This window comes from Malus sylvestris, chromosome 15 (genome assembly GCF_916048215.2).
Source record: "Malus sylvestris chromosome 15, drMalSylv7.2, whole genome shotgun sequence".
Lineage (NCBI taxonomy): Eukaryota > Viridiplantae > Streptophyta > Magnoliopsida > Rosales > Rosaceae > Malus > Malus sylvestris.
Genome location: NC_062274.1, coordinates 14,997,249 through 15,069,135, shown reverse-complemented (window position 1 = coordinate 15,069,135; position 71,887 = coordinate 14,997,249). Strand labels below are relative to the sequence as shown.

Below are 71,887 nucleotides of genomic sequence, written 5' to 3'. Positions count from 1 at the left end.
ATCTGCCGCAAGCAAGGGAAATGAGGAATCTTGGATGCACTTGCTACCAAGTTGGAGCATTTTAGGTGTTTTCTTTCCTTTGATTTTAATGTCTAATTTTATGTATCTTTGCTTTGTAAGTATGAGGAACTAAACCCCTCTTAGTTAGGGGGTGATTCGAAACCATGTTCATACTTGCAATATGATTTGATTACATCCAGTTGTGATTCATAAGTTGTGAATTCAATTTACTTATCCGATCGTATAAAAAATGATTTGTGTATGTTGGTTGAGAGTGCACGCTTAATTTTCATGCATGAATTTAACGCTAGAATATAAGGGAGTTTCACCTAATTGTTATGAACTTATATTCACAAGTAGTGAAGGTTGCTAGTCACAATCACGTTAAGTAAATTCTTGGCATAAGTTTCATGCAAATCATAGTAACGAGTGCCTCGTCAATGCTTATGTTTTTCATAGAACTTAATGATTCTTGCTTGTATCTCAATTATGCAATTCATGTAGGGAACTTGTAGGGAATGTTTTGGGTTGTCGTATGCAATCATCCAATCCAATAACTTGTGGAAAAACTGAGGGTTAATTAGTGCAATTCACGGTTAATTTGGGGCGTTGAGTAATCATAGCTTATCGAAAAGCAACTGGAAATCGTTTTGTATGCAAGTGTGACATGTGTGGAGAAGAACCTCCTAGCTAATCTTCCATCCATAAGTTTCATTCAAATTCACTTACAATCTGTTTTGTTTTACAAAGTTTGTTTTGTTTTCAAATTCATTAAAACCAAAATCCCCCTTTTACTTTATTGTTTCAAAGTGTTTAATTTCTGTTTTGGTTGTGTGTTAGAGTGTTTTGATTCACCCAAATTTGTCTAAGAATTTGTTTACTTTGTTCTTGTCTTAATTTAATTATTTTCGTCAAAAATCAACCCCATCTTATTTCTTTGAGTCATATTAATTAGAACTTGTCTTAGATTATGTTTTTAAGTGTTTTAGTTCATTAGAAAACCAAAATTTGTCCAAGTTTGTGTGAGAGTCCCAAAATTGCCCAGATTGTGTTTTTAAGGTAGTTTTGAGTGTTTAGGGGCTGTTTTGAGTCTTTTGGTTGTTTTAGTGTTTTAAAGTATAGTTTTGCATTCTTTGAGTCTAGTTACTGTTTTAAACTTTGTTTTCACGTTTTCAAGTCAGTTTCCAAGTGATTTAGCAATCCCTCCTAATCCCCGGCCTAGAACGATCCCTACTTACATACTTTACTACAATTGATAAAAAGAGGATTTAATTTGTGTGTTTAGTTATTTTACGCATCATCGAACACATCGATGATGCATCGAGACTAAATGGTATCTTGAATTTAGAATGGGTTGTCCTCCCACTAGGCAATATTGTAGCTGCTATTCTAGATGATGATGTTGTTAATATTGTATGCCCCAACCTAGGGCTGGGTCGGGCCTAATTTTGCAGGAACCAGACTGGACCAGAGTTTAAAAGAAATAGACCGGTTCGAGGTAGGTACAACTGATTTTAAAACACGAACTGGAAACAGGCTGATTTGGGTCGGGTACATGAGTCCTTTTTAAAAATAAAATAAAAAAATTTAGCACAGCTGTATTGGCAGTGGCAATGCACAGATCAAACTTCCTTGCTAGTCTCATCCCTTCCGACCTCCAATACCCCATTAACCTCGTCGTCCTCAAGAGTAGACTGCTGTAGTGTAGCCTAATTCACAGACGCAGGCACATAGTGCGTGAGAGAGTGAAAGTGACCGAGCGAGGAGAGGGAGACAAATTAAAATCAAGGGTTTTGAAGTTAAGGTCTCACAACCAAACACTCAATGGAGCAGCCATGGACACTTAGTTGCAGCAGCAAGCCAAACTGGTGAAGAAGAATGATATTCGGGGCCAGAAGCCCAAGCCTAAGGAAGAGAAGAAAGACGACCACCAACAACAAGTCGTCGGAAGGAGAGAGATAGTCATCTTCTTGTCGGACATCCTCGTCGCAGTCATCTTCTTGCCGTTTGCTCACCCCTATTATCACCTGTAAGAAAACCTCCATTTTAACCCACAAAACACAAAACCAGCACCAACCCATTTCATTTTTCACCAAAATTTCAGGTAAAAGTTACAAAATTTCAAGTGAAAATAAGGAACTACCTCGACCATCTTGACATTTCCAGCGCTTTCGAAGATTCCAGTGAGCTGAGCGCTATCGACGTTGATGGGAAGGTTACCCACAAAGAGTTTGGGTTTAGGGGATGCTTCTCTGTCGTCGCTGAAGTCCTCCTCATCCTGCTCGAACTTGGACGAGACGGCAATTGAGACTGTTTTGAGGGTGTAAAGGGCTAGGGTTTTGGGGGATAGAGAAGGAAGAGCGAGGGAAGTTGTGGAGGCAATCATAGTTAGGAGAGCCAATATAAGGCAAAAGAAATGGGTATACTGAGTAATTACAAACGGGCCGGTCCGGGTAACCATTTTTCTATACTTCTAGAACTAGCCCGCCTTTAAAATTTCAAAGCCCTACCCCGCCCCGCCTTGTTTCCCTTTTTTAAAAATTAGGAATCAACATGTACCTGCCCTAAACCTTGATTACCCACCCCGACCCGCGGTTCCTATACCCGTTTGCCTACCCCTACCCCAACCTTCTCAAGCTTGCTAACAATGAGCGATATAAGTAAGTTTTTCTAGTTCTACTGAGACCATCCACAAAAAAAGTTGCATTCTCCAATCGTTGAACTGCACCTATTATTGTGTTAAACGCACTTCTTTGGTCATCATTTAAACGTTTGATTGCATCAAGATCTTGTTGTGGAATACCTATGGATATTTCATCTTCAATACATCTTGTCATTCTTGAAATTGATTTAATTCCTCTTGTCATTTGGGGCAAATCAAACTCGTTTATACTCTTATTAAACTGAACAAAAAATGTGTTCAACTGACGCAAGAGTCTGTTGGTAGCAAGTGTGGGAGTTATGTTAGTTATGGAAACATAATCTTCTATCATGAATGAATAGAACTCATCCCATAACCCTTGAACACCAATTGGTGCACAATATACCAATATGGTGACAAATAATCTTCTTAAAGCCAATGGCATTTGAATTGTGGAGGCCTCTAGCAAACATTGTCAAATACTGTCATCTCTTTCTAACAAACCTCGTTGTTCTGTTGCCTGCTTATATGTTGGATGCAAAACCCCATTAACTATTCTCAAGTTTGTGAAGGATGTTGGTCCTATAACATGATTAAGAAGAATCCGAAGGTAAATTTTTTCGCCTTCAGCATGTGAAACTGCATATATTCGCCCAATAACCTTTGTTACGATTCAATCTTTTAGACCACTTTCTTTGAGGTTGAATCCATTTGTAATGTGATGGGATCTCCATGTATAAGTACTGTCACAGTTTTGCATCCACATGATTAAGTGTGAAAAATTCAATCAACATTTGTTTGGTCAGAGAAAAGAGCAACCATTTCTGGTGGACATTGTATTAGGGGTAAAACAACTCTTCCTTTCAAGCAACACATATTCAAAGTTTCTCGAGTAAACAATCATGCATAGCAATACATACATGTAGTTAGAGCAGGTAATTGGCAACCTAGGATACCCCGATTCTCATTATAATTTCTAGCACAATTGTGGTTTCTTCTTCCTTTGCTTTGGCGCACATGACGATTGGTTCTATTTGCATGTTCTTCTTATGATAATTTTACATGAATATCCAACACTTGGTATAAGAATTTTGTTTGTAACTAATAATATATCTATATATAGATAGAATTATATACTAAGCTCACCATTGTGGGGAGGATTTGAGAGCATCCCATCAGATATTTGTGACCTATTCAAATGTGCCAATTGTCCTATATGAGTACGCATTCTAGCAGAAGTTTGGTCATCACGATTTGTGATATCTGACAGAACCCTTGAACTCGCACTTTCATGCTCAATTTGTTCTAATAAATAGACCACACTATAAAATGATTAGTTAAAAATTTTGTGTTTAATATTTAATATATTTAGTTGTGAGTCTAATATTTCGTAAGACTACCACTAAAAATAACTACAGCATTAAGATCAATATGAAAGTATCGAACAAAAGAATAAAATGAGATTTCTATTTTACAAAATAGTGTTTTTAAAAATTACCTAATTTTTTAAGTGTGAAACAAATACAAATAAAGAAATTGAAATAAATACCAGGAATTTGTTGTTGTATATTATTGGGGTCGACCTCAACATCATAGTTAGCCAAATGAACTCGTTCTTGTATATTACTGGGACCTACTTGTTGCATAGTTGAAAAAAAATAGAAATTAGATTTTTTTTTTTTTGAGTTAAAGAAAAAAGAATATGAAATAAAAACCATGAATTTCTTGTTGTATGTTACTGGGGGATGTCATAGTATGATCATCATTTAGAGTTGGAATTTGTTGTCTTTTTTCTCGTGCTATTAGACGTCGTCGAGCTAGATATCTTTGATGTTCTTCAAGACTCAATGATTGACACCATTGTCTTGCAAGACTTTGAGCATGCTCCATGGAAACATTTATCTAAAAAATTAATAAACATAACGAACCTAAATTGAATACAAATTATGTGACATTCCACAAATACGAAAAGTCTACACATATGCCTACGAACTGGAGAAGAAAAAAACTTTTATCTACACAACACTATAATACAAAAGAACAAAATAAAATGATCACCAAATACTTTTGAAGTGTAATAATGATCAGTGCAAGAAAATGATGGGCCTATGTACACTTGCCGGTTGGTGTTAGGCCTTGGATATAATTTAGCTATAATGTTTTTTTATATATATATAAATTAACATCGTTTATAGAGTTTTTAATTTTTATGTCAACTGGGTGAGTAGAATTTTAAACTTTTTGTAATACCCCTAAATCTATCGCAAATGATAGATGTGAGCTCGACATAAAATAAATTTTTTTTAGAAATGTGTAATACCATAATAAGAGGCTAAAAAGACTACCACATGAGATACATGTAAATAAATAGAAATGTATGAAAATAAATGAAGAAGAAGGGGCTGAACTTTTCCGAGAAGATTTTTGTGTAAGTACGTTTATTGGTTTGATATAAGGCATCAGTTTCGCTTCAAGTATGGATTATGACATTTTGTAGCCAAACTGTGGTTTAGATTATCGACTCCTTATGTTTAATTTGTACCCTTTAGGAGCATTTTCTATGATGTCCCGATTCGGAAATGCTCATTAATATGTTCTACTTTTGACCACATGATTGTTTGGTAGTAGTCTTCATTTTAAGTTCTGATATGCTCATGCCTCGAAAACTAATTAAGAAGCACGAAAAATTGGTTTGAGTTTGATGTCCTTCCTTTATCTTTTGGTTTGTAAAAACACGGGGTGTTTCTAAAAAATTAGGCCAAAGTAGGTTCTTGGAGCCAAGTACAATTGTTGAATTTGTGCCAATTTAAGCGACGTGCAAATTTTGGCTTTTAATTTAATACAAATTCATTTTAGGTCAGGCCATGAAAACAACATGATTTTTTTCAATTAATGGTTGTTTACAAATTTGTCACTTAAGGTGGAAAGAAAAAAAAGTTGTGTGTTTTCGTACACCTAACGTTAGAGTGCAATGAAACACAAAATAGGTGAGGAAATCATTCATCATATAAGAAAGAACTTCGTATAGAAGCAGGACCATCCAAATAAGATTTCAGGCAAAGAGAATGGTGATACACGAAATACATAGTTATTCTGATTGTATATAGGAATGATGGATATGTATTCGTCCATAAAAAGAAATGAAAAATAGGAGAACAGTACCAACTAACAGAACCGAAGGGAGCTAATGTATTTACCCTCTATTCTTTATTTGTCCCTCTTCCTTCTGTTGCATTTATGTTGGCGTCTTCAATCGCATCATACAATCTCAGTTTCCTATTAGAAAACAAAGGCATATATATCATCTTGTCCTTACAATACCACAAAATACAACTTTCTACATATTTGATTCTCTTTGAACACTTTATTTTACCAAAATCTGCTAAAGATGAGTTGATTAAAACTATAATTTGTTCTATTTTTGTAGACATGTATGTTGAGTTGGTTAGATTGGGAATTCCAGTTATTGGCTAGAATTTGAATGTAGAATTGTTGGCTCCCCTAATGTAGTGTTATGAGGAAAGCGATACAGATAAACTAAGTTTATGAGGATACAAATAGAATAAATATTCATAGATAAGATACGTTAATGATGTTCACGGTCTTATGTCAAAATTTGTATTTTTCTGGATAGCTCTTTGCATGTATTGGATTGCAAACTTCACCTAAATAAGCAAAAAGAAAGTTCAAGGTTAGACGTTGTAACAATCATGACTTAGTATGTCGCTACAATTGATAGACAACAAAACTTCATTGCCCATATGTGTGAGAACTAATAGCGACCATCAAAAAGGCTTTAAGTAAAAGCAACCTATTCCCTAATATGAACCAACAAACTGCATTGCCCATTACATGCAAGAACTAATAGTGACCGTCATAAAGACTCTAATTAGAAAAGTATCATTTAAGTGTTGCGTCGTCCCATATAAACTGGGACAACATTGAACCGGACTAGTAGAAGATCACTGATTTCACTTCAGAATAGTTAAAAAAACATAAACTTATTTTTCTAAGTAATTATGCAATCAAACTCTTCTATTTACTTTCTTGCTCGCCCAAGGTATCACAAAGTGGAGCACCAGAACTGAACAAAAATAAAAAAACATAAGCAATTTAGTTTACAAGCAATATAAATTTTGTTGTTTTTACACCAACCTTACAGCTATGTAAACATAACATGCCCTATTTAAAAAATAAATAAATAAAAAATATGCCCACGTAAGATGAAACTGTCCATCATTATCCCATTTTCTATAAATGATTTCTTTATATAAATTTAAAAACTAATCACAATCATTTATGGAAAAAAAAAAAACTAAAAACTAAAAAAATGTAAAATTCTTCACGCACATTGTATGTAGGCATATGCCAATGAAAAGAAAAACAAAGTGATTTGATATTAACTTGAATATTCTAATGTGGATGTGGATTAAAGTGCACGTTTGAGGAGTAGTTGTGCAGAGCAGGACCCAACATTTAATGAATATGTGCAGCCAACTGATAATTTCACGAATTTCGACCTTCAAAAATGTAAATGCGCTCTATTGTTCTTCAATCTCATTCACATGCAATCCATGTGTCACCCATACTTTTTATATAGAACAAAACTTATTGGATTCTCTTAGGTTTAGAATTGGTTTTTACTACCTTATGGTATGGCAACGGATCATATGCTTTTATTCTTTTTTTTAGTACATCGATATTTTTATACTAGGAAAAATTTGGTAGGTGACGAATTCGATACTAAATTAGGCTTATTATGTGGCTTAACCAAACTTTCTCTCCTCCTATTATTCCTTTTATTCTTTATTTTTATAAATCTTAAGAGAACCTCAATGATGCGAGGAAAAGCTTTATTAATCAGTTTAGAAACATTTTAACGAAGGGGATGTAAAACCTGACCCCTACGAGAAACATTCTCAAAGAAAGTAAAAATATCTCGAAAGAAGCTACTTTTTGGTGAAAGCAATGACTAAAATATCGATAATATCGGCGAAATATCGCTGATATTATTGTTTTTTCAGAGAGACCGATATTTTCCCACGTATCCCACTAATTGTTGTCAAAATATCACGATATTCTCGATAATATTGCGATATATTCGATATTATCGAAACAATCGTCATGGCTCCGTCGTCGGAAAGGCAACCGAGGCTGCATCGTCGCAGCTGCCCAGATCTCTCTCTGCAATCCAGGCTCAGACCCAAGATTTGTGCCTCCGTCGTTGGAAATGAAAAATCTATTTTCTCCGGATCCCAAAACCCTCTCGGGTTTGAATCAAACCGTTTGATGGATCCCCTGGCCTGATGGTGTTCACCGGGAGGTGAGAAAGGGATAAGGAACGATCCACAGGTGGTGATGGTGCTCGTCGGAGTGTGCGCCATTGTGGTGCTCGGCGGGTGTGGGTGTGGTGGTATGTGCTCCGGGGGAGAAGAAACAAGGACATGAATGAGGGAGAAGGTTCGAGGGATTGAGGAAGGAGGAAACACGGGGAAGTGGGGTGTGTGTGTGTCTGTCTTCTCTGGGAAAAAGACTTGCAGAGAAGAGATGGGGGGAGAACCGGAGATGAATGAGGAGAGGAGTGAGGGAGAAGGAAGTGGTTGGTGCGTGTGTGTGTGTGGAAGTGGGGTGTGTGTGTGTGTGTGTATGTGTGTTATCCGAGAGAAGAAAAAAAAAATCCAAACCTGCTTTCAAAATATCCAGCCCACGTGTCAGTGATCATGAGGTTTGGTCTTCAATATATTCACCATGCTTTTTGAAGCTACTGGAAATGTCTTCCATTTTGTTCCATCTCTTTTCCTTTTGATTTGCTCTCTCTATCTCTTCGTCTGTCTGTCCATTTCGTTTTCGATTCCATCATCTCAAAAGGCATTTTGGATGATTTTGCTTATGGACAACGTCAACCAATCTCGGATTCATATGGGTGGCATGTTAACAATTACATGCAAAACTATTTTGGGGATTTATCATTTGATGACTACTCTTCACAATACACTTACTCTACACATAGAGATGATAAAGATAGTCAAAATTTTGAACCTCATAGGAACTCTATGTGGTACTAAGTCACTTATGTATCTTATCATGCAATGTATAAAGTGTAAAATATTGTACTAATTCATTATATATAAATGATTATGGTGTGTTTAAACTTCTTTCATTAATTACTACATATTTTCTACACTCACAATGTTTGCCAGCTCGTTATATAATCAACTTAAATCAGTTAAATCCATCATGCAATGCATTTCCTTCCAATTTTTTGTGATAAACTAATAGATAATTGACTAAATAAACATTTTGCGAAGTTTCAATAAAAATTTCCAAGTTTTTCTTACAATTTCCGTGGTTTTTATTCAATTTTTATCGATATCGATAATATCCCGATATTTCCATCAAAATTTTCGTGTTTTTTGACTACCGATATTTCCGATATCATCGATATTTAATACCTTGGGTGAAAGTAACTTCAAACTTCGTTGTTAAGAGCATTCATCCATGCACTCGTCATTTCATGTTCGAATTCTCCTCTTGGTAGTTTAAATGAATTTAATGCGGGTATCAAATTGTTTGTAAAAAAAAAAAAAGAGAGAAGTTACTTTTGGTGTGGCTCTTTTCTTCTTATGATATGAGAGATGTTAGAGTTCAATTGTTCATCAACAATTTATGGGTGGTTGGCTAAGCATTGTTGCCAACTTGCTAGTTCAATTAAGAAATTTAAGGGTCTTAGCTAATGGGTTGGGGGCCATTTGGGCCTACAAGAATTTATTGTCTAGGACTTAGCAGGTTTACTTGTTGATGGACTCCAGCAGAATTTATTGTTAATTGGACCTGGCCGACAGTTTTGGGCATTCTTTACCGTCACTAAAAACTACTTTCTGAAAGAAAAATAAATAAAAAAACTTCACTTTCTTATTTTGCGTACAAACTCATGAATATTTTATTCAATGGGAGAATTTGTTAGCTTAAGCTCTAATTAGGGGAGAAACTTGGACAAGGCGACCTGATTAAGGTAACTCTCACATCAAAGTGAGTTAACTTGGAGTAGGTGAAACTAAAATATAGAGAATTCCACGTTTTTGTTAGAGAATATTAAAGAATGATAGTCCGCTTCTCTACTTAAGTTTTTCTCCTAAACCAAACCATCTGAGAATAAGAACATAGTTAATCTTGCGGCCAAGTAGGCAGTAATTTTCTTTTCTACCATCGATTGTTGTGAATACATGTTTAAATAACTGAATATATAGCAAATCAAAGCAAAATCAACAAAAACAACAACAACAAAGCCTTTTCCCACTAAGTGGGGTCGGCTATATGAATCCTAGAACGCCATTGCGCTCGGTTTTGTGTCATGTCCTCCGTTAGATCCAAGTACTCTAAGTCTTTTCTTAGGGTATCTTCCAAAGTTTTCCTAGGTCTTCCTCTACCCCTTCGGCCCTGAACCTCTATCCCGTAGTCACATCTTCGAACCGAAGCGTCAGTAGGCCTTCTTTGCACATGTCCAAACCCCTTTTGTGTACGTGTTGGTGCTTCACTGCCCAACATTATGTGCCATACAGCATCGCCGGCCTTATTGTCGTCCTATAAAATTTTTCCTTGAGCTTTAGTAGCCTACGACGGTCACACAACACGCCGGATGCACTCTTCCACTTCATCCATCCAGCTTGTATTCTATGGTTGAGATCTCCATCTAATTCTCCGTTCTTTTGCAAGATATAGATCCTAGGTAGCGAAAACGGTCGCTCTTTGGTATTTCATGATCTCCGATCCTCACCCTTAACTCATTTTGGCCTCCATTTGCACTGAACTTGCACTTCATATATTCTGTCTTTGATCGGCTTAGGCGAAGACCTTTAGATTCCAACACTTCTCTCCAAAGGTTAAGCTTCGCATTTACTCCTCCTGAGTTTCATTTATCAATACTATATCGTTTGCGAAAAACATACACCAAGGAATATCATCTTGAATATGTCATGTTAACTCATCCATTACCAACGCAAAAAGGTAATGACTTAAGGATTGTTGATGCACAAAATCAGTGAGGACTTTGGTACAACAGAAAGTATTAAGTTTGTGATTTTCGCTAGATTGCTCTGGTCATTAGTGTGGATAAGTATGTAAATGGATAGAGATAGGAAAGCAAACACAAGATGTACATGGTTCACCCAGCTTGGCTACGTCCACGGAGTAGAGGAGTTCTCATTAATTGTGAAGGGTTTACGTAAGTACATAGGTTCAAGCTCTCCTTTAGTGAGTACAAGTGAATGATTTAGTACAAATGACATATGTTCAAGCTCTCGTCTTCACTTGTCTTATATGTCTCATAGGTAGATGTGGCATCTTCTCTGGAAGTACGCTTCCTCCATCCAGGGGTGGTATCTTTAACTGGTGGAGATGCACAAGGTAATGTATCAATTTCACTTGAAGCTTACTTGTAGTTTCAGGCTTGGTCAAGCGCAATACAAACCATGTAGTGGGAGTCCCCCAAGTCGCCGAGCTAGGGGGATATGCTGAAAGAGGTGACAGACAAGGTAAGCAATCAGAACTCCAAGCAATCAGTCCCAGATCAGAAGTTTGATTTTGAGTTCCGGCTGATTGTTCTCATTCTCCCTATCTTGCAGGCAGCATGAATGATAAAGAGAAGAAAAGGAGAATAGATGATATGAGATACTTTTGCTTTTGAAGAAGTAACGTTCCACAGGCTTATTCTTGAACTGGGCTGGAGGATTGTCTGGTTTCCTCCAGAGTATAAGGCCGACTGAAGAATTTGAGGGTCAAAACAAGTCCATCAAATCTAGAGTACGTTCGACCCTGCTGATATGGGATACTTTTGCTGTTGACAAAGTAGTGGATGTATCGGCACGTGTTCTGTTACGCTTGTCTCCACATGCTTCCTTGTATCCTTCTCACTTTCCCTATCTGTTCCTCAGGCAGATGTGGTATCTTCCCTGGAAGCATAAGATGTTGAAAATGAGTACTTGAGAGCAATGCCAGGTAAGTAATCAAGTAAAGGGTTCCAGGCAGTCAGTTCCTGACTGAAAGTTTGATTCCTGGTGCTGACTGATTGCTCTCTTTCTCCTTGTCTTGCAGGTAAGAACAAGGCCAAAGGAAAAGACAGGGAAAAAGCATGATATGGGATACTCTTGCTTTTAACCCTGATGATATGAGATATTCTTGCTCTGGTGTAGCTTGTTTGCAGAGGTATTATCGGGGGAAAGAAAGCTAAGTATTTCGAGATGCTTCGTTGGGAGTGCCCTCTCAGATATGAGGAAGGGTTGAGCATTTTTGCAGGTCTTCCTGTCCGTTGAGGATGGAGGTCGACATATATAGGAGTTTCCCTAACAACAAGTAGTAATGCTATTCATTTATCCTGCTTGGTCATAGCACGGTAGTGGGAGCTGCCAGCATCACGTGTGTCAGAGCACTTTGAAAAAGTGGTCTGTGGTATCGGGAAAGCTGATGTTGCGTGTGAAGATTACAAACAAGCTTTATCCAAGGAGATCTGGCTCTCGAAGTTGAGAAAGCGGTGCCTCTTCGGTTTTCGTACAAGCAATCCTGTCGGGGATCTGGCTCTCGAGATTTGGAGGACAGTGCCTCTTCGATTTTTTAGAGAGCAATCTTGCTGGGAGTCTGGCTTTCGAGATTCGTAGAGCGGTGTCTTTTCGATTTTTGAGAAAGTAATCATATTGGGAGTCTGACTCTCGAGATTCGGAGGACGATACCTCTTCGATTTTGGAGCAAGCAATCTTGGTGGGAGTGTTTTCTCGAATGTAAGTAAAGGTTGGGCATGTTTACTAGTCTACCTTGCCACGGAGCACAGAGGTTGACACACAGGGACTTTCCAATTATCCAGCAACGGTGCTGTTCATTTACCCTTGTGGGTAATAATATGGTAGCTAGACCTTCAAAAGTTATGTGTCTAAACTTTGTTAATGCTGTTTCTTTACTATTCTTTTACCCTTCTTGGTCATAGCGATGTAGTGGGAGCTGCAAGCTTCACGTGTCTAAACTTTGTCAGAGATCTTTAGCAAAGTTATCTATGGTACCCATGAGCTGATGGTGCGTGTTGAAAGTGAATGATTGAACAGTAAGATTCACGTGCTTTCTACTTCACCAGAAATCTTTAACAGAATGCCCGTAATTTCAGCAAAGCTGAGTGTGCATGTGACAGGTGCTGACAAGGCTGAAAAAAGCAGGTGCTTCTTCGATTTCTGAGATCGGCCCTCGTGGTCTCTGAGCAGCCCAACTTTTGAGAAAGCAAGCGCCTCTTCAATTTCTGAGATCGGCCTTCGTGGTCTTTGAGCAGCCCAGCTTTTGAGAAAGCAAACGTCTCTTCGATTTCTGGCATTAAGTTCCAAAGCACACTTGAATCTCCACCAGTAGAAGCTCCATTCTTGCACTTCTAAGATCTTGATTTGTCCGACCTCTTCTCTCTTCAACACCTTTGAAAATGTCTGGCCCATCCGACCGTCGTTTTGACTTAAACCTTGTTGAAGAGGCAACCACGCCTTCTCCAGACAACATATGGCGCCCATCCTTCTTATCCCCTACTGGTCCTCTTACCGTTGGGGATTCCGTGATGAAGAATGATATGACTGCTGCGGTGGTGGCCAGGAACCTTCTCACTCCCAAAGATAACAGACTACTTTCCAAACGGTCTGATGAGTTAGCTGTTAAGGATTCTCTGGCTCTAAGTGTTCAGTGTGCAGGTTCAGTGTCTAATATGGCCCAGCGCCTATTTGCTCGAACCCGCCAAGTTGAATCATTGGCGGCTGAAGTGATGAGTCTCAAACAGGAGATTAGAGGGCTCAAGCATGAGAATAAACAGTTGCACCGGCTCGCACATGACTGTGCTACAAACATGAAGAGGAAGCTTGACCAGATGAAGGAATCTGATGGTCAGGTTTTACTTGATCATCAGCGGTTTGTGAGTTTGTTCCAAAGGCATTTATTGCCTTCGTCTTCTAGGGCTGTACCGCGTAATGAAGCTCCAAATGATCAACCTTCGATGCCTCCTCCTTCTAGGGTTCTGTCCAGTACTGAGGCTCCGAATGATCCCCCTCCAGTGTCTTCTCTTTCTGGGGCTATATCGATTGCTGAGACTTCTTCTAAGCAACCTTTGTGAAGGCTCCCTCTTGTTTGTTTATTTTGACTCATGTATATGTACATATTTGTAACTTATCGGAGATATCAATAAATAAGCTTTGCTTCATTTCAATGTATTGTGTTAAATACACCAAAGTCTTCTTCACTAAGTGGGGTCGGCTATATGAATCTTAGAACGCCATTGTGCTCGGTCATGTGTCATGTCCTCCGTTAGATCCAAATACTCTAAGTCTTTTCTTAGAGTCTCTTCCAAAGTTTTCCTAGGTCTTCCTCTACCCCTTCGGCCCTGAACCTCTGTCCCGTAGTCGCATTTTCTAACCGGAGCGTCAGTAGGCCTTCTTTGCACATGTCCAAACCACCGTAACCGATTTTCTCTCAATTTTCCTACAATTTCGGCTACCCCTACTTTACCTCGGATATCCTCATTCCTAATCTTATCATTTCTCGTGTGCCCACACATCCAACGAAGCATCCTCATCTCCGCTACACTTATTTTGTGTACGTGTTGATGCTTCACCGCCCAACATTCTGTGTCATACAGCATCGCCGACCTTATTGCCGTCCTATAAAATTTTTCCTTGAGCTTCAGTGGCATACGACGGTCACACAACACGCCGGATGCACTCTTCCACTTCATCCATCCAGCTTGTATTCTATGGTTGAGATATCCATCTAATTCTCCGTTCTTTTGCAAGATAGATCCTAAGTAGCGAAAACGATCGCTCTTTGGTATTTTCTGATCTCCGATCCTCACCCCTAACTCATTTTGGCCTCCATTTGCACTGAACTTGCACTCCATATATTCTGTCTTTGATCGGCTTAGGCGAAGACCTTTAGATTCCAACACTTCTCTCCAAAGGTTAAGCTTCGCATTTACCCCTTCCTGAGTTTTATCTATCAACACTATATCGTCTGCGAAAAGCATACACCAAGGAATACCATCTTGAATATGTCCTGTTAACTCATCCATTACCAACACAAAAAGGTAAGGACTTAAGGATGAGCCTTGATGTAATCCTACAATTATAGGGAAGCTTTCAATTTGTCCTTCATGAGTTCTTACGGCAGTCTTTGCTCCTTCATACATATCCTTTATAGCTTGGATATATGCTACTCGTACTCATTTCTTCTCTAAAATCCTCCAAAGAATGTCTCTTGGGACCCTATCATACGCTTTTTCCAAATCTATAAAGACCATGTGTAAATCCTTTTTCCCATCTCTATATCTTTCCATCAATCTTCGTAAGAGATAAATTGCCTCCATGGTTGAGCGCCCTGGCATGAACCCGAATTGGTTGTCCGAAACCCGTGTCTCTTGCCTCAATCTATGCTCAATGACTCTCTCCCAGAGCTTCATTGTATGACTCATTAGCTTAATACCCCTATAGTTCATGCAATTTTGTACGTTGCCCTTATTCTTGTAGATAGGCACCAAAGTGCTCCTTCGCCACTCAGTTGGCATCTCCTTCGTTCTCAAAATCCTATTGAAAAGGTCAGTGAGCCATGCTATACCTGTCTCTCCCAAGACTTTCCACACTTCGATCGGTATATCGTCTGGGCCCACTGCTTTTCTATGCTTCATCTTCTTCAAAGCTACAACCACTTCTTCCTTCCTGATTCGACGATAAAATGAGTAGTTTCTACACTCTTCTGAGTTTCTCAACTCCCCTAAAGAAGTACTCCTTTCATGTCCTTCATTGAAAAGATTATGAAAATAACCTCTCCATCTGTCTTTGACTGCATTTTCTGTAGCAAGAACCTTTCCATCCTCATCCTTGATGCACCTCACTTGGTTTAGGTCCCTTGTCTTCTTTTCCTTTTCTCTAGCTAGTTTATAGATATCCAACTCTCATTCTTTGGTATCTAGTAGCTTATACATGTCGTCATAAGCCGCTAATTTAGCTTCTCTCACAGCTTTCTTCGCCTCTTACTTCGCTCTTCTATACCTTTCACCATTTTCATCGGTCCTGTCCTTGTATAAGGCTTTACAACATTCCTTCTTAGCCTTCACCTTTGTTTGTACCTCCTCATTCCACCACCAAGATTCCTTTTGGTGTGGGGCAAAGCCCTTGGACTCTCCTAATACCTCTTTTGCTACTTTTCGGATACAACTAGCCATGGAATCCCACATTTGGCTAGCTTCCCCCTCTATATCCCACCCACACTGGGTGATTACTTTCTCTTTGAAAATGGCTTGTTTTTCTCCTTTTAGATTCCACCATCTAGTCCTTGGGCACTTCCAAGTCTTGTTCTTTTTTCTCTCTTTTGATATGTACATCCATCACCAACAAGCGATGTTGATTAGCCAAGCTCTCTCCCGGTATAACTTTGCAATCCTTACAAGTTATACGATATCCTTTCCTCATTAGAAGGAAATATATTTGTGTTTTTGACGACCCACTCTTGTAGGTGATCACATGTTCTTCTCTCTTCTTAAAGAAGGTGTTGGCTAAAAAGAGATCATATGCCATTGCAAAATCCAAGATAGCTTCCTCATCCTCGTTTCTCTCCCCAAAACCATGGCCACCATGAAAACCTCCATAGTTGCCTGTCTCCCTGCCCACGTGTCCATTTAAATCTCCTCCTATAAATAACTTCTCCGTTTGGGCAATTCCTTGCACCAAGTCTCCAAGGTCTTCCCAAAATTTCTCCTTCGAACTCATATTCAACCCTACTTGAGGTGCGTACGCACTAATCACATTGATGAGTTCTTGTCCTATTACAATCTTGATTGCCATGATTCTATCTCCTACTCTCTTGACATCTACAACATCTTGTGTCAAGGTCTTGTCCACGATGATGCCAACACTGTTTCTCGTTCTATTTGTGCCCGAATACCAAAGTTTAAACCCTGAATTTTCTAGATCCTTTGCCTTAAGACCAACCTACTTAGTTTCTTGTAGGCATATAATATTTATCCTTCTCCTCACCATAACTTCCACTACTTCCATAGATTTTCCCGTTAAGGTTCCTATATTCCACGTTCCTAAACGCATTCTACTCTCTTGAACTCTACCCTTCTGTCCTAGCTTCTTCACCCTCCCCCGTCCAATAGGATCAAAGTACTTATTTTGTGTGTCCTGTGTAAAGTTGATAGGAGCATATGCTCCCAAACAACTTTGAGTGGAGTCGTTCGAAAAGAAGTTTCTATGGCCCCCTTGCTCATTTAACACTGCATCCGGGTGCCGATGGAGATACAGCGACCCTTGCTCACTTATCACTGTGCTCGGGCCACACAGCGCGCCACTTACGGGTGACGCCCTAACTTTAGCGCGATTTCGTTCTAGATCCATTTTCATAAGGATTCGACGTAACTGTGGAGTGCCGGCTGTCGACTACCTGACGCCCTCCCCCTCCTCCTTTACCCGGGCTTGTGACCGGCAATGTAAGATAAACTTACACATGCGGAGTTAAATCAAAGCAAAATCAACAAAAATAAAATGCTAAAGTACACAACTTGTATGAAGGATTTGACCAATTCATAGCTTTTGCTTCTTTAACTTTCCAAGCTCTACAAGCAGAGTCAAAATAGCCTCACATTTCTGAGGCATCAGCCTCACCAGGGTTCTTTTTCTTTGTAGAATAAACCATCCAGACATGATCAAGCTTCCTCTCCGGCCTGACCACAACTGAACCTGGAACTTCAGCGTCAAGGCAGGTCACTAACCCGTCACTCTTCTCCCCGTGCCGGTGTTGGAGATGAAGTGCAGTCACAGCCATGGCAGCAGATAAAGGAATCACTATGCCCTGCTTGAATGATTACATCTGACTCTTTGTTTCCAAAGTTTGGTAGGGGGAGCCAGGGAAGTTCTGCGTGTGCTGTGTGTGTCATTGTGGCAAGGACACCGGGAGCAATGCTGGCCACAGAGTGGAAAGAAATCAGAGGAATTGGCTCTGCGGGAGTTTGTGCGTCATGATGGAACTCCTTTCGCTTCTCGTATGTAAGATCCTCCAGTGCCCGAATGTCACCCTAAGAGCGAAACAGAGAGCAATGAACAAAACCACATCAAAATGATTGAAAGAAAAACATTCCATGAAGATGCATTTGGAAATTGAAAAAGGGATGCTTATTAGTAAAGGCCTTGAAAACATAAAGCATTAGAGTGAGTTCATAAACTTCGAAAAAGGGAAAGCCTTAGATGTCCGTGTTTTGTAAAAAGTAGCTATTACCTTAATTAGCTTGCATATCAAGAGCTCCATGATCTGGCGGGTTTCATTGTCAGCAACCTGGCCTTCGCGAAGAGAACCAGAAGCCATGGGAGTGCCACCATATGGGCTTTGTACTAGTGCTAAAGCAGCAACTTTGTCTTTCAAATCACACCCGTAGATTGACAATGCAGCTGTGGCATCCACACCTCCCTTGCTGTGCCCTAGCAGCATAACACGCTTATCAGATCCCCAGTAAAGCTCCTCTACATATTGCTTGAGTTCCCATGCATTGTGTGCAACAGATGCCTATACAAAAAACAAATGAAAAAAAGAAGACAAATATAATTTAAAAACAGATAAACATGCAGTCATTCAAAAAAAAGTTTACAAGACAGGTCAATCTTGGTTAACAATGATCAGTAATGAAGCATTACCTTGCTGTAATTTTTGCAATATGGCACGCTAAACCCATCTTTGAAAAGAATTTCTTCGTTCCAACAAAGTATAAAGGGCCATGGATGCTAAAGAGGCCTGAAAAATCGAAGTTCCTGTAACTCTATGTGCAAATGAGCTAAACGTCGATTGAACAAGGAAAAAGCACAAGATCAAAAGTCGGTGAAAAATACATCTTCTATACATTAGTAGATAAATAAATGAGCTGGGAAGTTTGTGCTCTCCATTCCTGAAGTATACAGCATGACATACAAGCAAACAAATTGACGACGGTTCTTAACGATCAAACCGTCTAGTGCAGCCGAGCTTATTATATTAGTTTGGTACCTAATTCCTGCAAGCAATTCCAAAATTCTTGCTGTACCATCCTCCATACCAGGCATGCCGTGAGTGCGCTGCAACCATCCAATATCATCTGATGAGCCTCGCAGTGATTTCTGTACTCGAGATGCAATGCTGACAAATGCAAAAATGAAAGTTAACCTACGAGAACCTAAAACAATGAACGATGACATGTAACTCACTCCAAGTAAAATAAAACCCAATCTGAATTAAAACTAAAAGAAACTATTTATAGACTATGGAATATAAATTCATCAGTTTGCAATTTTGTATAATTTAAATCTGCTTGTTTACCTACAAAGTCGAAGATGAGCACATCTAACGTATGCCACGGGAACTTCTGCAACAAGACATTGCCAACCTCCAGGCAAATTGTAAACCATGTGATGGCTGTACTAACCTACATCAGGATGAAGCAAAAGATTAAATACTAAAATTAATCATTCAGTTCATTTGAAACTTAAAAGTAGATGGGATCATGACGTTTTCTCATAAATTGGACCAAAGGGTATTACCCTTTAAAAATGAATGGAACAACTGCATAACTGGAATTGGTTGCTACAATTTCAGATCTAGTGTCTTCCCTGGGCTCTGAGGCTCTTTCACAGATTCCAGGGTTTCGACTGGAAGTACAAGGTTTTGAAGAAGATGAACAACCTTCAGAAAATGAATTACAAACGCCGTGTCTCAATGAGCTTAAAAGCTGTCCAGCAGAATTGACCAGCAAATCATCTGAGTATAAATCAGCATCTCTGCGCACGAGATACTCTGCAATAACATCATTTCCAAATCCATCCATTATGTTATGAGAATATAACATTATGCATCAGTATACATGTAAGCGTAGAAAAAACTACTCGCTGATAAATTGAGCAAAGCGATGACTAATATAACTAGCCAATGTCAATGGATGGGTGAAAATGTCATCCATCGACGAATAGAATCTCAAGCTATCGAAAAGAAAACTCGTGTTCCTCATATTATCATTATAGACCTGATACACCATTACCTATATTAGCACTTCAGTTTAAACACAATGTTTGAATCAAACCTACGCAAAACTACAGATAGATGCCAAAAATCAAACTTCAAAGAAATTAAAGCTCAATAAGTTAATTATAACTTTGTTGCTACTCTCAATATGGACCGGAAGTTGCTTCCGAGTTCAAACATGCTAATGTAGATCAAATGGCGGAATGGATTGAAGATTAAGTCGAAAAGCGCAAAAATAATAGTAACAAACTTACAATAGAGGAGATTATAAAATATACACTCACTCACAAAAAAGTAGAGAACATCTGCATTGATGCAGAATTGTAAAGTTGAAACTACTTACTGTAACAGGCATTTCTGATATTTCATTTTCAAAGAACACATGGCCCATTAGCTCTTTGAATCCTGAATTTACGACAAGAAAACTTAAAAAGGTTGGAACTTTGACACAATTAAGGTATAACAACAAAAACCCAGATGAGCAAATCAATAAACACAACAAAACAGCTCCATTCTTCCAGACAAATATCAGATAGATAGCAACTTATATGCCAAGGAGGACAATTTGAAAACCCCAGAAGCAGAAGCAGGTTCCTATTCAGACTCTGGAAGCAAAGGTACTTTATAGAGGAAAGAGTGAAGGAACAAGAATCTACAGACCCCATCTCCAAGGAAGTTTAAAGTTTAAACTTCAGTCAGCGAGTGAAGAGCTGGGACCCACCAAAGAAGACGTGGATGTCTCTCAATGATAACTCGATCAAAATTCAAAGTAGATAGCTTGGTCGTGTGTGAGAGAAGAAATATGCGGCGTGTTGGGAACGAACTCTTTGGGCTGGCGTGGAGGAGATATCTTGCGGTGTACAAAATACGCTCTGATACAATTGTCATAATACAAGTAATTGGATATTTGAAAATAAAAAATCCAACCATATTTGAAAATAAAAAATCCAACCATATTTATTATAATACTCAGTGCATCAAGGCATGTTCTCGTACCCTAAAAAATTCCTCGGCATGGAGATATGTCATTGCTGAATGAACCGTGTTAGGAATCCGGTATTTCAAGTTTATTACACATCCTCATCAGGTGAGAAAGTCAAAACACACAATAAACGTGATAGGACTAGGAGAAATCCACTATGTGTCTATGTTTCATGCAAGTCTTTTTCGTTTGAGCTGCCCAAGTCACTTGTGGATTGTGGTTAATTTCGAGTAATTTTTCTGTGATGTCATACCATCAGGTAGGTTAATAACAAGAACGGCATAGATTGTCAGCAGTAACTTAATTAGCACGGAACACTGCCATGCTGATTTCTGTGCCATGAAAGTCCTCGTGTCTGTCACACTCTCAAACTTATCTTTGGCACTTTCGTTTGGCTTGGTGATCACTATGTATACTTAACACACAAAAGATAGCTTTCAGGTGTCTGAATTTCTTTCTTACTCGTAGTAACTAGTACGAACATTTTGAGCTTTTGGGATTAGAAGAAAGAAATTATTTGCGAAACAGGAAAATGTGAAATATGTAAGTGAAACTGGCAAAACAGTAGAAAAACTTTACTCACGGTTATTTCTTGGTGTAGCATTTAAACAGACTATTTCTACAACTTCACAGGGAGAATAAGAAGCGATCGGAAACCGCCTCATTCTATTTCATGTACTCTCTGTTCATTGGGGAATTTCAACATAACTTACCGGAGTTTTATCTGAAAAACTCGGTTGTACCAAATCGAATGAAGTGTCATGTGGAAGAGATCATACTTGAGGGGTTTAACATGCCACAGAAAATGTTTTTGGACCTTCCTGACTCCTAGTTGCAGCTGAAGATACTTCTCTTCTGGTATCGAAACAAGTATCTCTTTCAACTTCGGAATGTCTTTCTCTGCGAGAATTAAAGAGAATGCCCCCCAATCCAAAACCTCGAAAAATGGTGGCACAAAGTTGTCAGATATGATCACAGGTACACACTCGTAAAATATTGCTTCAACCACTCGCGGGCTGTTGACCTCAAAACCCTTGGGGCAGATACAGTATTTGCTGTCCTGCATGTGGTGGATGTATTTCATTTTGCTTGCAACACCCGGAGGCATTGGACCAAAGATCTTCATATCGGGGTCTTTGTCCTTCCAGTACTCTAGCAGAATTGGACGCAAGTAGCCGTGCATATTTCCTGCATAAAAGGCAAGAATCTCCCTCTGAGAAGGGGGTTTGCCACCAAGATCTCTAAGTGGATTTCTCGCTGAACGAACATATGTTTCTGGAAGAGACACATCCCGTCCTATTTTGAAGCCAGAAGTTAGATCGGCATTGCAAAGTGCTTTGATGCAGAGTTCCATGTGGTGCCTTGTTTCATATGGAGCCTATAAAAGTCAACCTCACATGTTAGAAAGGAAGGCACGCAGAGACACGCATGTAAGAAATACATTCCTGTGGGCGGAAACAGTACCCATTTATAGACAGAACATATGGTACTCGACTTTTGAAAATGGCGCTTGGTCAGTTTAAACAAAGTCCAAAGTTAAAGACTGGCTAAGTAAACCTCGATGGCCAATATGATAGGATTCATTTTCAAGAGATTCTTGGCATTACTTCATGAATCTCAAAACCATTTGTGGAATCCCATTTTACTATCTTAGTTTCTTATCACTAATAATGAAAGCAGATAGTCACGCAGGAAAAAGTAAGAAAACTGAAAGGTGCATGTAGAGCATACCCAGTCATGGCAAGCAACAAGAAAATGATCTGCGCCACCAGTTCTGTTAAAATAAGGATACTTTGCTGAAATTGTTTCAGAATATTCCCTCAGAAATTGGCGTAGGTTTGTACGGTTGTGAGAGTTCCGTACATATAGAGCGTACTCTAGCATCCGTGAACTAAATGGCATATAAAACAGATGAGCCTTGCGTGGATCCTTCACAAGAAAGCGCTTATATCCCTTCATCAGTTTCATGAACCATCCTTCTGAAGCATATAATCCCTTGAGTATTGGTTGATGAAAGATCGGCTTTTTTCCCTCCTTGTAGATATAGATTTTCAGTGTGCGTTCCATAAGTTCATAACTCCTGAGAATGGAACAAAATGTTACTGTAAAAGGAATCACTTTCATTTAGCATTAAAAAATAATTTACCTCTTAAATTTGATTCCAACTACCTTTTAAACATGGAAACATTTCTAAAGAGAGGAGCATAAAGTTCTGGATCATTTAGTGCAATAGGAGGACGCTCGACCTGTGACTTCGCAGCTAGAATCTCCTGGTCACGTACAGAGGACCATCGTGGTTTCTACAATCAATGCAAGAAGTTAGGAACCCTAACAAATTAATTGGGGGTGATTAGATTAGCAGCAGCAATATCTTACTGGTGAATCAGAAGAAACACGCTTCCGCACTAATATACGATTCATCTCAGATATTGATGTTATCGACTTCAGTGGCAAATCACTCTTCATCTTCTTCTTTCCAGGTCTGGTCATCACTAAACCATTTTTTGAAGCCACAACAACCCTTTTCAAGGAAGTAGAACCAACAGAAGTGCTTCTATTTTCTAACAAATTCACTGCAGGTAAAATGAGTGGAGATGACGGAAAAGCAGTATCAAATTTTTTTGCTGTCACGGTTGAATTTTCTTTTGAAGCATTCACCCTAGTAATTTCAGAGTTCGGTAACACAATCTTCTCCAAATGGAAGCCATACCTAGTTTCATCAGCCTTATCCAAAACAGTAACATTTTCTCGATTCTTAATGCTGACTAATGCTAGACTTTCATTTATGACTACAACATTCTCAGACGGAAAATCATCATCTACATTTCGATCAACGTCACTTTCAAAATTATTGTCTATTCCTTTTTCTTCTAACATTAAATCAATTTCCTTATATACATCATTTCCCTTTGGTTCAGCACCCTGCCTAATTTCTCCTCCAAACATAGAAACATCAATCGAATCTGAAGTATTTACTGTTAGAGGATTGCGAACCATCATGGACTTGGCAGAAGAATGAACAGCGAGGACGCTACCTTTGACTTGCAATGTATCCTCACTGTGTGGCAATAGAGACCGAAGAGCGATTCCATCGGGAAGCAACAGCGACTGTAATGCTACATAAGTAACAGACAGTACCCCCAAAAGTAAAAGCCACCTCCGACTCCGGGATTCTATATTACATAGCTTAGGAAATTGAAATGTGCACCCCATACCAGGTACTAATACTTGCAATGCAGATAATTCAGAAGCTACCGAATCATCTTAACAACGAAAATCACTCACTTGCAAACCAAATCCTGCATAAGTTCCCACAACAACACAAATCATGCACAATCAAAATCCAACAGTGCAGTTCATTAACAGTTAGATCATAGTCCTGAAATCGGGGTCATGGCGAAAACCGAAACAAAGAGGTTGAAATTCACTAGTTATTAGCGCATTAGCCTTTCCAGAGCACTCAAAATTAATCACAGAAAATAAAGGTGAAATCTTGCTTAATAGAGCATGTTAATTAAGGTTAATTAAACACTACACACATGAACACACATAGTCAGAACTTATTAATTTAATTAAGGATAATCTCAACAATGCTAATCAGAATCCAAGCAATCCCAATGTAAAATTCAGTTACAATTGGATTAAAAGTTGCATTCCTACCAAGCATTAGCAAAAATGAAATGGTATTTCCTGTTTGGTTGCCGTGAAAATGAAAGATTTTGACTGACCTGAGAACATTAAAGCACAAAACTTGAGGCTGGATTTTCTCAGAAGCCAAAGAGAAAAACCCCAAAAACTGAGAAGTTAAAGCAAAGAACGCAAGGGCTCAACAGTGAAAACTTTGCAAGAAACACGGATTTTTCCCTTTGTTTGGAAGGAAGCAAGGAGAAGAACACGGAATTTCCAATTTGGGTTTTTGATATTTCGGAAGTCCGTCTGAAGAAGAAAGAGATAATCTCTCTCATCAGTCACACTCACATCCAGTTGTTATTTTAAAATATAATAATTTTTTTCTTAAATAAAAAATTACTGGTTCTACTGTGTCACTGTTCAGACTTCAGAGACTACCATTATTGGTGCCTCTGGATTGAGAAACAGGATTGTCGTCAGATTTTTTTTTTTTTAGAAGTTTTAACAAAATATTTTCGATACGAAAAATCATATTTTTATTTTTAACTGGTATTATTTATTATATATTTAAAAATGGCTTTTTATTAAAATAGAAGGTTTTTTGAACTTTTCGTTAGTTTTTTTTTTGTAAGAATTTTAGAGGTTTGTGAATCGTGTCTATTAATTGGACATCGTATGATTAGAAATTATTTTAAATATTTTTATTTAAAATTAAACACAAACAGTACTTGATAAAATTGATTGCACAATGTACGATGAATGAACACGATTCGCGAGTCCTCAGGATCCTCACCAAAAGAATACGGAGAAGATCATGTTGGTGGAATGAGGATCCTCTCTGGATCCTCTTTGTGAGGATCTCGGGGATCATTTATGCACGTCTGTTTATCGTACATCATGTGGTCAGAAACCATTACAATTTTTTTTCATTTAAAATTGAATATAAACAGTACCTAATGAAAACTAGTCGCACGATGTACAATGAATTAACGTGATTGAAGGATTCCGGGAGAGGATCCTCATTCTTCCCGCTGAATGGTTGAACTTTCACGAAATGCATAAGTTTTACGAATATTTATTGTTCTCCCGTATATATTCTTTAAAGCATTTCCAGTGTAGCAAGGCCTCCTTTTAAATAAACAGTAACTGTTTGCAATGAACACTAACTGTCTAAGTGCATCTTCACCCTTAAACTGAATAGCTTAGGCAATTCATATTAAAAAATTAGTATTTTTTATTTTATAAAATAATAAACGATAATTTTATTTTTAATTTCAAATAATTATAAAAGATTGGTTGAAAGTATTTCAAAATATTAAAATGTAGTGTAAAATGGAAGAACATAGCTAGGTATTTATAAAAGAAATTATAATTTTTATATTTTAATCAATTTTTTTAATATTTTTTAATAATTTAAATTGTGGCTGACATCATATAGGCAAGGTGCTGGGTTAGACTATTATTGTCTAACTTCTCTATCGGACTCATCTTGGATCCAATTGCCCGAGTGGGCTGGAGTGTTTTTGGGGAGGAAGAAGTGGATTGGTTGCCTATTCCCAAGGCAATAAGCAATGATGGAGTTGCTCTTAACTAATGAATAGTTGAATGTGTACTAAAGATTCAAAAACTAAATATTTAATTGCTAAGGATCTCCACTAGAATGATGATTTTATCAATTGAATGAAGAATTAGACGTGTGTCAAAGATTCAACACCTAAAAATTCAACGGTTAAAGACCTACTGAAAAAAGATAGATGCGTGTCAAAGACTTAGAAATGCAATATCAGTTGAAAGGATAGTGTGTGTTGTATCTTTGATTTTGTTCAAAATATTTTCATATAAATTAAAGTAGTTTAGAATACCACTTGTTTAAGGAATTCGCCAAAACATACTCAGCAGAAGGAAAAAAAAAAGTAATAAAAAGATATTGACATCCGGACCATGTTAATGGTAAGGGTATACAAAAGTTTAATACTCCCTTGCCCTTTCATTTTAGTCTCTTTCGATTCATGTTGGTCACATTCAAAATGAGAGTCTATGTAACCAGACAATTCTACTCAAATTTCTTTGGAAGTAAAAAAATTGGAAGCTATATTAGCTTAAAGGACCACTATCAAAATACACTTAGGTCATTGTTGTTACTCAAATTACATGAACGCCACTGTCCAGTGTTGTCTATTGTGTATGTAACGACTACATTTGGGGCATCCTCTGATGTTCTGCCACAAGTAAAAACGCTAAAAAGGTTGAAGTAGACAAAAATTCTTTCGGAATGACGGACATGTTTCCCCTTTCGGTTCAGTTCTATATTATTGTTACAAACTTTTCTTCCAGATATAGTCTTCCCATAAATAGAAAATTTTCAGTCAAGTTAGGTTTTCCTCAATTGAATATTATGACACCATAAGCAGGGCTGACCTTGAGATTTATAAGCCCTGGGCGGTTGAAACCTACAACTCATTAGGTCAACCCTAGCCATTGGCCATTACACAAATTGTCCTTGCTATCGGAGTTGATGTTGCTAAGTACACGACTGAATTCACCCATTTACAGATAATACACGAAAGTTAATCCAATTATCCAGAGCAGGATCCCTATCTGGTAGGGTGAATTGTGTTACAGTTGTGTTGTCTTGGCCAGGCAAACACAACATAAATGTTAATTCGACAACAATTTCCTTGGTCAGAGATAGCGATGCAGTCATTCTTGGGCCATGATAGGTCTTTCTAGAGTAGGTTTTCCTCCAAGATCCTGACGAGGGCTCTACACGGAACGTATATACGTCATAGGTAGACTGGTGTCATTGCCAATTTCGAAATCTCTATAAACATCTGCATTCCAAAGAGACTTGATGTAATTCTTCATGCATCGTCTTGTGACCTTGGCGGCCTGAAATTCCAATTACAATGACGTATTAAAGTAAGGCTTCGACAAAAAGTCTTAAATCCATAGGACCTCATCAGCTTAGAAAGACGAGATTAGAGCTGATTCCAAGCTCATTGTCTACCCTAGTGCTAATCCATACACTCAGGTATATTGTTTCGTATCATTCTCATGCCCAGTTTCTTCCTCCGAATCCTAAACATCCGTGTCATTAACCCCTAACATTAAACTTGCTAGAATTTGACATGTTTGAGCTACTAACTTGGCAAAACATTGTGGTTGTTGAAGTTGAACCAATGTCAGCAGTAGCCTCCGGATTCCAATGTTCCAAAATCTCAGGGTTAGAGCAGCAGCAATATCCATATCACCATGGACGAAGCTACATAAGGGCGAGGAGGGGTAGCTGCCCCACCCTAAGCTGAAAATCAAGCCCATGACCGGTGGTTTCGCCCCTCTGGTCCCATATGGTTTGGGTTTCCCACACGTAGACTTTTTTTTTTTTTCAAAATACCCAGGATTTGCATTTTGCAGCTACTAAAAAGTAACGAAGAAGAAAAAAGAGGAAGAAGATAGACTTTCTCTCTCACCCACCCCACCCCACGTGCCGTTTCAAAGTTACCCACTTTGATTTGGTTTTTCAACTATTGTACCCAATCAGTTTTAGCCATATAGCTAGCTATTTATATATTGAGAATTGTTTTGTTTTTTAATTATTGATTGATTAATTTTCATGTTGTAGGCATAATGAACAACTATGGAGGCCATATAGAGATAAGTGTGGCAATAGGTAGAGAGAATGAGAGAGATGTGTAATTGTGGGTGTGTTTTATTCCACCCCATTGTGCCTTTATTTATAGTAGTATGATAGGTAAAAACCTTTCCCTTTTGGGATTACAACATTTAATAGGTAATCAACTCCTAATAGGAATATAAGAGATAATCCAAGATATACTAGGATTTACATAATCACATTCCTAATCTAATAGGACTGCAACACTCCCCCCTTAAGTGTGTAAATACTCAAGTAAATGGCGCATCAGGTCTTTAATGATGAAGCAAGTACAGTTGATGAAGTCGTTGACACAATGAGCAAATACGAGTCTCAAATCAGCGGAAGAATGCATAAAAAGTAAAACTCACAAAACATCGCTATGGTAAAACCCAAGGTGGGAGAAAACCCATAGACTAAGGAGAAAAGTGAGAAGTTGCATTAAGTCAAAACTATATATCTTTTGGACGCAAGTAGAAGAGCTCACAAGGGTATGATCAGCCCAGGATGAGTGCCTCGTTAAAACCTAGTTAGGTAGCAAAAACCCAGTGGGAAAATGCTCTTAATCGTAGGGAAAAAGAGTACATTAAGTTCAAGTGAGTATACTTCTGGATACTCCCCCTGAGTTTGACATAACTTCCAAATGAGAACTACAAGCATTACATATAAATAGTTAGGCATACCAATTCCTCGGACAAGCTTCTGGAAGGTTAACTTCGGCAGTGACGTCGTGTAAATGTTGGCAAGGTTGTTTGGGATCGGCTTGCATGATTTCAATCGCCTAATGCGTTGCTGATGTAGATGTGGACATAATATGTCTTGGTGTTGACTTCGTTGATGTATCATGGCTTGGTTGGGTTGATACATGCGGCATAGTCTTCATGGATCATCATCAGGACTCAACGATGGATGAAAACACAGCAAGTACTTCGAATATGCTCAACAAGAACTCAGAACCATGTCTCACTTGTGGCATAGTGAAGTAAGGTGAGTCTTGGAACAATTCGAAGATTTCGCAACTAAGGTCATATCATGGACCTCTAAGATATTGTGATATCCCTAACGTTAAAGACATAACCATTTGGGGATTTTGCCTTGTGCGGGTTTGATAAGTAGCCTACATTAGCATAACAAACAAGGCAAGCATCATTCCGAGGATCAGAGGGTTGGATCCGCTGAGATGCGTTGGGATTTGCCTATGTAGTACCATCAGGGTACGTCTTTAATACCAATTCAGTGGATGCTTATAGGCGTCGTGCTATATCTTTACCAAGATCAACAGCGAAATAGATGTCCTGTCTAAATATAATGAGCTAAGTACAACAAAGCGCAAAGTTGAACTTTAGATATGGAATTACGGATTCCATAACCTCTTCAAGGGTCTCATTTGCATATAACGTATGGACGATCAAAGGTATACTCAAAGGTAACACATTCGAGGTGTAGTTCGACTGGTAGACCAAAATACTGTCAGAACAATGCTTCAACTTCAGGTTAAAGCATAAATGAGTTTTCTTAAAATCCTTCATCTCAAATTCCATATTCAGGTGTGAGGCAATTTTCTCAAGCTCTTCTGGAGTCTTAATGAGATTCATGTTAACGACATAAACTGTAACTCTAGCAATTTGGAATAAGACTTCATAGTTTAACACGCAAGGACATAATTCATCCCTAACTGATCAAATAATCACATAGACAGATATACAACATTCGTCGGATTTTTCAATCCATAAGTGAACACCTCAAAACGAGTTAAGAGGGTGTTCCGTGGTTTTGGAACTATTTGAACCAGTCCATGTAATTCTTCAGGAACTTACATGTAAATCTCCATATCTATATCCCCATGGAGAAAACATTAACCACATTTCATAATGCTGCTATATCACAGGACGTTTTGAAAGAAACCTTACGCCGTAAGGCATGCTTCATATCACACTATTTCATTAATCTCATAATGCTTCCTTTCCCATTTGTAACACAATAGGGTTACCTTGGGCAGTGTAGGAACGACAAGTCCAAAACACACTTTGGTAAGGAATTTAACCTGGATTGTAACTTTAGTTGTTCAATCAGTTCTACGTTGTCACTTAATCAACGAAACACGGTTCGATATCTTCGTTTTTTATTTATGTCGGTAGCTACCATATAAGTGAAAACATCATCAATGATAATTGATAGAAGCATATTTATGCGACTTAGTTAGCTTGTTTTCTTGCATTTATATAGCTAGTTTCTACTTATTATAGTGTTTTAAACTATTTTCGTGTGTTTTCATGTTCAAATGACAAAGTTGGCAAGAAAGTGCAATTTGGAGCATTCTAGAGCAGTTTTGGGCCAAAAATTGATAGCACATGTATGGAGCAAGGTGGATGGACGTTTTTGAAAATCAAAAGAGGCTAGGAATATGCTGAAGAGATGAAGAAAATAAAGTCAAGACAAAGAAGATAAAGAATCAGCTAAAAGGAATGAACATTATCCAAAACCTTATCTTATCCAATATTATCCAAACAAACCTTATCTTATCTTATCTTATCCTAATCTTATCCTACCTTAATTCTAGTTGCAAAGGGGAATCAATTTCACATTAAATCACCTAAATATCTGGTTCTAGAAGCCCTATCCTCCGCCCTAAATTAGTGCCGCACCCTCTTATCCTTTTCCTTCTAGAAACCTGCCACAAACCCTTTCTAGAAGCCTTATTCCTGGTCCTAAAAGAGTGCCGCACCTAGCCCTTCTAGAAGTTATGTTTCCTATTGCAAGGACCAATCATTTTCCTCCCTGGAATCTGAATGAAACAAGTCTTTTTTCCTTGTTGATTTAGAGTCTTGATTCCCCTCCTTCTCAGCCTTTGTCGTGCCCTAGCCCCATATATATATACCTTTGCCGCATAACCCATCTACAACCACAATTTCACACCATACATAAGAGCCTAAAATCAGAAAAACATAATTGTGTCACAGTTTTGCAAGGAGGAAGGAAAAGAAGAAGCTTAAAGCCGTGCTTGCCATTCAAGACCTTTGGATTGTTGGAGCGTTTCTAGGTGTATTCTATCTTTTGTTTTCAATGTTTAACTTTAATTGTCTTTGTTTAATTGCAAACATGAGGAACTAATTTTGTTTTAGTTAGAGGTGAATTCAACGCCATGAACATATATGTGATATGAATTGATTACATCCAATTATTGTTTCATTAATTGTGAATGCAATTTACTTATCTGTTTGATTGATAACTTATTCTTGTGTGTTGATTAAGGATGCATACTTAGTTTGCATGCATGAATTTGATGCTAGAATATAAAGGAATTTCACCTAATCATTATGAACTTATATTCACAAGTAGTAAAAGTCACTAGTCATCATTATGTTAAGTGAATTCCTGGCAGGAGTATCATGCAGTTTATAGTTACAAATGTCTTGTCAATGCTTATGATTTTCATAGAACTTAATGATCTTTGATACGTATCTCTATTATGCAGTTCATGTAGGGAACTTGATAAGAATAATTTGGTTGCGTCGCTAAGTCCAATTTAATGAATTTAGGAGAATCTGAAAGTTAATTTGTGCTTCTCACGATTAATTTGGGGCATTGTCATTCATGGTTTATTGGAAGAATAACTGGAAATCGGTTTGTATGCATATGTGTCATGTGTAGAGAAGGACCCTCTAGATAGCCTTTCATCCCATTTTCGTCCAAATTCACTTTGTTTCTGCAATTTAGTTGTTTTAGTTCAAAATTCATCCAAAAACCACCCTTAGTTCTTATTTGTGTCAGTTTAGCTTGTTTTGAGTTGTTTGAGTCTAGTTTTCAGTTTTTAAGTTTAATTTTTGTTGATTAGCATCCCTAACTAATCCCCGGCGTAGAACGATCCCTACTTACGCATACTACAACTATCTTAATAGGGTTTAATTTGTGTGTTAGTTTTTACTACATCAATAATCTCATTTCAATTCCATTTATCTCATCCAAACTAGTATACTGGACCAAGAACTTTAAGTCTTGGGAGAAATCCGGATTAATCTCATGAGATATAAATGATTTGAGACAGCAATCAAGTTTAGATTCATTGTTGTGTCATGTCTTCCTCTTCTAAGGAAGTGAATACTACGAATCGAATGATCTATCGTGCTCCAGGCTAAGACAGATTGATTGGCTATCTGTCGGTGTACTGAACCATCCAACAGGGGCATCCAAACTGTCCAACAGGGGTGGCATACCCTCCAGGGATGTTGACTCGACGTCCGTTAAGTATGTCTATCCTTGTAGGCATGTTTGCAACTGGTATATGATCTCGTCACTTTAGCTAGATCAGAGGAATGCGTTTGAAGAAACATTCTGAAAACTAGAATTCATCACACTTGTGTGGTATGGGGATCGAGATAAGACATAGTGGGCAACGTCCACACAACTTCGTGTCGTTCTACAGGAACATTGACATTTTTATATCCCCCTAACGGCGGGAAGCCTGTCTTATTAAAGTTACAACTCGTAAATGAGTGGTAAAGAGATCGCGTGCAAAGGCTCTAAGGGAGTGAAAGTGAAAGAGAATCATGATCAACAAAAGATACACATCCTTCTTTAAGGACCCATAGTGGTACGTTACTGCGGCACAACTTGGCACATAGAATGCACATCCAAATACGTAAATATGAAAATCGTCAGGTTCGTACCCAGTAACCACCTGTAACATCATATAGGTTGGGTGGCAATGGGCCTCAAGGCAGACCAACATAGCTGCGTACAATGATTACACAGCCTTAGGCAGAAACCGAAAACTTGGTACGTTTACCAAAATTCGGGCGATTATTTAAATTGCATTTTATGATTACTAAGAGAGGTTTTTTGGGGTGAACATAGGAATTCAATGTTCAATTATAAACCCAAAATACATGCAATACTTTATCGAAAACCATCGATATAAACTCTCTAGCATTATCCAGTCTCACGGACCTTAACGGATAAGTAGGGGGTGAACCCTTAATCGTCCATGAGGTTTAGCAGTAATGTTTGTGGACAAAAATGTGACTAGTTTTTCGATTCATCAACCAAAACCAGAAGTATTTATATAGTCCTCATTTTGGTTGGATTAGTCCACATATATTCCCTTGAATCCACTATGAAAAGAGACTCGTGTCGTATCTTTGCAAGGAATGATATAGAAAATCAATTTCCTTAATGAGCAGGCTTCGCAAAGTGTGCTTGTAGGCACAAGATCCTTACTTCGGGTAAAGAGATGCGTTGCAGCATCATTGTTTGACCTAAGTATCCCAAAAGGTCGTGCCAAAGCAAGTAGACTGCTCAATCACTCGGCTCCAGGCTGGCTATATGTGTCATGTGCCCCAGTTTGGAGACAACCCATTAGCTCCAAATCAAAACTTCAGGCTCATTTGTGGAGATGTTGCAAAAATATTTCACTCATTTTCTTCAGTGGTTTCATTTATGATCATTGTCATCTCGAATATCCTTAAAAAATCAACGTCAGGGAGAATTTAAGGTCCCTTAAATGGTGATTTAGTACCATTCATAAAACAAGGCGCGTGCCAATGCTCTTAATCAGGTTGGATAGACCTGAAGTCGTTGTTAGAGTTGTGATTTAGGTATAAAGTTAGTGTGCGTAGTACGCATTCATCCACATGTTTAATTGAATCGGTCACATGTATTAAGAAACATGATTCAATTAACTCATATTCGAGGACAATATCAATAAGATTATCTATAAGTAAAACATACACCAAACTTGAATCCAAGAACATGGAAAAATGTTCACAAAGTAAATGATTTACTAAAGGGATTCGGCCAACAAGACCATCCATGTCAAAATTCTGCTTTTCTAACGATGTTTAGTGAAGCAAAATTAGTCTCACATATTGACTACTGGAATGGTACTCCTTAACAACATTGGTAGGGGCACAAATAGGTGCATAACCAATGATCTATTCCATCAAGACAGAAGTAGATTATGTAGGGTTAAGGTTTAGGAATATTATCCTTTATTCTTGAAGTTTTAGGTCTTAGGTGCCAAGGATCGTGCTTCGGGCATGAGGCCACACCTTGGCAAGCCCTAATTTTACCATATGTTGTAAAAACAAACTCAAAATTGGATTGTGAAAGAATATGTCATTCAATGTATCCCTGTCGAAGTAGTGCATCACCATTTGGTAGGCTTTGACCGAACTGGGTCGAGCTATTTGGTAAACTCTAGCCGAATTGGGTCCATACCTTTCTCTCATGTTTGTGGTAGTAATCAGATTCGAGAATTTGGTAACTTCCGCTTTCTACACTACTGCTTGGGCGAGTTAGAAACATGGAAGGACGAGAAAAGTAGTCAAAATTTGATCGGATTTATAAACTTCAGAATTGTACTCATTCATGGACGTAATCATGGTGTGCTTCAGGCAATGTCTTTCATGATTAAATGGTCAGTAGAAGCGAGCCAAAGAGCCATGGAATCCTCATTCCGAAGGTATTTCCATTTGTTATGCTTCGGGCATAAGTCTTCGAATGAAGATCATGGCGGAGATTTTTTCAGCTCTTCCATGCCATTGTTGGCTTCAATGGTTTCTCAGATTCTTGATAGTCAAGTGAAGATTCATGTCTTGTACCCCACATAAAGTGGTTTCTCTTAGAAACGTCCAAATAAGGGAAATCGAACTTGTCACGGTTCGACAATCCATTGAATTTGGAGGGAACAAGATTTGTGATTGGTGCTATGGGAATGAATCGTCCATAAGCATCAAAGTTAGAACATTCGAGTTCTAAGACATGGTTTCATGAAAAACGTCGGGGTCTCATGGGTGTATTGTTTTATGAAACTTTGGGTTTCAAAGGCACTAAATTTGAAACTGCAGGTTTAATTTAGTTTATAAACGTTTAGTTCATAAAAGAGAGGTTCATGTAAGAACACAGAATGCAATATACAACTAAGTGTAGTGGATTTCAGTTTCTTCAGGAACTCAAGTGTGAGTGCTTCGGGACTACGAAAGTATGTCAACGGTTCAAAGTATAAAAATAAATTATTGAATCGTTAATGTCCAAAAATGATATTCAAGTCAATAATTTTGGATTCATTATCAGATTAATGGACTACATGTCACTTTTAATTAATTCTATAAATCAGGCCATACGGGGTCGATTGTAGAAGCAAAATAATATTAACATATGGGTTAAAATTATTTAGAATGCTAAAATAATAGCATCGGATTCAAAAAGTTATAGCCCAATAACATTGGGCTAGGGTGCCGTGAGTAGGGCACCAAAAATACAGGCTAAAAAAAACAAGCCAAAAATTGCTTTGGGCCGAGAAAGGGTGGCAGCCCAGCATTGGATTGCTGGCTGATGTTTAATTCACATAGCCCAGCAGCTGCAAGCTGCGATTGGGCCGTGTGAGGCTGCTGCAGGTAGCCCAATCACCTGCAAAAATAAGCTTGCATGCTTGCTACAGTCGCTGGCCAAGATGAATAGTCCAGTAGCAAAGGAAAGAAGAAACCCATGCCTGATTGGTTAGGCCGAGTTCGTTGGACAAGCCCAGCACCGGTTGGCTTGGTCTGGCGCTAGTTGGGTGTGAGAAAGCCCAGCGAGAAAGGTGCTGGCTTTGTGTGTTTGGAAGGGCAGGAGGCCCAGCAAGTTAAACCCAGGCCTAAAGCCTAGTTCGCACATGCAACAAAGCTGCTGTTGTCTCACGGTGTAGCTAGTTCCCCTTCTTTTTTTTCTTTTCGAAATTTCTAGGGTTGTAGAAACCCTAATATGCTTCTAATTTATGAATATACTTTGACTCACAAATTCCACATAGCGATTTAATTGCGTAATGCATGAAACAAATATATATATTGACAAATATAGAAAACATATATATATATATATATATATATATATATATATATATATATATATATATATATTGGAAGGAAAATATAAACATAGGGGTTCATGCATCATGGGGAATGTTTTCATGCTTCAAGGTCGTTTCAAATATCTTACTTTATTTTAAGCGTACATGATTGGCAGAAAACAACAAGAGCCTTTGAATGTGTAGAAGATCCTTCTCTGAAAGCCGGAATTACATCTCCAATGTTTTGTATCACGTTCAACATAGAAAAATTAAATTGAATCAATAGCATGTAGATCAATTCAAAATAATAAATTAATCATAAAAAGAATGATTAAAACGTAATAATTCCCTGATTGAAAATCAAAATCTCTTTAGCGCAGCATCAAGAGCGTGTTGATAACATGTTGTAAGAATAATTTACTAAACAACTATAGAGGCCATAGAGAGAAGGGTGCAGCAATAAGTAGAGAGAATGAGAGAGATGTGTAATTGTGGGTGTGTTCTATTTCACCCCATTGTGCCTTTATTTATAGTAGTATGATAAGTAAAAACATTTTCCTTTAGGATTACAACATTTAATAGGTAATCAACTCCTAATAGGAATATAAGAGATATTCAAAGATATATTAGGATTTATACAATTATTTTCCTAATCTAATAGGACTGCAACATTTGCCCACTTTTCAATAGGGTTTTTTTTATTAACACCCCACATGTTGTTGAATATACCCCACTTAAAAATATAATACTAAACAACTTGTAACTCTAGTATAAAATGATTGTTCAAACCCTCATAGCTACTCTTACTCTCTATTGTGGAACAAAACCTTAAAAACACAAATAAGTTGATGAAAATATATCTTTTGATGAACGGAACAAAAAATCAAGTTATGCTCCTTGTTCAATCGTTGGTTTTCACATTCAAGAAATTATTTAAATAATGGAATAAAAATTTGACTTTTTTGCAAAGCTCTGCTTTAATTTGAATCTAAGAAATAGGAAGAAAACTGAAGAATGTTGTAAAATTTTAAGATGTAATTAAATGTAATATTCTTGTGGCTGTTTGATGATAAAGAAATTCAATGTTTTGTGGCTAGTTAGACCTTGAACAGACATAACCTTATAAGAACAATTCCTACCATTTGTCCATCAGGCTTCTTAAAATCCAACGTGATTGTTCAAGAAAATTTGACAGATGTTTATAAATCAAACGGCAAGATGGAGATTTTATACAACAATTTAATTCATTTTTCTTGTCTTTAAAATGTGGATTATTCTTTTGTTCGAAAGAGATGAAGAGTTTGATGTGTGGTTAATTAGTTGATGATTGTGGGGTGTGTGAGATGTGAGGTGTGGGGTGTGGGGTGTGGGGTGTATGAGGTGTGAGGTACTATTGGAAAATATGTGGGGTGTGTTAAGAAAAATTTTAATTTAAAAAATAAATATGAGGTGTATTAAGTATGTAGGGTGTAGTCAATAAAATGTAGGGTGTTAATAAAACAAGCCTTTTCAATATGTTTTTAGCCACTTTTTTTACACTATTATTTATCTTCAAATTTATTATAAATTCATACGAACTTTAAAAAATATTTTGTAAAGTATTATGAAATTTTTTATCTCCTACGGTCAAATACAACAAAGTAATAAAAAAAATTGTCAATATTTTTATATAATATATGTTTTATAGTCAATGTTCTCAGATATTATATGAATATAATAAATAGACACTTATTTATACAATGTATAATAAAAATTTTCAAATTCGCCTAGTCCGCCTAGGTCAGGTCATGTCTAATTCCTATTTCAAATATTTTGTTTAGTGCAAATTCTCCTACAAATATTCCGAGTAGCTCACATAATCTTCATGCAAACCCTAGACTTAGGCCTCGAATGGATGTCCATATTTTTTCAGGACCTCAAACCGTTTAAATTTCGTCCCTCCTCCTAACAATTTCTGGTTTCGCCACTACGTATCATAGAAATTGCACAGTAGCTGAAAGAAAAGGTTATACATTTACCACCAAAACCCAGAAGAATAGAAAAGATTTATGATTTTAAAATTAAAATTTGAGAAGAAAAAAAACCCATAAATTTGAAGAAAAACTAATGAAAAATGGTTTGAAAACTTTGAGTTTTAATGATAAAGACAAAATAAAGGGTAAAGTGAATAGTACCAGAATTGGTTTTTTAGTGTAAAAATATAGTTTTTCGTTAAAGTGAACAGTACCGAGAGTTTTTCGTTAAAGTTCCTAAATTTAAAGATTTTACACGATCAAATGAGGAATTAGAATTACTGTTTATGTTGAGGGCCTTCAATTGGGGAGAGTTCAGAAGAGACCTATGTAGGCTGGAGTCAAATAAAACTGCTACCGCTACTACCTGGCCATGTATTGTAATCTTGTAATTACTCCAAAGCTGGAAGTGTAATCAGCAGGGTACTGCTTTAAAATGCCCCTTCTGTTTCATTGTATTTACGGTAAAGCCACTCTTTCGTTGTCCGTGAGTTTTAGTTTTACACACAGTGAAAACGTCGGCATTGGCGAAGAAACAGAGCAAAGAGCGATGCAGACATTGATTTACGACATGTGGCATTTTGTTCGGTTCCGAGTGTAACTACAACTCGCCGTTAATCTCCCCTCCGTAAACGACGTTGCTTTGGGGGACTTCGCACTTGGCTGTTTGGCAGTTTGATCTTCAAAACACAAAACGAATGATGATACAAGTCATGTGTTATATACCTTGATAAAAATTGATCTGTTTGCATGATGTGTTACAATAAATTAAAAGTTATAATGCTTCTTTGAATTGATATTATAGGTTAATTAAATAAGGCGCTATATGCGTTCTGTATATGCAATAATTTTATTTATTTGAGATACTGGAGTAAACTAAAATGCTTAATTTGAACATCGTTGTACCTACATAACGATATGTGAGCATTTGTATTGATTCTGTTTGGGTTAAAACTTGAACTTTGGGCTCAAAAGGGAGTTGGCCCAAAAGGAAGAGAGAAGCCCGAAGTCAAGCCCAAAGCCCAGAAGATAGAAGAGGCTTTTTCGACTAGGTGCAGACCATTGGCACCACTTGCTCACCTACCCAAAGACCAAGTGGTATAGACCAGCCAGCTAATCAGCCCAAAAGTACTTTGCAGTGGCAGTACAAGTAAATAGCTGATGAGTCACTATCCTTCAAACCGCATTCGGGCAAGATTGCTGCTACAAGAGGCCAAGCCAAAGTGTCTATAAAAGAAGAAAGAGAAATCAGAGTTGGGGACACTCAAACAAACAAACAAACAAATACAAGCACAAACTCTGCTCAAAAGCCAAATTTGCTTTCAAACGAAGCTGTAGTCAGCCCAAGCCTTCATCCTTTTCGGGATAAACCCTCAATCAAGCCTTTGTAATAGTTCTGCTACCCTGTTCAACTCTTGCTGTAGTATCGATTTCTTTCTGTAAACTCATATCCCTACCCTTCTTTTAAAAGCTCTCAACCTCCTTGATAAACCACAAAGATAGGAAGTTGCAAGACGATCAGCCTTGCCCGACAAGGTTAAACCTTGCACGACCCTCTTTGTTTCTGTCTTTTCATTCATTAACCTAGCAATATGTTGTATACTTCAAGTTGTATTCAAGTTATTTCTAGTAAGATGACTATTAAAAGGCTTTCTCAGTGCTTAAATCCGATTTGAATATGTCTTCACAGTTCAAACCAGATTTAAGTTCGAAGCCCTCGGGCATGTAAGATTTGATCACTTAAAAGTCCTTGGCCTCAAGGCATAAAAAAGAACCTTATGTGGACTTAACCCATCCACAACAAGCTTTGATAACAAGAAGTCCGAAGTTACTTAGGGCGCAAGTAATCGACCTATCCCTTAGTTTTATTTCTATTATATTATGATTACCATAGAACGTTTGAGTATGGAATGAATTCTGATAGGAAGCCTCAAGGCCTATATCTAAGGCCCTACAAAGGCACCTATTTGGATTCATTCTATTCCTCGGGCTAGAACGTTTAAGTATAGAAGGAGTTCTGATGGGAAGCCTCAAGGCCTATATCTAAGGCCCTTCAAAGGCACCTATTTGGATTCATTCTGCTCTTCGGGCTCAGGTAATCAGAAGTATAATGGTTATAAGACTCATACAGTCAATGAAGAGGACATTATATGTTCAAGTACTTAGTTAGTTATTGACTGGAAGCCTCAAGGCCTACACCTAAGGCCCCACAAAGGCACCTGTCATAACTAACATAGTCCCTCGGATATATATATAATTAAAACTCAACATCCGTTTTACATCTGCCATGTTGAAGATGGTAGTGGCACGCCTGAGTACTTAAAAGTTAATCTTGATTGTGAGCCTCAAAGCCTACACCTAAGGCCCCACGAAGGCACATTTCAAAGTTAACTCTGTCATTCTCTTTTAGCTTTGCCCGACAAGCCTTGCCCGACAAGCTTTGCCCGAGAAAGCCCACTAGTGAAGCAGAAGCCCAACAGAAAGCATCAACTGGCGCCAACCTCTCGGGGAGTTGTGTGCTCGTCGGCCAGGGAACACACTTCGCGGAAATTCCTACCACGAACAGATTCAATGCCTCAGTTTGAGACGGAAAGCAAACTCTCACAAATTTAGAGGGTTCTGAAAAAGACTTGAAAATTATTTGGAGAGGGAGATGAATTGTGTTCACAATCAATTTTTTTTCTACATCTTCTGGAGATGCAATTAGAGTGTCTTCTATGCAAAAAATTTGTAGTCGTACACGTACTTTACCCATTTCTAGCGGACTACATTGACGTTGCTTCTAGTGTACTCCAATTTGTAGTAAACAATAACACATATTACAACTTAGGAAACCAACTATGCTAAACTGTAACACATTACTAAGTTAGGAAATTCTGTATATGCTTAGTAAATATGATTATGAATAATACGCTTTAATTACCTTTGCAGGGACGTTGTCAACATCTTCAATCAAATTTCATGGCATAATATCCACATTCAGCATTGGTGTTGGACGAGTTTCATTGTAAATTGTACCAAGAAGAGGCACGAAGGGAATAGTGGTATTTTTTAGCACGAGATTTGACAAGTTCTTTTTGGAATCTACAATCAAAGAAATACTATGTTTCAACTTAAAAATATAAGAGGAGTTGTCAGGATGAATCGAGGGTTTGATTTTATCTCTCTCTTTTTTCTTTATTTTTCAATCAAATTGTCTTATTTTTCTTTTTGCTAAATTTTAAATAAAAAATAAAAGATTTCAAAGGTTGGTTTGGGTATACGAATTATGTTTGGGTAAATTTCAATTAAAGTGGTTCTATTTTAATGTTCCGCAATATTAAATGCAATTAATATTGAATGATCTGAATTCAAGAAACCATAATAACAAAAAAAAAAGCTACTAGACCCATCCCATTATCTTATTTTCTCACCCACATTATAATCCCACCCGCCTTAAAAAGTTACAAAATTAAAATGCATTTTCCCACCAACTATTATTCCCAAAATAACCTTTAATATATACGTACAAATGAAATTATAAAATTGTCTCTTAAAAAATATAACAAATAATATGTAAACGAAAACCACTAAGGTCTGCAAATTCAAATGGAATTCAACAAAGACAAATTTAAAAATACGATAGACAAATTCAAATGACCTACACACAAATTATTCTTCTACATTTTCAATGGAAATATAATCTTCTACCTCTTCCGTAGAAGCGTCATCTTCTACCTGTGTAATGAAAAAGTCATCTTCTAAGTCCATTGCTATTTTTTTTACTTTCATTGAATGAAAGGAGATGAAAATATGAGTTGGGGTTTAAGGTAGACAAATTGTCTACCATGCCCAACCTGTTTTTTTTTTTTTTTAATTAAGCAAAACAAGATAATTAATATCCTTATCAGTTTTTTTTTTTTTAAATGGACAAATTTGAAATTAAAAAATTCATTAAAAAGTGGATGGGAATATAAGACATTGGGGTAGGAATAACATCACTCTAAAAAAATAATCTGAATTCACAAAACTATAATAAAAACTTTGATTTGAATTCACGGAACCATAATATTAAATAATTCAAATTGTCTCATGAAAGTATTTTTTTACTGGTGTGCATTTTTGCTACCCACATTCTCTCTCGTGTATGCTACCCATCCTATTATAGTATGTTGTGTGTCTCTCACTTAATCAGAGTTAACTTTGATATGATTTTTTAAAGCATTTACGAAAATAAATCATACATAAACAAAAATAAAATGTAAGAAAACCAACAACCCCAACCCAACCTCATGAAACGCACCGTCCTCTCCTTCCACTCTCTTCAACTCAACATCCACCACCACCCCATCACCCAACCCCAACAACGGTGATGAACACCCACCTCGCCACCACCTTTTCATGGGTTCTCAATGTGGCTTACCCTCATGGCTTTCTGGCCTTTCACACATTTCATTTGATGAAATTTTTATGTTTTAAAAATTAATCTTTTCATCCAATTGAAATGTGTGATGCATAGATGTTTAGAAAAGTAATAGTTTAAAAACATTGGACATTCCTTAATTGATGTGTGGGAAATAGGCTTAAATCGATAGAATTAAGCCAAATTAAACCGATCAATAAGGGCTTATTTGGTATACTATTTGAATTTTTTTAACATTTCTTAAGAACTTTTCTTGAAACAATTTTCTTTAAGACTCAAAAACTTGTTTGGTATGTGATTTAAAAATTTTAAATCAAAACTTGACAAAGAGATCCAAAAAGAGGGGGTCGAAGGAGAAATATGAGAGAGGAGGAAAGAAAGTAAGACATGATTGGAGGAAAGAGAAAAAAGAGGGGATTGAATGAGATAGATAGGAAGAGGAGTGAGAGAAAAAACCAAGAGAATGAAGAGAGCAGATTGGATGAGAGACGAAAAATGTCAAAAAAAAAAGAGAAGGGGGAGATAGAAAAGAGAGAGATAGATTTGGAGTGAGAGGGGAGAAGGGAGAGAAAAGAAATGAGTGAGTTTAAATTTAAAAACTCTAAAAACTCACCTTTTGTTTTTTTAGAGTAGACTATATTTTTAAGTTAGTCTTGAGTTCAATTTTTGAAAATAGTCCTACCAAACAAGTTTTTAAGACCGAAAACTTAAAAATTATTTTTGAGTTTAAAACGTTTGAATTCTATTGAATAATTGTGATTTCATTTCTTAATGAATAAGATTACATTGTTGGTGTATATACAAACCATATAAAGCCTTGTACTTAGCACCTCATCTAACCAACAGAAAGGACAGCTCACCTAACTAACCAAAAATATCCAAAACAAATAAAACAAATATAACAGCTCTAAGTTTTATCCTTTACAGTATTATCTCTAATATTCCCCCTCAAATTGACTTGAGGTAGATGAAGTGATAATTTGTCTCTGAGAAGTAGAAATCTGGCCTTAGGCAAGGATTTGGTGCAGATATCAGCAAGCTGATCTTGTGAACAAACAATTTGAACTGATATATCATTAGACAACACTTTTTCCCTAATATAGTGATAATTGATTTCCACATGTTTAGTCCTTGCAGAAAGATTGGATTTTTGGCTAAAGATATAGCAAAAATATTGTCACACCATAGTTTAGGAGAACAAGGAAGAACCAATCCAACATCAACCAATAATTTGCAAAATTGACTGCAAAAGATAAATTAGGTCTGGACCAAGTTAAATATTGCAGTCCATCCACCAAAGATTTATATTCTGCAGGATTGGACAACAGTGGAGAAGTATGATCCAGTGAGGAAGTACTTAGAGGAGTAACACAAGGCTTAGCACCATCCATGTGTGTTTTCTTAAGTAAATCCAAGATATATTTGGTCTGAGAGATAAAAATTCCAAATTAGGACATTTTGACTTCAATTCCAAGAAAAAAAAATGTAATGGACCCAGTTCTTTAATTGGAAAGAGAGCACTGAGATGAGAACTTGTATCTTTGCAAGCTTGGGAATTGGGACCAGTGACAAGGATATCATCAACATACACCAAGATGAATACAAGAACATGAGTCTTTTTGACAAAGAGGGAGTGATCATTTTGAGATCCAAGAAAACCAAGTGAGGATAAAGCTTTGTTCAATTTTTCATACTAGGCTCGATGAGCCTGTGTTAGGCCATACAAAGATTTATGCAATTTGCACACATGATTAGCTTTGGAATAATCCTCAAATCCTGGAGGTTGAATCATAAACATTGACTTAGAAAGATTGCCATGGAGAAATGCATTACTCACATCAAGTTGATTGAGAAACCAATTGAACTTTGATGCTAGAGTAAGAAGCAATCGAACTGTAATAGGTTTGGCTACATAACTGAATGTTTCTGTATAGTCCAAGTCTTGTTGTTGATAGAATCCCTTTACAACTAAACGAGCTTTGAACCTATCTATAAAGCCATCAGGTTTTTGTTTGATTCTGAAAACTCATTTGCAGCCCACCAAATTCTAAGAAGGGTTAGAGGGAACTAGAGACCAAGTGTCAGTACTGAGAAGTGTATTAAATTCCTTCTGCATAGCTTGTCTCCATTGAGGATATTTGGAGGCTTGAAGATAGGTAGAATGGGCTTGGACCTGGTTTGCATAGGATGTGTATTGGTTGGATCTGGTTTGGAGGCTTGGATCTAGTTTGCATAGGATGTGTGTTGGTTGCAAGAATGGGTTGAGTAAGTGGTTGTGGGAGTGGTGGATTAGATGATAAAGTGGGAGATGTGGGAATAGATATGGAAACAGGAATAGGTTGGGATATAGGTAGAGATGAGGCTGATGAATTGTTGGATTATAGTGGTGAACTTCTAGATGTAAAGGTTAAGGTTGATGGGATTGAGGTACTGAATGAAGGTACTGTGGCAGTAAGATTTGGAGATGTGGATATGTTTTGAAATGGAAAGTAATGCTTATTGAAGACAACATGTCTAAATACATGTATCTTCTTAGTACAAACATCCAGACACTTGTAGCCTTTATGTTTAAGGTTATAACCCAAAAATACACAGGATTGACTCTTTGTATCAAGCTTAGAATTGGTGTATAGCTTTAACCAAGGAAAGCATTGACAGCCAAAAATCCTAAAAGTAGAGTAATCTGAATTTCGATGAAAGAGGGATTCCTAATGTGAGTATATAAGTACAGTAGGCATTTTGTTGATCAAGTACATGGCCGTAGAGAAAGCCTCAACCCAGTAGATATGTGGAACCTTAGAGGCTGCAAGAAAAGTCCTTGCAGTTTCAACAAGATGTATGTGCTTCCTCTCAGCACAACCATTTTGTTCTGGAGTGTGAGGGCAAATGAGTTGATGAGATATGCCATATTCTCTTAGAAAATTAGATAATTGAGTGCTTATGAATTCGCCACCAGAGTTGGACCTTAAAGTAACAATCTTGGTAGATAAAAGATTTTCAACCATAGGCTTAAACTGAGTAAAGATGTCAAAAACTGCATATTTGTATTTAAGAGGAAAGAACCAACAATACTTGGTAAAGTCATTAACAAAGATGATGTAATATCTGAAACCATGCACAAAGAGAGTTGGTGATGGCCCTCATACATCAATATGTAATAGTTCCAGAGGTTTGCTTGTATTACAAGAAACAGAATGGAAGGGAAGTTTGGAACACTTTCCTAAGACACAACTTGAACACATTGACTCGTTTATTATATCAGAAATGGAAATACAAGACTTGGAAACAATTTTATTCATTATTTTGAAAGCAGGATGGCTTAAACGCTGATGCCACACATCTTGAGAAACTTTAGATGTTGCAAAAGCATGAGGATGACCAATAATTGGAGAAGAATCATGAAAATGATAAAATCCATATTTCACAGGGGCTTTAAAAAGTGTCTTCTCCGAAGAAAGATCTTTCACAATAAAGTGAAATGGATATAGATAAACAGAACACGAATTATCAAGAATGAATTTATTTGCAGAAAGCAAATCTTGTCTGAGTGCAGGCACATGTAAAACATTCTTTAGATAAAAAATATGTGAAGAAGTAGATATAGTTGAAGAGCCAGAGTAGAGAATAGGTAAACCTTTTCCATCTCCGATGTATACTTGCTCAGGACCATCGTAGGACTCAGGATTCTGCAAATTGGCATAGGAGTTGGTCATGTGCAAGCTCGCACCAGAATCAAGAAGCCAAGTGGGAGTAGTGGAGGATGTACTTGCACATAATGCCATCTGAGATTTTATGCCACAGTTTGGATTCATTCGATAAGGATAATTGACAGCTTTATGATCAAATTGCTTGCAAATTTGACAAGAGATTCTTCTACCAGAATTGTTGAAACTGGATCTTGAACCACGATTATAGTGTTGATTATTCTGACGAGAGAAGTTGTTATTCTGATTGTTATTCTATAAGTTGAGAAGTTCCTATCCGTACCCCGATTTTGGGAATTTCTAGAGTGAGAGAAATTTCGATCCATGCCACAACCTTGATTAAAATTGGTGAAATGTTGTGCAACATACGCCTGAGAATTTACAGGATCATGTGGTGTAGGAAGAAGGCCAGTGGATGAATTGAAAGCTTGGATAGAAGCTGATGAGGTTTTCTTGCGGTTGTTGAGTTGAAGTTCCTTACTGAGAAGAAGTCCATGTAATTCATCAATCGTAGTTGATCCAAGACGAAATTGAACATCATCAATAAATGAATCGTAGTCAGGAGGTAATCCATGAAGAGTTACATATATCAATTCAAAATCCTTAACCAGAGCACCGATGCTAGCAAGAGCATCAACGATTTCTTCAATTTGTTAGAGATAAACTACAGCGGTAGATTCTTCTTTTGTGATATTATGAAGACGATATCGAAGTTCATGGATGTGAGACTGAAAAGCCGATTCAAGTTTAGACCACAATTCCCGAGAAGATGTAACACCAACTGTGTAAGGAATAAGAGAATCGGAGAGAGTAGAGTTGAACCAGATCAAGATATTGTGATCATTTTCATGCCAAGTCACGAACTCAGGATTCAATGTAAATGTGCGATTTCCAGCCGAATTGAGAAGAAATCTAGGCGAAGCAGCCACTAAGCCATCAACAATGCCAGTAAGATTGTACCGGTGAAAATTTTGAGCGAAGAGAGCATTCCAGGTAAGATAATTCGTGGTGGTGAGCTTGATTGGAACCAAAGATCCAATATTTTGAATCGTGATTGAAGAAATCAGCGATTGAGAAGAGTTAGGGCACTAATTTGTGACTGGAGAGGGATGAATTTCAAAGTCAGATGCAGAGGAATTACCTGCCATGGTTGAAATCTAAGGTTTGGAAGAGGAAAAAAACGAAGAACTGTTTGTCGGCAAGGAAGCGGAGAGGATCAAAGGTGAAAGAGTCTTTAGACAGAGGCAATGGATACCATATTGATAATTGTGATTTCATTTCTTAATGAATAAGATTACTTTGTTGGTATATATACAAACCATATAAAGCCTGTGCTTAGCACCTCATCTAACTAACATAAAGGACAGCTCACTTAACTAACCAAAAACATCCAAAACAGATAAAACAAATATAACAGATCTAATTTTTATCCTTCACAATATTATCTCTAATAAATTCAAATAGAATACCAAACAAACCCTAATTATTTGGTTCGATTTTAATGGTGAAATTGGTCAAAATCAAACCGTTGAAAGCTAGTAGTTTGATTACGTTGTTATTGTCAAGGTATTAAATATCGGTAATATCGGAAATATCGGTAATCCGAAAACACGGAAATATCGATGGAAATATCGGGATAATATCGATATCGATAAAAATTACATGGAAACCACGGAAATTGTAAGAAAAACTTGGAAATTTTTATTGAAACTTTGCAGGATGTTTATTTAGTCAATTATCTATTAGTTTATCACAAAAAATTGGAAGGAAATGCATTGCATGATGGATTTAACATTATCAAGTTGATTATATAGCGATCTGACAAACATTCTGAGTGTAGAAAATATGTAGTAATTAATGAAAGAAGTCTAAACACACCATAATCATTTATATATAATGAATTAGTACAATATTTTACACTTTAGTACCACATAGAGTTCCTATGAGGTTCAAATTTTTCACTATCTTCATCATCTCTATGTGTAGAATGAGTGTATTGTGAAGAGTAGTTATCAAATGATAAATCCCCAAAATAGTTTTGCATGTAATTGTTAACATGCCACCCATATGGATCCGAGATTGGTTGAGGTTGTCCATAAGAAAAATCATTTGAAGATTGAGGCTGGGATTGTTTCCATGAGTCGCTCGATTCCATCCCAACAGGAATGGGATATGAAGGGTAGGGATATGAAGGGTAGGGAAATGGTTGGTTATGAGTATAACCATAGTTACTACTTCCCAATCCAACAGAGTCTGAAGTTCTAGATAACGAGTCATCTTCTTGACTTGACAAAATCCCCTTGCCTCTTTCTCTGCGAGTATAGTCCTTCCCTATGGCACCAATTCCTGGTCCTGCCCGCCTACTGCCATGGTCATCATCCTGTGTTGCATGCGTGAAGTTTGCCTCACCAGTGAAGGGGCTCATATATCCGGGAGGTGGTGGTCCATAATAGTTTCCATATCCACCACCACTACCTCCAGCTCCACTATGTCATTCATCATTCCCACCTCCGGTGGTAGGTGAGTCTCCTGATCTTGTACTAGAGCTATCATTAGTATCAGCACGATGTTGTGGTTGTGTAGGATTGGAAGAAGGTGGAATTCCAGTGTTTCTTGGTCTTGGGCGGAAAAGTTCATCCAAAGAGTCAGCGCTGCTAGATCCCACCTCCTCCTCTAATACTCTTTCTACATTTATCCCTTCATTACGTTCTTCTTCAGCAACTCTGGGAGCTGGGTTGCCTTTATCATCATCTAAATGAAGAGGTCTAATCCATTGAAAAAGTTGGTTACCCTCCGTATCATCATCTTCACCAACAATATCAAACACATCTAGTGGGTCACCACAGTCGACATGATCTATTTCTGCTTCCTTATCTCGAATTTGAAGCTTCATGTTGTAGTAGCAATAAACTAATTTTTCCAACCTACTATGCGCCAACCTATTTCTTTGCTTTGTGTGTATCAGTGCAAATGTGCTCCAATTTCTTTCACAAGCAGATGAGGAAGCTGTTTGTGATAATACTTTGATTGCTAACTTTCTCACAGTTGGTGCATCGGTCCCATACATGATCCACCATTCAGCTACAATGAAAAACAATGTTGATAAGCCTAATAACTCGAACAAATTCTATTATAAACTTATAGTGAAATATGTTTACACTCACTAGGAGACATTGTTGTTCGAGCAGCAATTGATGTTGGTTCTCCAAAAGTTCTTCTTGCATCTTTAAACCATGTTAGCTGAATTCAATAAATCGTGTTAGTTTAATCCAACAAAGTAATTATTAATATTATAATTTAAGTAATTATTATAATTTAAGTAATTGTGTACCTCATTTCCAAATTGGCCAACTGCTGGTGATGCAGGGTCTAATTTAGAGTATACATTATGTACAGCACGTATAAGGGTACCATCATCTCCAACACCGGGTCTGTATTGGTATCGAGGATTCAAATAATATGCTGTTCAAAGAAACACATACTCTAATAAGAGAAATAAAACTTATGCAACTAAAGAAATGAATTGCAAATTATGACATAATTTATACCTGCTGCATGCAAATCGTGGTATAATGTTTTATACCATCGATCTTCAATTATCTTTATGACCCACCTTGCACCATGTTTTCTTTCCAATTCATCCTTCACTACACGCATCAACTCATATACTGCCCCCATAGTAGGATACACTTCTGTGTCAACGATCCGTAAAACTTTGTAAAGAGGTTCAAACAGTTGGCACACATGTTCTGATTGAGTCCAGAAAGCATGATCAAGCACTATACTTTCCACCATACGACCTGTATTTGAGCGGCTGAAATTGTGGTTAGCCCAATCGTCACTAGTGAATAGTTGCTTCAACCCTGCTTTCTTCTTCAGTAGGCTGTCTAATGCAATATAGTTGGTGGCGAATCGAGTGGTAGCTGGACGAATGATTTCTCCTTTGCAAAATTCACGCATCTTTGCCAATAACCAACCGTGATTGTAAATATAATTTGTTATCGTTCTAGCTCTTTTGACCACAGTAGCAACATTCTCTCTCTTCCCCATTGCCTCAAACATGAGATCAATACAATGTGCTGCACATGATGTCCAAAACACATTATGATGCTTCATTAACTTTTTTCCAGCTTTGACAAATGCAGAACCGTTGTCGGTCACGACTTGGACAACATTATGCTCTCCCACCTCCATGATTACATCCCTCAATAATTTGTAAATATACTTGTAGTTCTTTATATGGTCTGAAGCATCAACAGACTTCAAAAAAATTGTCTTTCCCTTGGAGTATACCATGAAGTTTATGATAGACAATCTGGTCGGCCCAGTCCATCCGTCACACATGATTGTGCAACCATTAGTTTCCCACTTTGACCTCCACTTGTTAACATACTCGCCAATGTCTTTATACTCCATATCCAAATATTTGTTTCTTATCTCATAGGGAATGGGAGGTTGTACTCCAACACCGGCCTGTTGACATCCCACTACCATATTTTTGAAATGATGTGATGATGCTTTCTCAGCAGGGACATTTTCATAGATAAAGAACTTGCTAATTAGACGCCTCATTCCCTCATTCACATTACCTCCCTTGAAATAACTCCAAACACTCTTTTGACGTGCGTTGGATGACTTATATAAACTTGGGGCTATTGGTGGTGTTGGTTGTGATTCTCTAAGACTGCCTCCCCGTCTCATTTGTGCACCACCACTTGTCCCGGAACCTTGTCCCCTATTAGGAATTTTATGAAGGTGTTCTCTTTCCCATGCTGACTGTTTGGAGGCACGTAATGCTTGTTTCAAACTGCGTCATTCTTCAGGTCCCATGTCATCATCACATTCGTCCTCATCGTCATCATCATCACTGTCAACCGCTTGCCCAATGACTTCTCCTCGTAGCCCAGCTCGAATATTTTCCATTCCATGTGTTATCTTTTCCTTCTGCTGTTTTTTATTTTTTAATAATGTGCTGATGAATGCCTTCACTTCTGGGGGGACATTATCGCATCGTTGGACATTTTTTGCTGGATCTAATCCACTAAGATGGTACTTTAGTCGTGTCACTCCGCCACTCTTCATTATCCGACCACAATATTTGCAAATTGTGCCATGTTTGTTTCCGTCTATTGGGTCTCCATGTTCCCAAGCTGGATCACGTTTAGTAACTCCACTTGACATCTTAAATGTACCTATATTTATTTTTCATGAAAATTAGACAATTATTTTTTGATAAAATAAGAGAACCTAAATAATAAAGTTATTCTACAGAAGAATTAAATATGAAGTAATGAAAATGATTGTAAAAATTTAAGTAATTATACAAATAATATGGAATAATAAAACCTAATATTACTGAATAATAATCCAATTTGATAATAATCCAATTTAATGAAGAATAATCCAATTTGATAATAAAACCCAATATTAATGAATAATAATCCAATTTGATAATTAAAAAAACCTAATATTAATGAATAATAATCCAATTTGATAAAAAAATAATCCTAATATAAAACATGGTGATGAATAATAATCCAATTTGATAATAATCCAATTTAATGAATAATCCAATTTAATGAAGAATAATCAAATTTGATAATAAAACCTAATATTAATGAATAATAATCCAATTTGATAATTAAAAAAACCTAATATTAATGAATAATAATCCAATTTGATAAAAAAATAATCCTAATATAAAACATGGTGATGAATAATAATACAATTCGATAATAATCCAATTTAATGAATAATCCAATTTAATGAAGAATAATCAAATTTGATAATAAAACCTAATATTAATGAATAATAATTCAATTTGATAATAAAAAAAACCTATTATTAATTAATAATAATCCAATTTGATAATAAAACCTAATATTAATAAAATAATAAATAACATTAAACATATTAAAATTATCCTAGGGAATAATTATACAACATTACTTAATTACTTAAAAAAATTAACATGTAATTGTTAACATTACTTAATTACTTACAAAAATTAACATGCAAGTATTAATTACTTAAAAAAATTAACATACGAGTCCACACAAATTTATTTGTTGTTGTATAAATTACAATAATATAAATTTAAGTTTGTAAACTTACCTTAAATATGGAACCGTTTGTGTTCAAGCTTTGGAATGGATCTGGAATAGCTTTGAAAATGGTAAGGGAAATAAAATAATAAATAACATTAAACATATTAAAATTATCCTAGGGAATAATTATACAACATTACTTAATTACTTAAAAAAATTAACATGTAATTGTTAACATTACTTAATTACTTACAAAAATTAACATGCAAGTATTAATTACTTAAAAAAATTAACATACGAGTCCATACAAATTATTTGTTGTTGTATAAATTACAATAATATAAATTTAAGTTTGTAAACTTACCTTAAATATGGAACCGTTTGTTTTCAAGCTTTGGAATGGATCTGGAATAGCTTTGAAAATGGTAAGGGAAGAAGAAGAAACGAAAATGCTGAATGCCTCTGATACTATCACTCCACCTCTGATAAGGCGTGCCGCGTGAAAGAATATAATAAACAATGACACATTGTTCTGCATGTGAAAGAATATCACGGACTCACGCACACGGACACGGTTTCATTATAAAAGCAGTATTATTTGATGTCCATGGTCTGAAACTGCAAAAAGTTATGGACATATTGTAAAATCAGTCAGGCATCTCAGATGAGATGACCCAACCACATAAAAGGGCCACATAAATTTTTTGCAAGTATTGCTAGAATCTAAAACCAAAAAGTAAGAATATTATTGGTGTTACAGCTTTACAGGTTACGAATGCATTATATAATATTTATATGTCTATATACACAGGTCCACAGTCACCTCACACGACACCACACACACACACCGACATGACACCACACACGCACACTCACCTCTCACACGCATACGGTCTTCTCTCAGACTCTCTCGAACCTTCTCCATTCTCTTCTCTGAGTCCCTTCTCCCCCTTCTCCGTTCTCCGCCACACAACCAACAACAAACACAGATCTCCCAATCCCACCCACGTACGTCTCTTGATCCTTCTCCCCCACACACACACTCACGCACAGAGACCCAAGGTCTCTTGATCCTTCTCCCACTCCCACACACACGCACAGAGACCCACATCGTCGCCGCCGCCGTCGTCTTTCGTTCTAGCTCTCTGCGCCGATGGTCCAAGACCCACATACACACATGCACACCCATCATCATCACCATCGTCTTTCTCCCACTCCCACACACACACACACACAGAGACCCACATCGGCAGATCGGCTTCTGCTTCTCCCTCGTCGCCGCCGCCGTCGTCTCTCTCCTTTCTCTCTGCGCCGATGGTCCAAGACCCACATACACACATGCACACCCATCATCATCAGCATCGTCTTTCTCCCTCTCCTTCTCATCTCTACAACTCGGTGAACTCCGGCGAGGCCGTGCGTGTCGACTCAATTTCCGAACACCTCCGATGGTTTCACGGCAAATTTCATATATACAAATGTTCATCTCGTCTTGTTTTTCATTTTCATACCTAGATCGGAGTCTAGGGTCCTGTTTTACAGTCGGCCGGAGCTTCTACAGCTCCGGCGTTCTTCTCCGAGAAGTCAGCCACCGATATTATCGATAAATTCGATAATATCGCGATATTATCCCGAAAACCAGTTGGATATAGAAAAAAAAAATCGGTACTCCTCAAAACCGATAATATCGGCGATATTATCGGCATTTCGGACCATGGTTATTGTTAATGCCAGATCGAATTAACCGATCCGGTCCACCCTAGCTGGGATGGACATGGCCGTTGGCAGTTAGCGCCAAGTTAAACCCTTAAACCTCTCCCTCTCTCTCTCTCTCTCTCTCTCTCTCTCTCTCTCTCAAATCTTCCCTGCAAAACTCAAACTTTGAAACCCTATACTATCAGCTCCTGGGACGTCGTTTACACTGATTTGCATCCAAAAACCCAGCAAAATGACACTTTTCTGCTAAAAGTGTGAGGCTTTCGGCTTCAATTTGAGCAACCCAGCAAGAAATGGCGCTAAATTTGCCCACTTCCTGTCCCATTTTCGCGCCACTATTGAACCCGAGCCCGACCCACAACAACCCGAATCAGCACCGCCCTCCAACGGAGGTCCGGTTCGCTCGGTGGAACAACGCCAACGCCGAGAAATTCAACCAGCGCCGGAGGGCCCAGCAAGAAATCGAGGACGACATTCGCCGGGAGCGCAGATTCGAGTCCGCCACCAGAATTGCCACTCTTTCCGACTCTGCCACTGACACCACCGCCGCCGCGGCCAACGCCACCACAAGTAGTGAAACATATAAATCCATCGGCACGCCGTCGTATCCCTCGAGCCCTTCAATCCCAGGCAAGAAATCCAAGTACTCTAAAAACCCTAACCCTACCGATTCGCACCCCGCATTCCGCCGAGTCATACGACCCACGAAGCTCTCGAAAATCCCGAGGGAGAAAAAACCGGCAGTCGACAGAAAAGCCGACATTTCCATCGGCGACGATGGGCTTTCTTACGTCATCGACGGAGCCCCGTTTGAATTCAAGTACAGCTACACCGAGACCCCTAAAATCAAGCCCATTAAGCTCCGGGAACCGCCGTTCACGCCATTCGGGCCCACCACGATGGACCGGCCATGGACGGGTCGGGCCCCATTGCCGGCGAGCAAGAAGAAATTGAAGGAATTCGACTCGTTCCAGCTGCCTCCGCCGCACAAGAAGGGGGTTAAGCCGGTGCAATCTCCGGGTCCGTATTTGCCCGGATCGGGTCCTAAGTATGTGAAGTCCAGGGAGGAGATTTTGGGAGATCCCCTGACGGTTGAGGAAGTTAAGGAGTTAGTTAAAGGGTGCATCAAAACCAAGAGGCAGTTGAATATGGGTATATCTAGAGATAATCTTCTTCCTTTGTTTTTACAGCCTTCATTTGAGATATTGATTCATGCTTGGTGAGATTGTGGAACTGGAGAGAGTTTCGATTTGGGTTTTCGATGATGAAAGTTTTCGACTTTAGAACTTCGAAATGCAGGGAACTAGTAGGAAAGGTTATGAGTTTTTGGTTTGTGATTCAGTTCATTTGGATTTTGTAGGTAGAGATGGTTTGACTCACAACATGTTGGATAACATACATGCTCACTGGAAGCGCCGGAGAGTGTGCAAGATTAAATGCAAAGGAGTTTGTACAGTCGACATGGAGAATGTGTGCGAGCAATTAGAGGTTGGTTTCTCCTTGCTGAATGGATATGTTTGCAGATGTGTTTTTCTTCCGGTGTAGTTGAATATGCTCGTCATTGTGCTTGGATATGGAGTAGTTTGAGTTATAGTATATTATGATTATTTTTATTTGTCTTTTAAGTTAATCATTCTTGGATCATATATTATTTGACAGGAAAGAACTGGAGGGAAGATCATTTACAGGAAAGGTGGAGTGATATACCTTTTCCGAGGCAGAAACTACAACTATAAAACTCGTCCTAAGTTTCCTCTAATGCTTTGGAGACCTATCACTCCTGTATATCCTAGACTGATTCAGCAGGCTCCTGAGGGTCTAACAGTAGAAGCAGCATCTGAGATGCGTAAGAAGGGACGGAATCTGATACCAATATGCAAGCTAGGTACCATGCTTATGCCTTGAATTGAATCTGAATAATAATGGCAATAAGAATGTTTCAGGTTTGGCCTCAAGTAAACTGATAATGTGTTTGATTTTAACAGGGAAAAATGGTGTATACTCTGAATTGGTAAAAAATGTCAGAGAGGCCTTTGAAGAGTGTGAGCTAGTGCGAATAAATTGTCAGGGGATGAACGCGAGTGACTACCGAAAAATAGGTGGTAAACTAAAGGTATGCTAAACTTCTAGTTTTCTTGTTTAGCAAAACATTTCTCACGTCGTGGTGATTTTCATAACAAAGCATGCTGAGCAATATTCTTTAATATGTGAATGCAGGATCTTGTCCCTTGTGTGTTAATGTCATTTGAACTTGAGCACATTCTTTTGTGGAGAGGACGGGAATGGAAGTCTTCTCTTCCAAATCCAGAGAATGATCTCAAGGAAGTCAAAGAGTCTGATGTAGATTGTTCAACTTCAATTGCATCAACATCGTGTGCTTCTGAAGTTGTGGGTGCAGAGGGAAGTGAGGATCTCTCGCCATCACAATATGTTGGGCCACGTGCCACAGTTGATGGGGTTTCTACCGTTGGAGGAACCTCTGAAACTGAACCCATTTCAGATGTTGAAGGCTATATAAACAATGAATCAGAAGCTAAAATGACTGCTGATAACAGCTCAACCATACCAGACAATATCCACTATGCTGCTGATAAGTCAAAAACTATGCCCCATACATCTGAAATGGAGCCCATGTTGGCTAATGCAGGCTGTGATGATGAAGCATCACCAACCGCAGTAATGGGCTCTGAGGCCATCGCAATGCCTATTGGAAACTCTGAAACAAAGTTGGAGTCCATCACGGCAGGTTCTGGAAGCAACGAGAATCCAGAAGATGGTTCATTAGGCACAGAAATTCTTAGTGAGCCAGCAAAGCTGAGTGCACCTTGTATAGAGAATGTGCTGTTACTCTTGAATGAAGCTGTTGATAGTGGGAGTGCACTTATTTTAGACGAGTCATCGCTGAATGCCGACATTATTTATCAACGGGCAGTTGCCTTCGCACAGTCTGCTCCCCCTGGCCCCGTGTTTAAGCATCAACGACCCAAGAAGGTAGCAGTTCTAAAGAGAGTAAAGGTTGTGAAGCAAGATGCCGGGGATCCAGTAGTGAAAGAGATAACAGTTTCTGCGAAGAGAGGAAGTGAGAAGATTCAGAAGGGTAGTAAAGTTAAAAGAATAAGAGATTTTGGTGAAAATCTAGTAGATAACGTTGTACCACAGGGAAGTTTGAGAGTTGATGAACTTGCTAAGCTATTAGCATGAAGTTCCTGAGATCTATTTATGAATGTTAACACAGTTTTTGGTGATACAATATGACACATTATCCTACATGACTTCCTCTCCATATTTCACTTCCCATTTCTGTATTTTAGTCTTGAAAATACAAAACCCCACACATATTGGACTGCAGAGGTGAGAACGGGAAAGTTTGGGACAATGTCGGTGTTGATTAGTAACGGGCCATTGGACTAACTCGGAAATTTTAACATAGTATCCGAGCGGGCTGATCCTATGGTACGATGAATCAACTGACTTGAAGGTTATGCACTTATGCATACTTCACACATTTGACATTTTTACATTTCAGAAAGGTTCTCCTGGTCAACATGTGATAAAAAATGGTTACCTACTCTTAGATTTGATTTCAAGACTAGAGAATAGTGAATTTCCATGTTTTGATCTCAACTCTTGATATCAATGATTCAAATCTAGCGGTGGGTGACCATGAATTATTGATCACTAGGTGACCAAACGGACGAGACTCTTCTCACATTTTAGTTACGACTTAGGGACTTATCCAAAACCTAAATGATATCCATTCCTTAAACTTTGAAAATTCTTGAAACTAATTCTTAATTATTTATAGAACTGGATTTCAGAAAACATACTATGAATAAGAAATCTGAACAATGTTTTTTGTAATAGCTAGAGAGAGATTGGTTAAACTTGTGCTCCTGACTTCCCATCTGGTTGGCTTGGCCTCCCATTGGGTCCAATTTGCTCCCCATCTCCTACTATTCTTTTCCAAAACCAATGTTTCTGAAACAGAAGATATATTTCTTCTATGGGGACCTGCTTTGTTTCTGGCAAGAGGAAGAAGATAAAGGTACTCATAATGATTATTAGACCCGCGAACAGCAGGAAAATCCCATATTGAAGATGGCAAAGCCCCGCAAGGAAACACTGCGCTATCAAAGCTGTGAAGAGGAGATTGACACAGACAACAACACTCTGCCCAGCTGATCTTGTCTCCAAGGGAAACAGCTCACTTGGAACTAGCCACCCCAAAGGACCCCATGACCTTCCATAAGCCAAAACAAATATGCAAATGACGATAACAAGGAAGATTCCTATCCCTTTTGGGAGGATTTCTCCTTGTCCAAACTTCAGGGCTAGGGTAATGGCCAGAGCAACCTGCATAAAATCAGACATTCTTGTGAGTAACTGTATACACAGTAGAAATCCGGAGAAGAACCTCCGTACTACTGAAATGTCACTATGGCAGTATCCCAAGCTAATCAAACACTGCCGTGTATTTTAACTTTCCCATGCGACAATACTTGATTGAATTGGGATACTGCCATAGCGGCATCCTGGTTACAGGCATACAGGTAATTATAAGTGGATTTACCAAGCAGCATATCATTTCAGTTCCAGCTTCTAAGAAGAAAGCTCTTCTACCAAACTTATCAACAAAACCCATTGAAATGAATGTAGCAACAACAAGTGCTCCACTTGTGAAGACAGATGAGTACAGAGCTGCCCCAGAGCCAAATCCCAAGCTCTGAAATATGACAGGTGCATAGAAGAGGATCGAGTTCATGCCGGTGAGCTGTTGGAATGCAGGGATTCCCAAGGCCCCTATCACCAATTGAGGGCGATTTTTTCGTGTGAGTAGATTCCTAAACGGGTTCTTTATGGCTCGAGCTACATTGCTAGCATCAACCAGGTCAGCAAACTCAGCATCAACTTTTTTGGTACCTCTCACTTTCTCCAGTATAATTCTTGCCTCTTCTAACCTGCCTTGCTCTACAAGACTATTTGGGGTCTCAGGAAGAAAAAGACCCCCAACAAACATAAGAACTGCTGGGACCGTAGCTAAACCAAGAGACAATCGCCAACCCCACGGATGGATTTTATCGGTTCCATAGTTTATCAAGTTAGCAACCAGGATGCCTAAGCAAGTCGTCAGCTGGAAAAGTTGGTTAACTGCTCCTCGAATTTTCGCAGGAGCCATTTCCGAGAGATACAAGGGAACTGCCTGGATTACAGAACAAGAAAGTTGTCATAAATCAGAAATCAAAATGTTGTTATTTTTCTTTGGTGGATGGATAGCATAGCATTAGGCTTACTTGATTTCCAAATCCAATGCCAACACCAAGAAGTATTCGACCGATGATCAGCATTGCAATGTTTTTTGCAGAAGCATTCAGGACTGCTCCTAGAAAGAAGCTGACAGCTCCAACAAGAATGCTGGCCTTCCTTCCTTTGTTTCGGGTGACGTACGAAGCTCCGAACGTAGAAACGAGGCCCGCAAAGTACAAAGAGGATGTAAAGAGTGTCAGAATTTGGTTATCATATTTACAGTAATCTGTCTCATTGAGGTGCAGTTGCTTCCTTCTGTAAATTTTTGGGAAGAATTCCTTTAAGAAATCATCCATGGAAGTCACTCCACCTGAAATTTACCACAGAGGTAAAAATTATTATGGTGATTTTGGAATGATATACCAAAACTCGACTATGAGATGCAGGCTCAGAACAAAAAGAATCGAGGAAGGCTCAGAAAGACTCTTATAGAGAGTATACGAAAATATATGGAGTATTTGGAGCCAACGGAAGACTTGGCGCAATAGCGTTCTAAGATTCATATAGCCGACCCCACTTAGTGAGATAAGGCTTGGTGGTTGTTGTATATACCAAAACTAAAAGAGGCCTTTAATCACAGCAGTATATAATCCCAAATAATATGTTAATTTTGGATTGTCAATGAATGTCTTATCTAAAATAATAGTAACTTTTATTTGTAAAGACTTCTATCTATTTTTGTCATAGGGGGAATCACAGAAAGGATAAGCTTCAATGTTAGGTGAGGAGCACATCACTGATGGTAAGTTGCAACTAAGGTATATATCATTGAAGTTTTAATTTTTTTTTTTTTTTTGCAACAATTTGGAAATTTAGTAAGGGAAAATGATTGCACTCCTCTTTTGTTTTGTTGCACTAATCATTTTTTTTTTTTAGCCTGAGTAATAAATTGATGGAAACATGAGTGGTGTATAATTACTTTGAAGAAAAGCTGAATCAGGATTGAAATTAAATTCCATAAAACCATCAATTTTGTTATTCAGAACACCAAACAAAGCCTTTTATTATCATTTCCTGTATTTTTTTTTTCTGAGCAAACATAAAAAAAAAAGGTCTTCATGTTTATCTTCATATGTCCCTAAAAACTCAAATTTCATATCTCAGACACCTCCTCTAAATCTCTCAAATTAGGTCTGAAAAAACATTAGTACGGAAGGGAAGCATCAGTCAAACAAATCCGGTTCACAGGATATAATGAATCTGTAAATTACATATATGACCAGATCAAGGGTAATGCTTTTTACACTCCCGTTGTCTTCTATTTTATTCAATCACTCGATTCACAGCGAGGAGTGCATGCAAAAGAAATTATTACCTGATAAAATAAATCTAATTTATTTCAAATTTTGAATAATAAACCAGGAAGAAATCTGACCTGAAACACCAAGATCATAGCCAAAGAGAGAGCCTCCTAGAGCAGCAACAATGCAAGCAAAGACGAAATACCCAGTAATCCTATACTCATACTGCTGAGCTCTTTCAGATACTACTCCATCACCTCCAAATCCTCCTGCCATTCTCTCTCTCTCTCGCTCTCTCTCTCTTCCCAATATGTCAGTTATGGCAGTAGAACGAACGGCTTTCTGAAGAGAATGATGGGCTACAATATATAGAGAGAGAAGAGCACAAGTCTCTGTGTTTGTGTATATACACATCTATATATATATACATACAGGTAGGAAGTTAGAGAGATCAGCTGGAGTCAACCAATTACCAACCCAATCAGATTAGAATGAGCTATTAATAAATTGGCCAATTGACAAATTAGTCAGTTATCTATATCTTTTCTTTAATTTTATATATTATTACACATAAAACAAAACTGGGTAGAAAATTGGAAAAAGACCTGCATCTGCATGGACTAGTTGTTTATCTAACTTCAACTTTAACGTAAAATTCTCGGTACTGTTTACTTTAACGAAAAATCATATTTTTATACTAAAAAGTCAATAATTGTATTATTCACTTTACCATTTATTTTATCTTTATTGTTAAAACTCAAAGTTTTCAAAACATTTTAATTAATTTTCCTTAATTTATAATCTCAATCATTTTTTATAATTTTTTTGACATGTAATCTTGAATTTAAGCATCCAAGAATTCAACTCTAGTGGCTGGCTTTTTCCTCCATACCAAAAACCCAACCAGGTCATGTACTCATCATGCTTTTTGTCAAGTTGACCCAAACTTAAGCTTAAATTAGGGTCACGCACGCTCCCCAGATGATTAAATTAATTGTCAATTTTAATTTTAATTTGATACAAATAAAAAATAAATAAAATTGTAAAATATATGATGGGAAAGTTGATAAAAATAGTAAACAGCGGTTGAATATTTGTTATGGAAGACAATATCATGTATGGAAGATTTCCATAACTGAATGTTTCCGTGTGAAGCCCCGCATGACAGGGAGGAGTGAGTTTCGGATATTATACAGGTTTGGATGAAACTTGAAAGCAGGAGTAACATGCACAATTAGTGTTGCTATCGTTCACAAGTCCAACCATTCGGATAAGGGATAAGGAAGAAGATGAATCAATATGACCAAAAGTCTAAGTGTATACTTTTCATTGACTGGCACAAGCCATTTTATCCAATCTGGTAAAACATGCACTTAGAAAGGAATATTACTATAATCTTCTCCATAAGAAATTACACTGAATTTTGGTTCTTTGAGAGAAACAGGTAGTGTACTTATCTCCTTACAATTAAGAGTGACGATGAAGAACAAATAACATCATAATTTAACAAAAAAATACGTAATAACAAAATTAAAATTAAAAACTACAAACTGATATAGACCTTGATTGAATCAAAGAGAGAGAGAAAAAAAAAAAAAAAAACATGTCTCATGTTAAAAACTACATCATAATTCAATGATCAGATATGATAATTTTTCAGACTTTAGTCTCAAACTATGCAAAATCATAACCAAGAAACCAAAGGTTGGCAATTGTCACACAATGATGGTGAGAGATGATGTCTCATGTTACTTTTATTCCTTATGCGGTTGGCAACTTCTGATTTGTGTTCTCAAAACATCAAAACCCTGTCGGAGTTTTGAGCTCCTTTAAGTCCCACATCGGGAAACTCAAGGAAACTTAAGGTCTTTGTGTTACTTTAGTCTCCTTTATTAGTGATTAGATGTTAGACTATTTAGAATGGGGAATGAGGCTTGGGCCACTAATTATGTGGATCAGGCTTGATGATTATATCATAATATTAATATAAATTGATATTAATTAATCATGACAAGGCCTTGGGGCACTTGGGGCCTAAGAATTAAAATTAATATGATCAATTAGTTTTAATTTTGAATTAAGTTTTTAATTACAATAAATTAAAAATGTTTTGATTAATAGACACAACTCTTTAGAAATAGTTGTATAGCTTCAGATACATCCAAAAGGTATTTGAAGAGGTACAAAATAGCCTATATAACTGGAGTCCTCAGGTCTATCGAAAATTATATTTTCTTCTTCCTTCTCTTCCGTCGAATTAGGTAGAATTAGGTAGTTGTATCCTGGTCGAGCAAACATTGTAGAACCACAAGCATAAGAGTGGGACGGAAATACTGTTCGAAGGACATAGCTTTTGCGCTAGCCTCTACCAGTTGTAATCAAGTTAGTACCATTTTAATTCTTGTATTTGTTTCTGTAATTTCATTCTATATAGCAAGTATTTTTAGTTAATAAAGTATTAGAATTTCAAGTTCTGTTATTTCTGTTATTTTTATTTATTTCTGAATTGTTCCCAACAATCTTCGAACAATATGGAACAATCAGGAACTAAACCTCATTCTGAAAAGCCTAAGAAATTTAAGGGCAGAGACTTCAAAAAATGGCAGCAGAAAATGTTGTTTTATTTGACAACCTTGAATTTGGCTAATGTTCTGCGCGAGACTATACCTACTGCAGATGGAGAAAATATTTTTTCTGCAGAAACTTTAACGGATATAGATGCCTGGAATCATAATGATTTCCTCTGCATAAACAATATTCTCAATGCATTAGATGATTCGTTGTATGATGCAGTGTTCTAAAAAAGGGCCTATGCGGCGCCTAGGCGCTGGACGGAGGGTGGCCAAGGCATTTTTGTGCAAAACGGTGGGAAAAAGTGGCTTGGCTCTAGGCGGCTGGCGGAGCTAGGCGGTTTTCTTTTTGTTTTTGTTTTTAGAGTTCCCGTGCCCTGTAGCTACCCTAATTTCAGAAACCAAGTATCTTCGTCTATTCTTCCTCAACTGCAGTGCACTCACCTGCTGCAACTTCGAGAGGTTTTCTGGGTCATCGACTCATCGTTGTTGATCGTCACTCCCAATTTCCACAATCTCCACTCTTCACCTGCTCTCGCATCTCGATTCTTTATAACTTGGTTGCGACTTCAAGTCAAGGAACTTGTCGATTACGAAGAGAGAGAGAGATTACCGGCGAATTTCTGCAACTCATCTCTATGAAGATGAGGGAATAGAGAGTGCGAAAAGAGACTGAGAGAGAGACAATTAAACATTCAATATGTGGTCTGTTCTGCAGCTCTCTGTGAAGATGAGGGAATAAAGAGTGCGAAGAGGGAGAGAGAGATAAACAATGAAACATTTCAATTTTTTATGGCGATGAATGGGATCTCAAATCCAAGGAAAAGTTGATAGTTTTAATTATCAAAACCATGGATGATGATGGTTATTGGTTTTAATTATCAAAACCACCCAAGGTGATGGACGGGTGATTTGAAAGAGGTGAGGTGCTGATGGGTTTAATAATCAAGACCACACACATGTACACCATAAACCCTGGCAGCAAATTTTGACTAAGCATTGGATGCCCTTCTCACTTGCCTCGAGCCCATCAAACCCAGAGGCAAACAGCTCTTTATTTCCCATTTCAAAATAGCCTTCTCGGACAGACATGGAAACTCCAAATTTGCACACATGTCGTGCATCCGAGTAGAGTGCTCCTTAGGATTCTAAAATAAAGACTAAAATATGCTCCATTTCGGAGTGTGCTTTTAGAAACCCTAAGCCCTTCTCACAGGGCTATTTATATTTTTAAAAGTTTGGGATATATATATATATATATTATATTATATATGTTATATAAATTATAAATTATTTAGATAATTTTTTTTTTTCCTAGACAAGCATATTATATATGTACATAAAACATTCACATATGTATGTTCTTCTATAAGAAATAACATATTAGTCAATAATTATTTACATTTGATATAGTAAATTTAATTAATTAATAAAATACATAAGAAATTTACCTAAATCCACCTAGGCCGCCTAGGCGCCCGCCTAGATCCCGCCTAGCCGCCTAGGCGCTAGGCGCTAGCCCACCGCCCGACTAGCGCCTAGCGTTTTTTAGAACCTTGGTATGATGTCTATGAGGTATGCAAAATAGCCAAGGAACTTTGGGAATCACTTGAGAAAAAATATAAAACCGAGGATGCTAGTTCAAAGAAATTTGTCGTGGGCAAATTTTTGGACTACAAAATGGTGGATTCTAAGTTCGTTGTCTCTCAAACTGAAGATCTCCAGAAAATCATCCATGACATTCATGTTGAAGGGATGGTGATCAATGAGTTTTTCCAAGTGGCGTCCTTTAAAGAAAAACTACCACCTTCTTGGAAAGAGTTCAAGAATTATCTCAAGCACAAACGTAACAAGATGACCCTTGAGGATCTCATTATAAGGCTGAGAATAGAGGAAGATAACAGAAAGAATGAGAATGGCCTGGTTTTGAGTATGGAAGCCAAGGCAAATGTTGTTGAAGGAAGTTCATCAAAGCAAAGGTCGAAATTCCAGAAAATTAAGAAGAAGGAAAAGCACATTGTCCCTGGTGTGAAAGGCAAAGGCTTCAAGAAAATAAAGGGAAGTTGCTGGGTTTGTGGAAAGCAAGGCCATAGGGCTCAAGAATGTCGCCATCGAATGGATCAAGGTCCTGGATATCAAGGCAACAACAACCGCGCAAACCTGATTGAAAACAATGTGGATGCCCTGGCTGCAATGATTTTTGAAATCAACCTTGTATCTAACCACGCTAATTGGTGGATAGATACCGGTGCAACTTGCCATGTATGTGGTGACAGAAATATGTTCTCTTCATACCAGAAAATCGAGGGAAACGAGCAACTGTTTATGGGAAATGCATCCGCGTTTGTTGTGGCTAGAATAGGGAAATGTGTTCTGAAATTCACTTCTGGAAATGAATTAACGTTCCTTGACGTGCTACATGTCCCCAATATAATGAAGAATCTTGTTTTTGGTCCTATCCTTAGAAATAAAGGATTCAAACTAGTTTTTGAGTCTAATAAGTTTGTACTAACTAAAGGGGGAATGTTTGTAGGGAAGGGTTACATTGCTGATGGATTATTCAAACTAAATGTACTTGCTAATGCTATGAATGAAATAAATAATGCTTCTGCTTATATTGTTGATTCGTCTAATTTATGGCACTCTAGGTTAGGACATGTAAATTTTCGTTCTCTTTTTAGAATGCATAATTTAGATTTGCTGCCCAAAATTGATTATCTAATAATGTTAAATGTGAAACTTGTACATAATCGAAATTTGCAAGTCAACGCTTTAAACCAGTGCATGAAAAATCCAATGATTTGTTAGATTTAATTCATAATGACTTGTGTGATTTTAGATCATATCCAACTCGTGGTGGAAATAACTATTATGTAACATTTATAGATGATTTCAGTAAGTATTGTTATGTTTATTTACTTTATAGCAAAGATGAGACCTTGGATATGTTTAAGACATATAAGGCAGAAGTTGAAAATCAACTTAACAAGAAGATTAAAGTCTTAAGGTCTGATAGGGGAGAAGAATATGAGTCTCATGCCTTTGCTGAATTTTGTGTCACACATGGCATAATTCATCAAACAACAGCCCCTTATATGCTGCAACAAAACGATGTTGCCGAACAGAAAAATAGGACTTTTAAAGACATGATCAATTCTATGTTGAATAGTTCTAGGCTTCCACACAATTTATGGGGTGAAGCTTTACTTACTGCAAATGTCCTTCTTCCCCTCACTTCCCTCTCCTTCCTTTTTCCCTGCGCGATACTGTCTCTCTCTTTCCTCTGTATCTCCATCTATCTCTCCATCCCTCTCTCCGACCGTCGCGACTTTGTCTCCAAGAGGTAATTTCCTCTTCAGTTTTTATTTTCAATTTTCTTTATTTACAAATTGGGGGTTAGAATTAGGGTTTTTTTTGTTTTCTTTTTCTTTTTCAAATTGGGGGTGAATTAGGGCAGTCGGGTTAGATTTAGGGTTCATACATTGCAAGTTACATTTAAGTTCTTAAATTAGAGTTTTTAGGGTTCTTAATTGGGGTTAGATTTAGGTCTTAAATTAAGTGAACGATTTTGGGCAGTGAGGTTAGATTAGGTTTTCTTAAATTAGGGGTTAGATTTATGGCGTGTTTACGAATCCGTAATCGGAATGAAAATAAGGAGTCCGGTTCCGATTACGGATCACTCTTCTGTTTACTGAAATTGAGAGGAATCAATAGTGTGGGACCTACACGAAAAATGGAATTCAATTCCTGAAAACGGAGGAATTGGACTCCCTCCATGGATGAGGTAATTGAATTCCCTGAGGGTGAGGGAATCAGGAATGCATTTTGCATTCCTAGTATGCCCTCTTATCAATCTGCCATCAAGAGATCGCATACGAGATCTCGTCTTCGTTGTTCTGGATTGTCGTCGTTCAGGAGGCGATGGACCAGAGGCTTTGACACCGCCAACACACACCGTCGTTCAGGAGGCGATGGCTCATTGTTATGCGACGTCGCTTTGACGATTGCGACCTTGGCGATGTCGATGCTCGTGTGGTCTTGACGGCTGGGAGCCGTTCTGGGTTTTTTCTTCTACGGGATAAGAAGATGGATGTGGCTTTGCCGCTTTGTTTACGGCTTTTAATTAGATTATAATTTAATTTATACACAATTAATTAATAATGGACATTTTAACTCTTTACTTTGACTAAATAAATAAAAGTAACTAATTAAAATGCATTTAAACATAAATATAGAATAAAATATTTGATTTGGGACAAGGGTATTTTAGTAATCATACTGGTTGATATTCCGATTCTGATGAATTAGTAAACAGCTTTATGGAATTCTATTCCGATTCCATACAGTTTTAGTAAACAACTTCAACAAGAATCTGATTCTGATTCCACCTTATTTCAATTCCTCCTTAATCCAATTCCTCCTCAATCCAATTCCTCTCAATTTGATTACGGATTAGTAAACGCGCCATTAGGGTACTTCGCTGGGGGTTAGATTAGGGTTCTTAAATTAGGGGTTTTTTAATTTCAAGTACAGGGTTCAAATTAAGGCATTGTCTCGCTCTTGATTGAATTTTTCTTATTACCATGCAAAGTGATTCAGTGTGTTGAGAAATAATGGAACTAAATCAACTTACTACTATCTTTAGCAGTGTTCCTTGGTTTTCCGAGTGGGGTTTTTGCTACTTTGTTGTTGGATTTTGGAAATTTTCTTATTAAATTGTTGCACATTTGCAAATGATTGTAAACAAGATGAGGTTTGAGAAGCCAATGTTCTTTTCTGCAGATACGATTAGTTTCAATAAAGTATCTATCTTGCAGTATTGCTAATTTGGGAGTTATGCTTTTTTTTTGGATTTCCTTCATGTTGAAGTTTATTTGGAATTCAAAATTTTCTACAGTTAAAAAATTAAGTGGCACTCAAAACAATCTGTCTAAGATGGGATTCTTGACCTTTGTTGATTTGTGGAATATTTTGAATCATCAAGTTGTTTTTTCGAAGGTTCAACCATCTCCCTTCTTTTTCTCAATGTAATTAAAAGGTTGCCGGTTTAGGTTGTGCTTCAATCTCAGTTCCCATGTATGCTTTCTTGGCTAAATTTGGATATATTTGAGAAACAAGGGAGACAGAGTCGGATGGCATTTCTTGTTTTTCTCTTTTGATGTATGCATTGTACGTGCTCTACAGAAACCTCTGCCTAGGTTTGTGTGACTGTAAACTTGAATTTCCGACGTGTAATTGTATCCTAAACAATTTTGGTAAGTGCTCACATTGCACTTGGAGCATACTTATAATATAAATACATGATCACCATCCTTACGTGCTAATTAAGCAAATACTAAGAATTAAATGGATGCCTTAATGACTTCTCCTAAGCTGCTATTCTCCCTTACTGTTGTTACTCTTTTGATGTCCATTTCTCCTCCATCTTGCTCTTCTGTTGAAGACGATCATGGCATTGATTTGCTGATATGTCTATTTATATCCAATAGTCATATGATTTCTATATGTAATGTGGATGTTTAAAGTGAGTGAGAATCACTTTGTACGATCCCTTTTCTCATTACTACTTGTGAAACTATTAAGTAATTATGTTACTTAGTACATACACATACAACACACACACACACAACTTGCATACATGAACACACACACACACACACACACACAAAGTACATGGAAAATTAGCATACATCAACACACACACACCCAAAATCAGCATATGTACATAGACAATACATACACACACAGAGCATGTACATACAGACGGACGCATACACTCATAAGCTATGATTTTGCCTCCAACTACTCCTTTATGCTAGTTTCTTCTTATAAGTTATAATTGTTGCGTCTATATCCTATCTGAATTGATTAGTTTGTGTATAGTATATCAATTTTAAGTTTTGTTTCTGCCAAACTTGAATTGGGTTTAGAATTAGGGTTTTTAAATTTCATTTTTAATTTAAGTTCAAATTATTAGCATGTGTACGGTAAGTTACATCTTTGTGTACGAAACAAATTGATTTCCAATTTTGTAGATGTCACACCTCATTAGAACCCGAAGGGCGATGACTTCTACACCTAGTTCGACGACTACACCTACTACTGCCCCACTGCTTCGGCAGAGATGGACCATAGGCCGGTCAATCCGGTTGACCCAGTTGGTCCTCCAGTCCCACAGGCGTAGGTATCATCGACTTCTTTGGTGGCGTTACCTGTTAGAGCCTGACGTACTCTTCGGTGCCCCCACACTACAGACCAGATGTCACCATCGGGATCCACAGCCGATGGCCCGGGTACACGGTCAGGTATACAATCCTAATTCATTCCCTCATTCCCATGTTAACTGAGTTGTTATTTTATGTTCAATTTGTTATGTCATGTCATGTAAGGATTAAAAAGTTGTCATCGTTCTGAACCTTTTATTAAATTGTTGTGATCATTGTGTTAGATACATATATTGTTTATGTTATTTTCAGGGTTTTGGGAAATGTTTTAATTATAGGGGAGGTTCTGCGGAAATTTTAGTAGGATTTGTTATTAGTTTTGGGTTAATGATTTTTTTTTCATCTTTTTGCAGTGAAGAAAAACAGCCGGGGACCTTGTCGGCAATTGAAGACTGCGAAGGTCACCCGAGTGACCAATGGTCATATCCCAATCAGATATGATGAGCGACATTTGGCAGCACCAATGGCGGAGCAGCATATTGCATTGGCCCACGACATTAGGCATGTCGTGCAGAACTTTTGCCCTATGCGGTGGAAGTCTTGGAAGGCGATGCCGGATGAGACAAAGAACACAATGTGCAACCAATTGTCTATAAGTAGCGTCTTTTTAATGCTTTTCATGTAAAATTTATATATTTATATTTATTACTATCTTTTATTACTAATACTTTCAAAATATTTTGTTACATTGCAGACAAACTACAATTTGAAGGACATGGACGAGGACATGTTCGCATACCTCAATCGGCTCTTCTCCGAACGCTACAAGCAGTGGAAGAGTGACCTGCACCAATGTTTCCAGCAATTTGATAATCCGCAGGTCGCTCTCGAGGAGGGTTGTTCGAAGGAGTTGGAGGACCGACAAGATAGTTGAGCTTGGCTTTGCGGTCATTTTCAGGAGCTGGGTTATGCGGTGCGTTTTTAATTACAACTTATTTCATTTTACTTTTTTTTATTTTTACTAATGTTTTTTTTTCTTTAAGTATTATAACTAATACGTTTATTTTTTGTATAATAGAAGAAGACAAAGGCGAACAAGATCAATCGGGAGAAGAAGACTCTTCTTCACCATTCGGGTTCGAGGCCTTTCTCCTATAGGATGGAGGCACGACAGAATGTATATATTACATCTTTCATTTCCAATTTTAAAATGTTGCTAATAATTTTTTTTCTTACTAACATTTTCCTTATCCTTTTCAATTTCATGAGGGTTCAAAATTTCCAGAGATCGACGTCTTTGCTGACGTTTATGTTCGGCCTGGGAATGAGTTGACCGAGTCCCTTCATGTAAGTAATTTCTTATGCATTCAACATTTATACTAATTATTTCAAATTGTTTTCTATTAATAATCCATGTTTTTTTTTCACAGGCGACTATGGTGGAGAAGAGTCAGTCAGTGCTTCAACAGTCTGCCTCCCAGCTTCCCTCGGACATGCTGATTGAGTTTGTGGATCCCCTTGAGGATGCAGGGTTTCACATCGTCACAAAGACGTTGGAACAAGACTTTCGGTCGGAGGCCAGGGACTTATTGTCAGGGGATGGTAAATGCCAGGTGGCGGGAGAGTAGAGTCTCGTCATCATCGCAGTCAAAGGGCTAGGTTACGACTTTGACGCAAGAAGTCGCTAGCCTGAGGAGTGAGCTGGCATCGTACAAGTCTCAAATGTCGATGCTTGTGCAAGCCCTCAGTTCCTCCGGAATACATCTCCCTGGTTTTTTTGCACCATCGCCCTCACAGCCCTTCCACACAGAGCAAGCACAGCAATCAAGCCCATTGACCTCCGACTCCGTCCCCAACCAGCAACAAGATCCTTCAAACGACATTCCTATAGATTTTTCCCTTTTTTTTCATAGTTTTGTACTTGCTTTCTTTTAAAACTTTATATTTGTACATACATTTTTATTTATATTATAAATAAAAATTGTTTTTTTTTCATTAGTATGAAATCTTTTTTTTTTTTTTTGAATTTTCCTTTTATTCTATTGATTTTTTTAATAAAAATTACACTTGCGCGACGACGAACAATCATCGCGCAAAATTAAGCGCGTCTTATAACTTCGTCATGCATTACCATGCACCTCTTACATTTTTCATCGCGCGAACGTTTTGAGACGAACTAGTCACAAAGCATACTTGTACCCTTTTATATCGTATGACGAAAACCTTCGTTCATATAACTTTAGTGCGACGAGTAGCAAAGCGTCGGCATTTTTTTTATTTTTTTGCACGACAAGTTTGAAATTTTTCATTGCACAATCTCTTTTTTCAAGACCTTTGCGCGACAAAATACTCTCGATGATTTTCTGGTCGCCATAGTTTTTGTGCGACCTAATAATGATTTGAGAGATAAAATCTCCCTCGTCTCGCAAACTGTTTAATTTAGTAGTGCCTTATAGTTTACACAAATAATTGATCTCATCTCCATTAGAGAACATGTCAATAAGTGTGTCTAAATATTGAATGTGCCACTAAGGAGCTTGGGATTTGGACTAAGGCACACAATGAAACAACCATTTCAATTGATATCAAACTTGCAATTCATAAAATTCAATCCTAAAACTGTCTCGCTTACAAGTGAAGAACAATATAAGTAGATTGTAAAACAGAGAATAATCGATATATTAAAGTCAGGAAAAATAATGAAGGGAATAAACAATTTGACCAAGGGTAACAAACTATAACTTTGTATAAATTAAAGGACTCAAAACATTTCCATGGCCGCGTGTCCATCTTACTAACGTATCCCTACTTAAACAGTAAAAGCCAGCATACCCTTAGCCTAATCTTACTAAAGTTTCCTCTTTCATTTAGGTTTCCTCTTTTCCCTTCCCTTTCAGGAAATAACCCAATCCCTTATAGTTTTGGAAACTACACTATTCTATATATAACAAACA

At 37.6% G+C, this 71,887-nt stretch overlaps 4 protein-coding genes, 1 long non-coding RNA gene and 1 pseudogene across 7 annotated transcripts; 2 read left to right on the top strand and 4 right to left on the bottom strand.

Annotated features, from left to right (window-relative positions):
- Nucleotides 1-17,216: 17,216 nt before the first annotated feature.
- On the bottom strand, nt 17,217-20,338 carry LOC126603729 (uncharacterized; annotated as a pseudogene).
- An 876-nt stretch (nt 20,339-21,214) lies between these two features.
- LOC126603728 (probable glycosyltransferase At3g07620) lies at nt 21,215-24,635 on the bottom strand. Its single transcript, XM_050270674.1, has 5 exons — nt 24,395-24,635; nt 23,043-23,965; nt 22,836-22,966; nt 22,398-22,746; nt 21,215-22,044 (listed from the first exon to the last, which is right to left on the bottom strand). The coding sequence occupies exons 2-5, from the start codon at nt 23,877-23,879 to the stop codon at nt 21,376-21,378; spliced, it is 1,986 nt and encodes a 661-aa protein (XP_050126631.1). The 5' UTR covers nt 23,880-23,965; nt 24,395-24,635; the 3' UTR covers nt 21,215-21,375.
- Nucleotides 24,636-47,749: 23,114 nt separating this feature from the next.
- LOC126603352 (uncharacterized) lies at nt 47,750-52,458 on the bottom strand. 3 transcript variants are annotated; one of them, XM_050270167.1, is made up of 6 exons: nt 52,303-52,458; nt 52,006-52,055; nt 49,440-51,083; nt 49,223-49,353; nt 49,056-49,131; nt 47,750-48,972 (listed from the first exon to the last, which is right to left on the bottom strand). In XM_050270167.1, exons 3-6 carry the CDS (start codon nt 50,590-50,592, stop codon nt 48,383-48,385), a joined length of 1,950 nt encoding a protein of 649 aa, XP_050126124.1. In that variant the 5' UTR covers nt 50,593-51,083; nt 52,006-52,055; nt 52,303-52,458; the 3' UTR covers nt 47,750-48,382. The 3 variants fall into 3 exon arrangements, with proteins under 3 accessions (XP_050126124.1, XP_050126125.1, XP_050126126.1); XM_050270168.1 differs by having other exon boundaries at nt 52,006-52,046; nt 52,303-52,451; XM_050270169.1 differs by lacking the exon at nt 52,006-52,055 and having other exon boundaries at nt 52,303-52,447.
- Nucleotides 52,459-53,726: 1,268 nt separating this feature from the next.
- LOC126603351 (CRS2-associated factor 1, chloroplastic-like) lies at nt 53,727-56,921 on the top strand. The gene is made up of 5 exons (XM_050270166.1): nt 53,727-54,806; nt 55,015-55,142; nt 55,314-55,539; nt 55,640-55,767; nt 55,872-56,921. The coding sequence occupies exons 1-5, from the start codon at nt 53,948-53,950 to the stop codon at nt 56,853-56,855; spliced, it is 2,325 nt and encodes a 774-aa protein (XP_050126123.1). The 5' UTR covers nt 53,727-53,947; the 3' UTR covers nt 56,856-56,921.
- Nucleotides 56,922-57,429: 508 nt separating this feature from the next.
- Nucleotides 57,430-60,662, bottom strand: LOC126603353 (sugar transport protein 14-like). The gene is made up of 4 exons (XM_050270171.1): nt 60,334-60,662; nt 58,946-59,268; nt 58,225-58,854; nt 57,430-58,007 (listed from the first exon to the last, which is right to left on the bottom strand). The coding sequence occupies exons 1-4, from the start codon at nt 60,611-60,613 to the stop codon at nt 57,534-57,536; spliced, it is 1,707 nt and encodes a 568-aa protein (XP_050126128.1). The 5' UTR covers nt 60,614-60,662; the 3' UTR covers nt 57,430-57,533.
- Nucleotides 60,663-66,009: 5,347 nt separating this feature from the next.
- Nucleotides 66,010-70,875, top strand: LOC126605008 (uncharacterized). The gene is made up of 7 exons (XR_007616817.1): nt 66,010-66,112; nt 68,805-69,074; nt 69,347-69,589; nt 69,688-69,906; nt 70,012-70,110; nt 70,203-70,280; nt 70,364-70,875. It is a non-coding gene; the product is annotated as an uncharacterized LOC126605008 (long non-coding RNA).
- Nucleotides 70,876-71,887: the final 1,012 nt, after the last annotated feature.

Coding starts and splice junctions, on each gene's coding strand:
- LOC126603728 (XM_050270674.1), bottom strand. CDS start 23,879: ATGGGGTGCACATTTCAATTTCCTAAGCTATGTAATATAGAATCCCGG. Junction 22,967..23,042: donor GTGTTTCTTCTGATTCACCA/GTAAGATATTGC, acceptor CATTGATTGTAG/AAACCACGATGGTCCTCTGT. Junction 22,045..22,397: donor TTGTTGCTTGCCATGACTGG/GTATGCTCTACA, acceptor TGACTTTTATAG/GCTCCATATGAAACAAGGCA.
- LOC126603352 (XM_050270167.1), bottom strand. CDS start 50,592: ATGAGACGGGGAGGCAGTCTTAGAGAATCACAACCAACACCACCAATA. Junction 49,132..49,222: donor TTGGCCAATTTGGAAATGAG/GTACACAATTAC, acceptor TATTGAATTCAG/CTAACATGGTTTAAAGATGC. Junction 48,973..49,055: donor TCGAACAACAATGTCTCCTA/GTGAGTGTAAAC, acceptor TTTTCATTGTAG/CTGAATGGTGGATCATGTAT.
- LOC126603351 (XM_050270166.1), top strand. CDS start 53,948: ATGGCGCTAAATTTGCCCACTTCCTGTCCCATTTTCGCGCCACTATTG. Junction 54,807..55,014: donor CAAGAGGCAGTTGAATATGG/GTATATCTAGAG, acceptor TGGATTTTGTAG/GTAGAGATGGTTTGACTCAC. Junction 55,540..55,639: donor GATACCAATATGCAAGCTAG/GTACCATGCTTA, acceptor TGATTTTAACAG/GGAAAAATGGTGTATACTCT.
- LOC126603353 (XM_050270171.1), bottom strand. CDS start 60,613: ATGTGTATATACACAAACACAGAGACTTGTGCTCTTCTCTCTCTATAT. Junction 59,269..60,333: donor CTATGATCTTGGTGTTTCAG/GTCAGATTTCTT, acceptor GGTAAATTTCAG/GTGGAGTGACTTCCATGGAT. Junction 58,855..58,945: donor GCATTGGATTTGGAAATCAA/GTAAGCCTAATG, acceptor TCTGTAATCCAG/GCAGTTCCCTTGTATCTCTC.